This window comes from Anolis sagrei, chromosome 1 (assembly GCF_037176765.1).
Source record: "Anolis sagrei isolate rAnoSag1 chromosome 1, rAnoSag1.mat, whole genome shotgun sequence".
Classification (NCBI taxonomy): Eukaryota; Metazoa; Chordata; class Lepidosauria; order Squamata; family Dactyloidae; genus Anolis; species Anolis sagrei.
In genome coordinates this window covers 182,949,381-183,021,469 of record NC_090021.1, presented here as the reverse complement: position 1 = coordinate 183,021,469, position 72,089 = coordinate 182,949,381, and the positions used below count along the sequence as shown (strand labels likewise).

The window sequence follows — 72,089 nt, the reverse complement described above, 5'->3', positions numbered from 1 at the left end:
TGATAGCTATTCAGACTTCCTGCTCTCAGATTGATCAGAAAAGAGGCTGGCTATGATCCATGGCAGGATTGATTGGCAGGAGAGAAGGGCAACCAGGGATTGGTCAGAATGAAGGACCTGTCAGCTGCAGAGCTGCCCCCCCCCCCCCAAAGGAGGGCACAGTCTGGGAAACACAGAGTAAAGATATGTTGATGGCTTTTGATGAGCTCAAGTGTCCAGTCCCATACCAAACAAAGGTAGGGACTTCAGCCTTTGGGTACTCAAAGGCTTGGTTGTCAACAAAAGAGGTTTACCACATGCAGACAGACAAACAGGTTTGGGTCTGGCAGGAGATCACTCATCTCTGAAACAACAGTTCTGGCTGGTTGCTTTGACTTGGAAAAAGGCCTAGGGGGTTTGCCCACCCTTCCTGTCCAGGAAATCTCTCTACAGGAAGGTGAAGGTCTCTGGATCTTATCTGGATCTATCTAGTTATATTCTGATAAAAAAGTTCTTACATTTAATAATTCTATGAAATAGATATAGGATGTGTTGTTCATTCGTTCAGTCGTTTCCGACTCTTTGTGACCTCATGGACCAGCTCACGCCAGAGCTCCCTGTCAGCCGTCACCACCCCCAGCTCCTTCAAGGTCAATTCAGTCACTTCAAGGATCCCACCCATCTATCTTGCCCTTGGTCGGCCCCTCTTCCTTTTTCCTTCCATTTTCCCCAGCATAATTGTTTTCTCTAAGCTAAGTATACAGATAGATAAAAGTTATATAGAAAATCATGAAGGACAGATACAAATATGATAGCTGTTGCTGGTTTATTCTTGATCTTCTGATGCTTTGATCCTGCACAGGTCTGGAAAGAGTCTTTTTAAAGGGGAAAAGTCGTATTTATTTCTGAACCCTTGATGAACTATAAAGCTCTGGGGTGAGGTGGGGTGGTTGTTTGACTACAATGCTGTTAGGGAAAACTACCCAAAAAAACAGAGCATCCAAAATACAAAACATAATGCTTATAGTTGAGCATTTAGCTCACAGCAAGCAGAGCGTGAAGTGTTGTGGCTGTAAAGAATTACGAGCTTAGGAGGCAAACATGCAGAGTTCAATCTTAAACAGTTACAAAAGGTTTATTTACAAAAATAATAACTACATTTCTTAATAGAAAAGAACTGGATCTAAGCTATTCTCTATCTCTGTCTGTTCTAGGATTCGAAAGAGAGGGGAAAATATCCAAGCACTACATCTCTCCTCCTGACAAACAAGCAGGAAGATCTCAATACACAAACTACATACTAAGATGAACTAACTGTTCCTCATTGGGGACAGCAGGCTTGGGCAGTGTGGGGTTGGATTCCAACAAATGCTATCCACCCTGGGTGAGAATCAGCTGACAGGTGACTGCTTGTGTGCATTGTAAGATGAATGCAGTCTGATACCATTTCAACTGCCATGCGTCACTGCACTGTAAATGTCTTCACTCTGGACTTCCTGACTAGATATTCCTTTAGTTCCTGGACAATGCCTGTTGTGTTTGCATGATGAAAGGGATGGACTATAATGATATTTTATAATTTTAATTATCATTAGTGTTTTACCAGAGGGCACATGGAGAGAAAAAAAGAATGGGAAAAGTTGAAGACATTCTTGTGGTTTCGTAGGGCAGCCTATTACTGCAATTTCTCATGGGAACAAAACACTGCTAATGCAGAACTTTGCATACATCTTTAAGGTTATTTGATGTCCTATAAATAGGAGCACTGATGTTGGTTAGTTGCTCAAGCATTACTTTGGAAAATCTGGGTTCAAATCACAAGCAATCCATGAAACTCACTGGGTGCTAGTCTTTTCCCAGCTACCTCACCAGGCTGTTGAAGGGACAATGTGTGGAGAAGAAAAGACATGATCCTGCCTTAGGTTCCTTGAAGAAAAAATAGGATATAAAGGTGACCAATCAATGAGTACAGTATATGCTTTGTCTCTTATATAGATCTCCAAACAGTAGGGTGGCATGTTTATGGATTACTGCTATGTATAATTAATGTGTGTATACATTATAAGACAGTATGTGTGATTTTGTGCCTTTAAGCCAGTTTATGAGGACCCTATAAATTTCAGAGGATTTTTTTTTTTTGGGCAAGGAATACTCAGAGGTGGTTTTGCCAGTTCCTTCCTCCAAAATATAGCCTAGAATCACCTGTAATTTGTTAGCAGTTTCCCATCCAATTGCAAACCAGAACTGGCCCAGCTGAACTTCTAAGATCAGACAGGATCCGGTGCATTTATTTAGAGTATTTAGGTAGATGCAAAGTAAGTTTATTCTAAAAGCAGGATTGGCTCTGCCCATTCTGACATGTCAAGGTGTTTGACCAGTATAAATAAGGTCCTTTGGACAAGAAAATTTCCCCATATGTACTTTAAACACCAAAATACATACCTTTCTTTTGTACCTTTCTGTTTCCAAAAGCCGAAAATGAAAGGAGAAGCCTTTGCCTTTGTTTTTGTTTATCTCATTGCATTGTAACTGTAATGTTCTTCGGGTGACAGACTCACCAGCCAGCGGAGTTCCCGAGGTAACGATGTTTATTCAACACGAGTAGGGGTAACGACTACATTTACTACAGAGAGAGAGCTTTTATCAAAGCATCCAGTAGTACAATGCATTGCCGGTGTGGCCACCCAAGGCTGTATCTTAAAGGCACACTATACTACATCTCCCTTTCACAACATAATAACTACACATTTTACAAAGAATACATTTTATAAGAGTATTAAAAATACATATCAAGATTACAAGAAATAACTCATTAAAATTTACAAACTTCATTAACATAACTAGACAGATGAGAAAATACACTTGTCTTCTTTGAGGCCAGAGGTCACTAGTACTTAGCCCACCGTTGAAGATGGTCTTTACCACCATCCTTCTACGGAGTGTACCTTACAGGCTCAAACACTGGCCTGCCATATGATGTTACATATGTTGGCTGTCTATCTGTTGTTACGAGTGCATCACTTTTGCTCACAGAAACCCCTTTAAAGCCATTATGTGTTGTGTTTCTTTGAATGATAGATTCAGGTATCTGTTTCCGTAGTTTTAATTGCCGCCTATTACGTCGATATACACGACCTTCCATATTTTTTATTAGATATGACCGAAATTGTTTGCATTTTTCTGTTACCACGGCAGGAAGCCATCTTTCCTTGCGGTCCTTAGATTGCATCCATACCAAATCTCCCTCTTTTAATGGCTGGAGGGGTCTTGCTGTTCGATCATAAAAATGTTTTTGTCTCTCCTGAGCTCTTTGTAGATCTTGGCGCACATTAATAGGAATCCTAGGACATAATAAGTCAGTTGTTATAGGCAGTTTACTTCTCAACATTCTACCCATCAATATTTGCGCAGGGGAGTACGATAATCCTGTCACAGGTGTATTCCGATACTCCAACAATGCTACATACAGATCCCCACCTGCATTTCTTACTTTGTGTATAAGTTGTTTTATGGACTGAATGGCTCTTTCTGCCATTCCATTTGATTGTGGGTATCCTGGACTACTAAAACACTGTTCGAATCCCCATTCTTTAGCAAATACCTTAAATTCTTGACTTGCAAATGGCATATTATCACTCACAACAACTAATGGAGTTCCATGTCGAGCAAACACAGATTTCAGGTTGACAATGACTGTTCTTGCCGTTTTATCAGGTAAACTTATTACTTCTGGATATTTTGAAAAATAGTCAATCACCAACAGAAAAGAATGGTTGTCCTGTTCAAATATATTCACTCCCACCTTCCCCCATGGCACTTCCGGAATCTCATGGGGTTTAAGTGGTTCCTTTTGATTATTTGGGGCGAAACTGGCACATACAGAACAACTTCCAACAGTCAACTCAATATCTTTTGACATGCCAGGCCAGTACATCAACTGTCTTGCTCTTTCTTTAGTTCTCTGAATCCCTTGATGGGACTCATGCAGTTGTGCAAGTACATTTTGTCTTTGATTTGCTGGAATGATTATTCTTTCTCCCATTAACAGAACCCCATCCCTACACCATAACTGATCTTTAACCGGCCAAAAAGGTTTTGCTATTGGAGCTACCTTTCGCATATATTTTGGCCATCCTTGCTTTAGGTATGTTTGAATCATCCTAAGTTGGGGATCACTTTTTGTTGCTTCTTGCACTATACCCTTTTTTTCTGGGTGCATGGCTAAGGTGTTGACTTCATATATAACTTTCTCATCTCCCATCGGGTTTTCCTGACTTCCAGGCAAATCAACAGTGGCCCTTGACAAGGTATCAGCCAGATACATAAATTTACCTGGGGTATATACAATATTAAGCTGATATCTTTGAAGCTGCAACAACATTCTTTGCAGACGAGCCGGGGCGCTGCCTATTGGTTTTTTATGAATTGATTCTAGAGGCTTGTGATCAGTTTGAACTAAAACAATTTTACCAAACACATACTGATGGAACTTTTGTACTGCATATACAACAGCAAGCAATTCTTTCTCTATTTGGGCATAATTTTTCTCTGTTGAACTGAGTGACCTTGAGGCATAGGACACTGGCTTATTGTCCTGCAGCAGACATGCTCCTAAGCCATCTTTTGATGCATCTGCTTGAATAACAACTGGTTTTGTCACATCAAAATATTGCAGTACAGGTGCATTACATAATCTTTGTTTGATAGAATCAAAAGCTTTCTGATGTTCTGGCATCCATTGAAAAATAATATTTTTCTTTAACAAACTTCTCAATGGTGCTGTCAACTCTGCCTCTTTAGGAATGTATTTTGCCAGATACTGTACTGACCCTAAAAACCTAAGCACCCCTTGCCTGTCATTGGGAGCTTTCATTTCTTGAATTGCCTTTACTTTCTCGATGTCTGGCCTGACTCCTTCTGCAGTCACAATGTGGCCCATGTATTTAACGGAATCTACCCTAAACTGGATCTTTTCTTTGTTAAACTTGATATTCTTGGCACGTGCTGTTTCCATTACCTGGAGTAAAATCTCATCATGTTGTTCACTTGTCTCAGCTGCTATAATCATATCATCGGCAATCATATATACACCTTTTATATGCCCAAATGTTTCTTGATTTTTCTGTTGAAAAACTTCACTTGAGGACTTGAGCCCAAATGGTAAACGATTAAAACAATACCTTCCCCAAGGCGTATTAAATGTACATAATCTTGATGATGCTTTATCCAGCTTTACCTGCCAATAGCCATCTTTCTCATCTATTATTGTAAAGACTTTCTTTCCAGCTAGGTGACTTAGAACTTCCTCAACTGTTGGGATGGTATAATGTTGTCTTCGCACTGCCTTATTTAGATCTCGAGGATCAAGACATATACGCAGATTCCCATTCTTTTTTTCAGTAATGACAAGACTGCTCACCCAATCTGTGGGTCCTACAACTTTTGTTATAACTCCTATACTTTCCATCTGATTGAGAGTATCTTTCAACCTGTCATGTATGGCAAAGGGCACTCTCCTACATCCTTGGATAACAGGAACCACTGTTGGATCAATATGTATGTGGTGATGTCCTTGAAACTCACCAAGACCTTGAAATACTTCTGGGTATAAGCTGAGCAATTTTTCTTGTGTTAATAACCCCTCTGTCTGTATCAGATCTACCCTATGAACTAAGCCCAAATTCTCACAAGCTGGTCTACCTAATAATGGGGTTGTTGAGCAATCTGTCACATAGAACAATAAATTATACACTCCCTTTACTGTTGTGCATTCAAACTCAACTGTTCCAATTGGTTGTATTCTTGTTCCACCATACGCTACCAGCACTACATTACTTTTAGACATTTGCTTTGTCCCGGGTATTCTAGAAAATATACTAAATGGTAACACATTTGCTTCAGCTCCAGTATCTAATTTAAAATTAATTATACAATCTCTTATTGCAATATCAGCATACCATCCTGCCTTATTTGCTACACCTGTATCCATCATTTCTTCATCCAGCTTTCCTATCATTAGATTACTTACGTTCAACTCATGAATGTGTTGTCTGGCTTGTGTACTCTCAGGATTGGTGACCCTTGACCTGCATAGTTTGGCATAATGGTTTTTTTTACCACACTTGTTGCACGTCTTTCCAAACGCTGGACACCTACGAAGTTCATGAGCAGTACCACAATAACCACACTTGTTCCGATTTTTCCATTTGTCACTGTGTCTTAACTCTCTGACTTTAAGAGCTTGAGTTGCAATTTCTTGGTTATCTCCCTGGGTCTGTTGTAGTTCACACACTTCTTCTGATGTTATTGCCATAGTTCTCAGCTGAGCTCTAGTTATCTCATCAACACGGCATATCTCCACGGCCTTCTCAAGTGTAAGATCAGCCTCTTTCAACAGCCTTTCTTTCAGTCTTTCTTCCTTGATGCTGAAGACAATTTTATCTCTTATCATGTCATTAATTGCCGTTCCAAATTCACAGCTGACTGCCTTCAGTTTCAGCTCAGCAATAAATTGCTCATTTTTAACCCCAGGACTCTGTATATGGTTCCAGAAACAGAATCTTTCAAAAACAATGTTCTTCCGAGGTAAAAAATAAGTCCTAAACTGTTCCAGAACCTCTGAAATATCTTTTGGGTTCTCCTCGGCAAAAACAAACGTGTTATATAAAGAAACTCCTTCCTCTCCCACACAATGTAGCAGGATAGCTATCTGCCGCTTCTTTGATACACTTTCAAGTCCTGCTGCAGAAAGATATAACTGAAACGCCTGTTCCCACCGTCTCCAGTTCTCAGGCATATTGCCTTGCATAGCAAGAGGAGGAGGAGGACGAAATGACTCCATGTCTTGGTATTCCTTATCTGGGAACTCTAGCTTCAGAGTTGCAGCACAGGAGAGGTTTATATCCCACTTCTGACACCATGTAATGTTCTTCGGGTGACAGACTCACCAGCCAGCGGAGTTCCCGAGGTAACGATGTTTATTCAACACGAGTAGGGGTAACGACTACATTTACTACAGAGAGAGAGCTTTTATCAAAGCATCCAGTAGTACAATGCATTGCCGGTGTGGCCACCCAAGGCTGTATCTTAAAGGCACACTATACTACAGTAACAATGCATTGAATATTTGCCGGTATCTGTGTACACTGTAATCCGCTCTGAGTCCCCTTGGGAAGAAAGACGGAATATTAAAGTGTTGTTGTTGTTGTTACCCTTTATGCTGTAACTGTTTGGATTGGATTGGGGAGGGCATAATAGGGTGACTGACATATATTAGGTAAGTATCTTATAATATCCCGCATAGTTAAAGCAATGGTATTCCCCATAGTCACCTACAGATGTGAAAGCTGGATCATAGGGAAGGCTGAGCGAAGGAAGATAGATGCCTTTGAACTGTGGTGCTGGAGGAAAGTGATGAGAGTGTCTTGGACTGCGAGAAGTCCATACTTCAGGAAATAAAGCCAGGATGCTCACTGGAGGGAAGGATAGTAGAGACAAAGTTGAAGTACTTTGGCCACATCATGAGAAGACAAGAAAGCTTGGAGAAGACAATGATGCTGGGGAAAATGGAAGGAAAAAGGAAGAGGGGCCAACCAAGGGCAAGATGGATGGATGGCATCCTTGAAGTGACTGGCTTTACTCTGAAAGAGCTGGGGGAGGTGACAGCTGACAGGGAGCTCTGGCATGGGCTGGTCCATGAGGTCACAAAGAGTCGGAAACGACTGAACAAATGAACAACAACAACATCTTATAATATCATATGCATTCCACTTCAAAAGGGCTACCAACACTACTGGCTTGGGTCTCAGTGGCTCACTGTCTGGACTAAGACTGCACTAGGGAGGGTAAATCCAGTTTCCGTGTCTTCAAGTGAGGTTGCATCTTCATTTTCCCAAATGTAAACAAATGAGTGCTATTTATTCTTAAAAGGGAAGAGTGGTGAAATTTGCACTTGAGAACATTGTTATAGAGAGTGCAACACTGTCCTAAATGTGAAGAGATCACACTTGATCTTGGGACCCTTCACATTACATAATTATACAAGTTCCATAATATTCACTATGAAAAATCATGTAGCAATTCTAAGCAAGCCCATCAAAGTTGGTTTCTCTCTCTCTCTCATTTTCGGTATTAAAAAACTGGTAAATACACAAGTAAAAAGGAAACAGAAATGTCAACTGATGTTGTGTGCCTTCAAATGATTACTGATTAATACGGGAACCTATCACAGAGTTTTCTAAGCAGAACCTGTTCAGAACTATGAGGCTGAGAGACTGTAACTTGCCCAAGAAAGGCATACCTTGTGTTATGGCATCTGTTATTTCAAATCAAGATAAAGGACATTCTTTCGAGGAGGGGGAAGCATAGTGATTATCACTATCTATTATGTTCTCTTGCTGTTATATAATGCTTAGGCTTAATCATCGTTGCTATATTTTTTATTCTCTAAAACCAAGCCGGGAGGGGTTGGTGAGTACATTACTTTTCCAGCATAGAAAGACCTATTTTTACAGAAGATGAATGACCATCTCTCTATTGTTCCTTCTTCAAACACCCTTTGAAGCGTTTCATTAAAACTCTTGAAAGGATCTCTAGGAAGCTATTATACCTTATAATTTGCTCAAGATTTAATAGTAGAAGACATGAAAATCTTTTGATTTTTCTCACATTTCCAAACTACATGAGAAGCATGCAGTTGGCCACGACTCCAACAATAGTCATGGCATAAATGAAAAGTCGGTTTTCACAGTTTTCAAAGGGAGTTAGGTACCATTTAAATCATTTCAGTGAAATGTTCACTTTTTAAATGTTTCACAATCTGTTCCCCTACATACCTCCCAACACCATTTGCCAAATGTCTAGAAGCATTCTTTCGGGAGAAAAAAAAACCTTCCCTGCTTATTTTGAAAAGCCATTAAATTTGACATTTTAAGGCTATTTTGTTTATATTGGATGGGGAACCTCCTGGGACTCATCTTCTGCAGTACACTTTCAAAATTGTACAATACTTTCTGGACAAAAATATTTGACACGCTCTGACCATAGCTTATGCATTTATATATTTCTATAGTATTTATAGATCTCTATTTATTAATATTAATCAATATTAGGAATGATTCTAGGAAATATGGTTCCCAACCTATTTTTGACCAGGGACTACTCTCCAACATTAGCACTGAAAAGGTTACGAATCAATTTTTGGTCAACTTTAGATTCGGTTTGGTTATTGGAGGTGCTGATTCAGAAAACTGCATTGACCACATCAGATCTAGTTTCTGAAACTGAACCGTATGCCATCTAGTAGTCGGCATCTGCTCAACCAAAGAAAACCATATTTAATAAGCTTTGGCATTATAGGAGGGTTTTGCGAGACCAGTCACTTTTGTTGAAATGATGTAGTAACTGGGAGGCCGTGGACCTTATTTTAATTCTTGCAGACCACTGGTGGTCCATGGACCACAGGTTGGGAACTACTGTTCTAGAACAGCTCATCAGACAATCCGTGCACACTTATAAAAGCCTGCTGTGGTCACTAGAAGTCATCATCGGTTTCTCAAAGAAAAGTCATGGCAGAGGAATTATGAGATAGTTTTTAAAAGATAGTGACAATCTTAGTTGATCAGGGGACTGGAGCGGCTCTAGTATGACATGGAGTTGGACTGGATGGCCTTTGCAGTCTCTTCCAACACTATGATTGTAGTATATCTTGATTTCACTAAGGCTTTTAATAAGGGCCCTACTATTCTGGCAGACAAGAAGGTAAAATGGGAACGTAACAGTGTTATTATTAGGTGGATTTGAAACTGATTGGCAGACTGAACCAAATGAATTTTTGCCAATGTTTCCTCATTTCAGAAAGGGAGCCCCCGGTGGTGCAGTGGGTTAAACCCCTGTGCCAGCAGGACTGAAGACTGACAGGTCGCAGATTCAAATCCAGGGAGAGTGCGGATGAGCTCCCTCTATCAGCTCCAGCTCCTCATGTGGGAGCATGAGAGAAGCCTCCCACAAGGATGGTAAAAACATCAAAACATCCGGGCGTCCCCTGGGCAACGTCCTTGCAGACGGCCAATTCTCTCACACCAGAAGTGACTTGCAGTTTCTCAAGTCGCTCCTGACACAATAAAAAAAATCAGAAAGAAGTGTCTAATGAGGTGACACAATGGTCTGTCCCAGAACTGGTATTATTGAAACTATTTGTATGATGGTTTAGATAGAAGAGGGCATGCTTGCTTACACAATGTGTAGGACACCAAATTGTGGTGGGTTGCTTCCTGTTACTACAGAAGACAGGTTCAGAATCCAAATTGACCTTAACAGATTAGAAAGCTAAAATGAAATCAAGTAAACAAATTCCAATAGCAATAATGCTAAGGCAGAAAAAAGGCACAAATATAAGAGAAATGACCCCTGGCTTGACAACAGTACTGTACATGTGAAAAGGATCTAGAGATCAGTGCCTCATCACATTAAAGCATGGATTTACTGTATATACTCAAGTATAAGCCTAGTTTTTCAGCCCCTTTTTTAGGCTGAAAAAGCTCCCTTCAGCTTATACTGGAGTCAAGGTTATTTATTATTTTTCTCTGTTATTAGCATTATTTTTATTACATTTATTTTACACTTTTTATTATTATTATTATTACATTTACAGTATTTTACCCTATTGTTATTACATTTATTATTTTACTCTATTATTATCTTTCGCTTTATTATTGTTGGAAGGATACGTAAGTATGTTTACATTAAAGGAGGTTTGAATAACGATTTAATCAGAGTTGGGCAGTCTTATCTTAAATTACAGTCTTATGTAAGTATTCAAAAACATTTCACCTCCTGATGCCTCAATTAATGTAATTTTATTGGTTATCTATTTTTATTTTGAAATTTACCCATAGTACCTGCATTTCCCACCCTCGGCTTATACCCAAGTCAATACGTTTTCCCAGTTTTTTTGTGGTAAAATTAGGTGCCTCGGCTTATATTCAGGTCAGCTTATACTCGAGTATATATGGTACTTTAAAACTGGTTTCTGCCTCCTCCAGAATTCTGGGGTTTGTAGTTTAGTGAGGCCCAGGACCTCCTGGCTGAGCAGTTAAAAGACCCCTCGTTAAACTACAAACCCCAAAATTCTGCAGGAGGCAGTAACAGGATTTAAAGTGGATCCATAGTGTGATTGAAGTCTTATGTAAACTCCAAGCTATTTTCACAATGGCCTATGGTTCTATGATGCTGCAGCCAAAAACGCCAATCCAGCACTAGGCTACATCAACAGCATCATTGTGCCCATGTTGAAGAAGTTTGTAGCACTGTTCTTCTTTGGTCAGTTCTCACATGGAATAGTGCCCAGTTATAGGCTCTATGGTTCAAGAAGGACACACTGGAACATGTTCAGAGGGCCAAATGATCAAAGGATTAGACATCAAGCCCTATGCAGAACTTGTTTAGAGAGAACTATATGTTCAGCTTGGTTGAAGATGGAACGAATTCATTTTTTTGTTGCTCCAGGGACATGATTTATAGGTTGAAATTACAAGGAAAGAAATTCTGCTTGACATAGATTGCTTTGAAGCAGGCCCCTAGCCAGGGTTTTGTTTCGGGGGGGGGGGCTGAGTTTGGTTCGGGGGGCGGAATTTGGTTCAGAGGGGCTGAGTCTGAGTGAAAGAGGGTCTACCCTAGCAAACCTTTTGTATCGTTACCCCAATACCCCCATGCATATGGGATATATTGAGCATGGTGATCAGATCATGATATGAATAAACATAACAGTTTAAATAATGTACCAGTAAGGCCTTCTCGCGGACCACCATGAGAATTTCGGGGGGGGGGGGTGAAGCCCCCCAACCACCCCCCCACCCCCCCGCTACATGCCTGCTTTGAAGGATTGTGGAATCCCCTCCTTGAGGGACTTTAACCAAAGTTTCTCAGGAATGCCTTTGTTTCTGTATTCTTGCATGGCAGTGAGTTGGACTAGATGACCCTTGCAGTCCCTTCCAACTCTATGATTCCAATCTTGTTTTTATTTCTTCATTGCCTGGGAAGAAAGATAAGCCAAAGATATTCTAAATAAATCATACTAAATTCTTCTTTTCCCACGATGACATACAACCTAAAATACCTTAATTACTGGGTTGTTCATTGTATTAAAATGATGAATAAGAAGATATTCTTGGACCTAATTTGAATTTCTATTTAGCCCACATGGTGCAAATTACCTGACAGTGTTTCAAACTTAGAGTAGCTCCACTGAAATCAATGGATGACATCAGCAACATTTTGAATGGTTTCTATCTTTTTGGACAGAAACGTTTCTTAAATATCTTGCTGTCCCATATGAGAATCTATACTTGAGATTCTTGTACTTGCTAATATGGTGTTATACGTAGCCCTCTATATCCATAGATTCTGCATCCACAGATTCGGAATTTAACCAGGGCTATTGACATAATCGCTCCCAAACGTCCTCTCCAACCTGTTACAAATCAGGCTCCTGTATACACAGACTCTCAGGGAAATGAAGCAGGAAAGATGAGGACTAGAACACAGATTGTGGAAAACCCAGCTTTTATGTGTCAAGACATGGTATAGAGGGCATCTCTACTCCTATAAGGTGGCAAGATGTGCAGCTAAGAAACCAACTTTTCTGGATCTAACTACTATGGACTTGATTATCTGTGGAATTGATTAATAGGAATCAAATATCTAGGAATCTCTATATCCTCCAGTAGAGATGGACCAAAGAGCTGCACTGCAGGGCAACTTGGATTTAAAATGTTTTAAATTCATGGTTTTTCCACTTTTGTAGAGGTTCTGCACCCTTAAACCCAGCAAATATGTACGGCTGATTGTATAGATTTTCACATGTAACATCTGACATTGCACAGTGCTCAAGCAGTACTACACTATGCTATTTTCAGATGTCTTTATGGGAGCTTTAGCTTTAGCAGTATTAGAAAACTCTAAAATCATAACAGTAAACAAAGACAGGGGAGCTCCAGACAGGGACAGCGAATCATCTCTCAATAAAGGATTCCCCCAGGCAGTAAGAAGCCACACCTTAAAAACTGCTAGGCCATTCAATGCTAATCAAGGTGGCCAATTGAAACATTCACACTTGCCTCAAGCAGACAAGAGTTCTTTCTCCCACCCTGGACATTCCACAGATATATAAACCTCACGTGTCCTAGTTTCCAACAGACATCACAACCTCTGAGGATGCCTGCCATAGATGTGGGTGAAACGTCAGGAGACAATGCTTCTGGAACATGGCCACACAGCCTGAAAAACTTACAGCAACCCAGTGATTCCAGCCATGAAAGCCTTCGACAACACAGCTTTAACTTTCATAGTGAGTCATACTTACTGGTAAATCCAAACCTATTGATATCAATGGCACTCAGGACCCTTCTACACTGCCATATAATCCAGAATATCAAGACAGACAATCCATATTATCTGCTTTGAACTGGATTATCTACATTGCCATACAATCCACTTCGAAGCAGATAATCTGGATTTTATCAGCTGTGTAGAAGGGGCCTCACTCAGGTCCTATGCCTTTCAATGGAGTTAGTTATACTGTATGGCTCACCTTTGATGGAGCCCCTGGTGGTGCAGTGGGTTAAATCCTTGTGCCGGCAGGACTGAAGACCAACAGGTCGGAGGTTTGAATCCGGGGAGAGCATGGATGAGCTCCCTCTGTCAGCTCTAGCTCCACATGTGGGTACATGAGAGAAGCCTTCTACAAGGATGGTAACACATCAAAACACATCTGGGTGTGCCCTGGGTAACATCCTTGCAGACAGCCAATTCTCTCACACCAGAAGCGACTTGCAGTTTCTCAAGTTGGTTCTCACACGAATTAAAAAAAAAAACCTTTGATGGGGATGGAAACTGTGCAACCCTCCAGATGTTGTTGGACTGCAGCTCCCCTCATCCTCGCTGGCATGGACATTGGTAAGCAATGCTGGGAGTTGCAGTTCAATATCATGTAGAAATCCATATAATTGCTTCTTCTATGGTGGATTAAAGCCAGAGGCCAGGATGGTGAATGCACGGGCCTTCAAATGTTACTGATCTGTAACTCTTATTAGTCCTAAACATTAGCTAAATTGGCTGGGACTTCTGGGAACTGAACGGCATCAATTTCTGGAGAGCTGCATCTTTCCCACCAACTTTGGGGAAAAGCCATTGTCCAGTTAGTTAACAGTTGTTCTGGGAAGTATCTTCTATTGGAAAAGTGATTTCGTTGATGCATTGCAACTCTTCTTCCCCAGCCTGAGTTTTAACTGGAGGATGATGAATTTTGGAAGGGAGCCAAAGTAAGAGAGGTTGATGGTGTAAGAAGGAAGATAAGGAAGCAGCGGCAGCAGCAGAGCACTTCAGAAGAGGCATTGAAGCAGGGAAAACAGCGAGTGGAAACCTATGAATCAGCCAGAAAATAAGCACTAGCTCTGGAGCTAAGAAGAAGCAGGGTGAAGGATAGTTCTCTGCTTTTCCCTCCCTGGGTTTGGGGGCAGTAAAGTTACAGTTGCATCCTCACATGCACTTACCTGGAAGTTTCAAACAATGAGGGATGCCTTCATAAAGTAGATTATAGCTGGCAAGGTCGTCCTTCTAGTGGGGAATAAGACATTGAATTGCTTTCCACCATGTGTTAGCAACTTGGAAGTTCTCCTGCACTCATTGCTGAGCCTGGAACCTCAGGTTTCAGTGGTGGCCAGGGGACCATTCGCACAATTAAAACTTGTGTGCCAGCTGCACCCGTACCTTGGGAAGTCAGACTTGGCTACGGTGGTCCACACTCTTGTTACATCTCAAAGAGATTATTATAATGCACTCTACATGGGGTTGCTTCTGAAGACTGCTTGGAAACTTCAAGTAGTCCAACAGGCGGCAGCCAGGTTTCTAACTGGAACAACTCACAGGAAGCATACAACTCCTCTATTGAATCAGCTCCACTGGCTGCCAGTTTTCTACCAAGCACAATTCAAAGGGCTGGATTCAGCCTATAAATCCCAAAACAGTTCTGGTACAGCTTATGTATCCCAATGTATCTCTCTTTAAGAGCCAGTTAGATAATTGAGATTGGCTGAGGAGGTCCTGCTCTCGGTCCCACCACCATCGCAGGTACGACTGGTGGGAATGAGACAGGGCCTTCTCAGTGGTGGCGCCTCAGCTGTAGAACTCCCTCAGCAAGATCAGATTGGCCCCTCCCTCCTGAAGTTCAGGAAATTACTCAAAACATGGCTTTTTAAGCAAGCATTTGGAGAGTGAGATGAAGCACCCAAGATAACTACAGGATGTCCAATGTTTTATGCGATATTGTTTATGGTTGATGTTTTATAGTCCACTGTTTTTAATGTATTATTATATGCTATTTTAGTTACGTGCTGTGTTTTATACTTTGTGAGGCATTGAATTTTGCCATTTACTTTGTTGTGAACTGCTTTGAGTCCCCCTTGGGGTAGAGGAAAGCGGTATATAAATGAAATAAATAAATAAATACAAACATCCCAGAAAGCAAGACTATTTTATTTATTTACAACATTTATATGCCGCCCTTCTCACCCCGAAGGGGACTCAGAGCAGCTTACAAGATATACATACATACATACATACACACACACATATATATATACACACATACACACACACAATATATTATATTATTAGCATAGTACAATATCAGTATTATATATTACTATATTGTACTATACCACTATATTGTAATATTATTAGTAATATTACAAGTAATAGTAAGCAAAACTAATTGAGACCGATGCATTCCATTTTGTAATAGGCACATAAGGGGATTGATCTTGCAGAAAAGGAATTTGGGGGATGGCTGATCTAGTCTTTTGCTGCAAAGAAAGAAAAAGACATATTGGAAGACTAAAGGTGCCTCTACACTGCAGAATGAATGCAGTTTGATACCAATTTAACTCCAGTGACTCAATACTATGGAGTGATCGTTTTGTTGTCGGACACAGCACCGCTCTCCCCAAAATATTTATAGTTTTCAAAGGACATTAAGCCAGAATGAAAGAAAGCAGTGTCCTCCCCTTGTATATGAAGTCTTATGCAATGCTTTTGACAATAAATAAATAAATCTACAATCTGTAATAATAAAAATGATAATAACAATACTTTATTCCTAACCCACCCTATCTCCCCAGGGGGCTAAGGGCAGTTTCCAGAAGAAAAATAGCAAACATTCAATGTCAAAGTGAGCAACAAATCAAATAATATTATTATTTGATGTACCCCACCACCATCTCCCCAAACGGACTCGGGGTGGTTCACTGAAGCACTCCAAGTGCCACATGAAGGCAACAATACATAAGTATAAATAAAATGACATAAGTATAATCGACAACACATACAAATCTCATTACTAAAATTATAAAAACTTGAAAATTACAAAATTCCTAAAACGCAACGGAACCTGCCGGTTGGCTATCTGTCATAACAATCAATCAAAGTGCAGCCCAGTACTATCAATGATTCATCACATTGATCATGGATTACAAAACAGCAAATAAATAGCATCAATATAAACTTAAAAACATACATAACAACCAAAGTATAATTAAAAACACCAAAACCTCATTGTGCACTTTTACATCAAAAAGATCTAAATAATTATTTATTTATTTTATTTATTTGCTATACTTGTATACCGCCGTTTCTCAGCCTAGCCGGCGACTCAACGCGGTTTACAACAACTTATAACAAACAACAGTATACAGTTTAAAAGCATAAAAACAAGATCCACAATACATATATCAATAAACAATCCAATTCATCTCTTGACTAAAATCGCGATCCAGTTTCGTCATCCAAATTGCCAGTCCTTCAATCATTACACTTATTGCACTGAGTTAACCGAACGCCTGCTCGAACATCCAGGTTTTTAGTCTTTTCCAGAAAACCATCAATGAGGGGGCTGATCTTACCTCCATGGGGAGGGCGTTCCATAGCCACGGGGCCACCACAGAAAAGGCCGTCTCTCGTCCCCGCCAGCCGCACCTGTGAAGCAGGCGGGATAGAGAGCAGGGCCCCCCCAGAAGATCTTAGGGTCCTGGTGGGCTGATAGGCCGAGATACGTTCGGATAGGTAAGTTGTAATTAAAGTTGTAATTTTAATTACACTTTTAATTAAAGTGTAATTAAAAGTATAAAATAGTAGAATAGTTGGTGATAGTATGATAGTTGGTACTGGGGCCTCATGGCGCTACGCTGTTTCTGGAGCAGTGCTTCGGAAATGCTGTTAGCAGAATGGAGGGGCGGAATAGCAGTGAAGTAATATAGCGGACGCAGGAGACAGAATCCATCACATAATCCGCGGAAGTATACCAGTGAACACACAGATAACAATGAATGGATTATAGTTCTTTATTGAGAAGTGATAAACAAGGATTTGGGTAATACATAAGACTGAAGGGAGGATATGGTAACCCACATCCAGGCTCCCCACAAACTTACAACACTTCTTGTATTCCGCCCCGCCTTCCTTTCTATCCTTCCTTCTAAGCCAACAACGCACTACCTTCTAAGCCAAAGTGTGTCTCACTCTGCCCCCTGTGTGACCATGTGGTAGGACATGTGTCCCTTATTCAAAACCGCCATTGGGGAAACAGTGTAGCACCATGAGGCCTTAGTACCAGCTACTATACTATCACCGAATAGTTTGATGCCACTTTAATTGCTATGGAGTCGTGAGTACTAGTTTTACAAGGTCTTTTGCCTTCTCACCGAAATACAAAACCCCAGGATCCCATAGCATTGAGCCATGGCAGTTTTCTACAATGTAGATGTGTCCTCAAAGAAATAACCTACATTTCCTCAAAGAAATAACCCTCACTTTTATATAAAAATACAATGTAGATGTTTCCTCAAAGAAATAACCTAAATTTCTTCAAAGAAATAACCCCCACTTTTATATAAAAGTACAATGTAGATGTTTCCTCAAAGAAATAACCCTCACTTTTATATAAAAATACAATGTAGATGTTTCCTCAAAGAAATAACCTAAGCTTCCTCAAAGAAACAACCCTCACTTTTATATAAACAAATACAATGAAGATGTTTCTTCAAAGAAATAACCTAAGCTTCCTCAAAGAAACAACCCCCACTTTTATATAAAAGTACAATGTAGATATTTCCTCAAAGAAATAACCCCCACTTTTATATAAAAATACAATGTAGATGTTTCCTCAAAGAAATAACCCCCACTTTTATATAAACAAAGACAATGTAGATGTTTCCTCAAAGAAATAACCTACATTTCCTCAAAGAAATAACCCCCACTTTTATATAAAAAGAGACAATGTAGATGTTTCCTCAAAGAAATAACCGGTTTCCTCAAAGAAATAACCAATTTTATATAAAAAATACAATGTAGATATTTCCTCAAAGAAATAACCCCCACTTTTATATTAAATATGCAATGTAGATGCTTATTTATTTATTTAGGGTTTTTATATCCTGTCCTCTCTCAACCTCCGAAGAGGGACTCAGGACGGCTAACAAATCGGCACCCCATTATGCCCATACCAGAACATAATTTTATTTATTATTTATTAACTTTATTTGTACCCCGCTAGCATCTCCCGTAGGACTCGATGCGGCTCACACAGGCCGAAGCCCCAAAACACAGTACAACAGAACATAATACAACAGCAATACCAGAAGCAAATCAAAACAGTTAAGCAAAATAAACAATAACAGTAACAATACATCAGGACACTTTAAAACTGGGCCGGCCAGAGCAGTGGGTACAGGAATTAAAAGTGCTGAAGTGGCAGGAGGAATGTAGGATTATAAAATAAGTGCGGTGTGCAGCGATCTTAATTCTACTAAAGTGCTTCTAGGACTTGGTGATGGGGATTCCTAATCTGGAAAGGCACATCGGAACAGCCAAGTTTTTTAATTCTTTCTGAAAACTGCCAAGGTAGGGGCCTGTCTGAGATCTTTTGGGAGGGCGTTCCAAAGTCGGGGGGCCGCCACAGAAAAGGCCCTGTCTCGCGTCCCCACCAAACGCGGAGTGAGCGTGTGGGTTCGTAGACGGAGATGCGGTCACATAAATATACAATTTAACAGCAGTATAGCAATAAAACAGTATAAAACAATATAAAAACAATCAAGCAGTCAGCAGTCACTGGTTTGACTCATCATCCAAGTGACAGTCAGTCAGTTCTATACAGGTTGTCATGTCAGCAAGTCAACCTAATCTACAAAGGCCTGATCCCATAGCCACGATTTCACTTGATTCCGGAAGGTCAAGAGGGATGCAGCAGATCTAATTTCACTTGGGAGGGAGTTCCATAGCCAAGGGGCCACCACAGAAAAGGCCATGTCCCTTGTCTCCATCAGGTGCAATTGCGACAGTGGGGGAACAACGAGAAGGGTCTCCCCAGATGATCTTAGGGCCCTAGGTGGATCATAGAAATATTCCTCAAAGAAATAACCCCCACTTTGATATAAAAATACAAATGCAATGTAGATGTTTCCTCAAAGAAATAACCCCCACTTTTATATAAAAATACAATGTAGATGTTTCCTCAGAGAAATTGTTCCTCACGCGGAACAATGGCTTCAAACTACAAGAGAGGAGATTCCATCTGAACATGAGGAAGAACTTCCTGACTGTGAGAGCCGTTCAGCAGTGGAACTCTCTGCCCCGGAGTGTGGTGGAGGCTCCTTCTTTGGAAGCTTTTAAACAGGGGCTGGATGGCCATCTGTCAGGGGTGTTTGAATGCAATATTCCTGCTTCTTGGCAGGGAGTTGGACTGGATGGCCCATGAGGTCTCTTCCAACTCTTTGATTCTATGAAATAACCCCCACTTTTATCTTTAAGAAAAACTTTTTCTCAATCCAGTAATTGGCCTGCCTTTCCCTTTTTCTCCCTATCAACTGCCCCCTTCTTTGGTTTGCCTGTTTGTCTGTTTCTAGTCGCCCTCCCTTTTTCTTCCAGGCTATGGAAGCACCCCCTGCTTCGGCCCCGCCCTTCTCGCTTGCGCGCGCTCATGCTCGCGCGCTCTCGCTCTCTCTCTCTCAGGCGCCGAAGCAGTCCTCGCGGAGCCGAACCCAACCGCCGCCCTCAAGGCTGCCTACGCAAAGGCATTGCGTCACGCGGCTGCGAGGGAGGGAGGGAGGCAGGGAGGGAGGGGGCGCGGGCTTGAGGGAGCTCGGGCGCGAGAGCGGCGTCATGTGACTGTGCACAGGAGGGGAGGGGGGAGAGAGGGAGAGAGAAGGAGGCGTGGATGTGCGGGCTGAGGGGAAGGCAAAGAGGCGGTGGCGGTGGCGGAGGAGGAGGAGGAGGAGGCGGTGGCTGTTACCGCCGCCACCGCCGTCATTCTCTTCCTGCAACCCTGCAGCAGAGCCCGCCAGTCCGAGCTCTGGGGGCGAGTGGGAGCCGGGAAGGGAGAAGAAAGCTGCCGGCCCCGACGGCCAGGGGAAAGCCACCAGCCCTAACCCTGCAAGTAAGTGTCGGGACCTCGCGCACGCGCACCCACTTTCTCGCCTGAGTCGCTGGGGGTAAAAAGGGGGCGCGTGCGGTGGCGTTTGAAGAGGAGGGAGGGGGCGGGGTCAGCGCGAGGGCCCCTCGGAGTTGGTGGCTCTGATTGGCCCTCCTTACTTGCTTTCTGCCTCTGCTCTTCCAAAAAGTGGACGTTGAACAGTAGTGTCACAGGGAAAGTCTCCTTGACAGGGGTTTTGAATGGAGGTGTGCATCATTCTCAGTGCAGTGAAGCAGAAGCGCAGTTTGACACCACTTTCAAAGTGCCCTCCCTCAACGCATCCTTGGAGTTGCAGTTTTATAATGCGTGCCTTACTTATTATATAGTTTTATATTGATTAGTGATGTCTTCATGTATTGTGATCTGCCTTTTTGATTGGCTGTTTTGATCTATTTTTTTCTGTGTCAGGAGCAACTTGAGAAACTGCAAGTTGCTTCTTATGTGAGAGAATTGGCTGTCTGCAAGGACATTGCCCAGGGGACGGCCGGATGTTTGACCGTCCTGTGGGAGGCTTCTCTCATATCCCCACATGGGAAGCTGACACACAGGAGCTCACCCCGCTCCCCATATTCACATCACCGACCTTTCAGTCGGCAGTCGTGCTGGCACAAGGGTTTAACCCATTGCGCCACCGATTCTGTTTTTATTTTTTTACTATATCTGTATACTGTCCTTCTCAGCCCGCAGGCAACTCTGGATGGTTTACAGAGGCAGCAATTCAATGTCAACAACACCATAAAACACTTAAAAACATTAACATATAACATTGACATATAATACAAAATCATTTAAAACATTAAAACATCATTTAAAACATAAACACATTTAAAAACATTAACATATAATATAAAATCATAAAATTAATAAAACCTAGATCATTTACATCTCCTAGTTTAAAAAACTGTATTGATTATTATTTATATTGTATCTTCTTTGTTGTAAGCCCCCCCCCCCCCCGGAGTCCCATTGGGGAGCGGGGGCGGGATATAAATAAAGCTTTGTTGTTGTTGTTGTTGTTATTATAAGACTTTTTAGCTTTCTCTCTGCCAAAAAGCGTAGGCATCAACTTCCGTAATTCCCTGGCATTAAGCCATGGTAGTTCAAGTGGTATCAAACTGCATTCATTCTACAGTGTAGATCAAGCATGAGCAAACTTTGGTCCCCCAGGTGTTTTGGACTTCAACGCCCACAATTCCTAACAGCTGGTGGGAGTTGAAGTCCAAAACACCTGGAGGGCCAAAGTTTGCCCATACCTGGTATAGATACACCCTCAATTTCCTTCAAGAAAGAAGCCCCCTTTTTTATTATCTCCCATAAACTAATCAAAAGAGGTCATGCTCCATTGAATTCAGCCCTAAATTAAAAATTGTGTGGAATGAATAAATTTGGGTTTGAAGTGGAAGATGAAGTGCACGTGCACTGCTCCATTATGTATGTTTACAATATATTTACAGCCACAGTGCAGACCTATGTATTCATGTATGTGTCTGTATATTATATATTAACAGAATAAGCTTTCATTTTGTGTTTGGGTACAGGCACACCTACATAAATATATGTGTGCATGCTTATAATGTATTGTATATCTTTACAGCAACGGATATTGTTGAACTGACTAAACCACCTTTTTCTTTCTCTTTCTGTACATATCCACCTCTACAAATGTATATGTGCATACTTGTAGTGTATATTCCATATTTTCAGCCATAGATATTTCACATAGAATATATATATATTTATTTGATGTATTTGAGCCGATTTTTACCCCACACCAAGACGAGACTCAAAATGGCTAACAATACAATAAGAACATACAAAGTAAATAAACACATTAAAATCCAATAAATTCCTTATAGCAACCTGATTATTTAAAACTGTCAGCAATAAAACCCTATTTACAAATATAACATACATATTTAAAACCATTAATTAATTAATCAATTTTTTCTTGTCTTTCTGTGGATATGCACTCACATATGTGCATATGTAGTTACATATGTATATATTACATATTCATGGCCACAGATATTTTAAATAGAACAAGCCATCTCATTCATTCTTCGTATAGACACAGGCACCTGTGCATCTAAATATGTGTGCTTATACTCTTTATTATATATTTACAATCACAGATGTTTTAAATGGAATAAGTTTTCTGGGTATTCACACCTGCATATATATATGCAGGGGTGCTTATATATTATTTACTTATAGCTACAGATACACTCCCACAGTGTCATCTCCTTTAACTTATACATTACTTCTTTGAACAGATCATTCTAAGCCGATGAGGAGTCACTTTGTGTTTTAAAAATGTATGCGTGAACAGGTATAGTGTGTTACTTTAGCTGTGGAGAAAGAGTATTCTTCAGCAGGCAACAAACGTGCGTTCAAGTTCAGATGTACACTCTGTTGGAAGTTTCCTCTCAGCCACCTTAGTAGCATTCAGTCATTGTGAAACTGATGATTTGGGAGACTTTAAAGAAGCAGAGCTGCCTGAGGCTGCAGTGCATGTTTCTCTACAAATCCATGAAACCTTTTTTTACATGTCCAAGGTTTGGGAGGGAGGAAGTAGTGCCCCTTCCTTGCCCCCATAGGGTGTTTTCAGAGCTGCTGCTGCTGCTGCTGCTGTGCAATTCGTTCCTGCCTCTGCAGATTGCCGGAAGGCGAGGGCGGATTCATGTGCGTGGGTGGATTGTGTGGGGATGATTCCCAGAGAAATGCAATGCAAAAAAAAAAAGAAAAGAAAAGAAAAGAAAAGAAAAGGGAGGAGGAGGCGAGGCCGTAGGAGAAAAGTATTGAAACATCTTTGTATTTTCTTCACTAAAAAGTTTTTTTTTCTTTTGGAGGGCAATGGAACACCATCCAAATGTTACACACTGGATATTTTCTTTTAATTGTGTCTTGTGTATTAAGATTTTGAAGCTTTTAACTGTTATGGAGCTTATTTTGGCTTTGCATTGAACTTTGGCTTTGTGCTGCTCTCAAATGGCCACCTTTGTATCCCTTTACCCTTTTGGAAAGCAAGTTTTTAGGGTTTTTTTTTTTTCTGTGAAAGAGCTTGTGTTCAGTTGGGTCACTAGCTTAGACCTGTGAGCATGTGTTCTCATCTATGTGGCAACGCACCATGTGTCCTTGCACAGACACACCCTGAAGTTGAAAACCAAATCCAACTTCATATTTTTGAATGAAAGCTTTATTTCTGATCCCCTCCCCGTAAGATGAACTCACTAGTCATATAAAGTAGATGCACACATTCTCTCCAGAGAACAAAGTGGGATGCAGAAAGTGTAGGCAGTCTGATTTTTTTCCCGTTACCCTTAAAAGCAAAAACGATAAAAATACCATGTTAATTTAGGGATTCCATTTTTTTTCATAACTTAAAGTTGCACATCTCATGCTTGCAGACATCATTGAAAGGCTAATTTTTTTGCAAGTTCATTCATCATTTAATGGCCCTCAAAGAATATTGAGAAATGTTAGGAGGACACATATTCTGCAATGGAAATGGAATACTATATATAAAAGTTGGTAGGTCGTAATAATAGAGTATGATAAATGAAATATGGAATGTCTTTTGTAAACCATCAGTATATTTTAAAATTTCGTTTCCATCCCTTCCTATTAAATGGCATTTCTGTCTCCTGTACTTTGATAATACCTTATATCCTTTTGCTGTATTGCTTGCTCAGTTTAGAAAAAAAAATAGTACCTGCCTGAATAGATGGCTATTTGGAGAGCAAATTGACTGATGATTTTTTAAATAGAGGATGAGATAAATGTTTAGTATCATGCCCCTACATCTTCATATGTCCCCTTGATGTTAATGTTCATAGAGAAAAACAAACCTGCTATTTATCTAGGTTTGATTTCTATTGAAGTAGTTTAGGAGTGGTCGTTCAGCAAATAATCACCATGATGTTGTCAGTCTCATTTCTTTAAGCTGAGATGAAATATAGCATTTTGAAGGATGTGAACTAAACAAATAGCCATCTAATTATAATTTTCTGTATTGTGATGCTAGGTTGCAGGAGGATGCAAAGCTTTTCAAAAGATGCAGTTAAGTGTTGAGGAAAAATAAAACACACATATTAGCTTCCTGAATATATGGCAATGCTAAAATATTTCAGTGATGGTTTTGGCAGAGTAATTAAAAGGTTTGTTTTTTAGTACAACTCCTCCAAACCCCTTCCCCCCCCCTGCCATCATGACCACTGATCATGCTTGGATGCAGGATTCTAGAAGCTGTTGTCCAGAAAGTAACTTTTCTAAGCACTATTTGGGGATTTTTTTTATTTTCTACAACTACTTTTTTAAAAACTGAAGTAAGTTTAAACTTGTGCCCAGTTCAGACCAAATAGCAGTGGAGATAATATTTGATGTTATTCGTTTTATAGACTCATGTATCATGCTTTTTATAGACCCTTATCTGTATGTATAAAATCTCACAGATATTGGATTGTGAGGGTTTCCATTGCATCTTTCAAGATTTAAACTTTAGATTTGTTATTTTATCTTTTGTAGTGGGTTGGGAAACAATTACTGAGACTTGAAATCTAAAGATGCTTCTGATACCTTCTCTTATGGACTCTAAATGAACCTTCTGTTACAGACATCCTCTTAAATTATTTGTGGATTTCTACTAAATTGAACTCCTGCTACTAGATGGTTTGCTTTCATTCCACAAGTAGCACAACTTTCCCCTAGTTTGTGTGCTGAGTGCTTAGCTGCATGGAAAAGGGAAAAATGCAAAGCTCATCGAATGCAACTGGAGAAATAGTCAGTGACCCTCTGTCAAACTTGAGAGGGGAAGCTATATAATGGTTCTTATGTCTGTTTCCTTTCTGCTCTCCCCTTTTCTTGATATTCATTTTGAAGTATCCTGTGAGCAAACCTTCCAAAGATACAAAGGTTCTTCATTTTACCTAAGGATGGGGGATTGGGGCACAATGAGCATACCTTTAAAAGTAACCCCTTTGGTTTTTGGAGATTTTCTTTCTCCCAGCATGCCTATAGCTCTTACATTGATTGCAAAATCTTGATTGCTCAGAATTTATACAGCACCCCTTTAGGCAAACAGATTTGATCATAGTTGCGTTTGCCACCATGACAGCCTTGGGAATAACTGATTAATGCGTATTCATCCACCATTGCAGCCCACGCCAAGAGTTCTCCTTCTCTATGCTATTTCGCCCACACGAAAAAAAATCAGAACAGAAACACCTCCACCCTGTAACCTTCACACAAAACCCACAGAAGCCTTCGATTCCTTACAACAGGACAGAAATAGATGCCTTTAGAATTATTCATTTTAAATGGTTGATTTGAAGAAGGAGGTTTGGAACATGTGTGACATTCCTTTCACTTGATTATCCACATCATATGTTCGACTCCCTTGGACTGCATTTCTGTGTCCATTTACCTGGGAGGAATCCAGTAGGTACTTGAGTAGCTCCTTGTAAGGTTGCATTTATTATTAAGAGTATTACTGAAGCTTGTCATGTGTAGGATTTTGTTGTAGCCATTGCAAGAACCTGGAAAGGTAGGTAAGAACAGGCTGCTTTATTAATATCTGACTAATTCTGTGCAATTTCTGTTATGCATAAAAGCTCTGCTGGTACTGTGGATTTTGTTTTAGCATGCTCTCTGCATTTCTTTTAGAAAAATAATTTTTATCCATGAGCCTCATTTGTCATTTATTTGGGAGATTTGTCCCTTCTCAGATTAATTGTTTTTTATTTAAGAAATTCATACCCCATTCTCACACTTTAGGAGAACAAGTAAGGTCTAGTGGTTTCAGTGTTCGACTAGGAGACCAGATTTTAATCTCTGCTCAGTCGTGGAAACCTACTAGGTGACCTTGGGCAAGTCACACTCTCAGTCTTAGAGGAAGGCTGAATAAATATTGCCAAGAAACTGTGAAATAGGATAACCAAAAGTCAGGGATGACATGATGATACATGCCAACAAGCAACAAGCAACATACCTCACTCAGCCTTCTGCTTCCCAGAGCAGTTGATATAAAACTCAGAAAAAACACAATAAATATAGTCATCTGACATAAAACAATAGCATAAAACAGAAGCTGTGAAAGGAAAACATACAGCCAGGAAAGGGAATGAAAAACCCCTAGAATTAAAAAAAAGATGTATGGCATGATCAAAGAAGGGTATGTGGTTTGATTTTGCTGTGAGCACTTCTAAAGATTTTTTTAAATAACTTGTTTTGGAGTTATAAGACCATGTATATGTGTATAGCAGTTGAAATGGGGTCCCTTTTATGTTTTACTTGAATAAAGGGGCAAAGTGTGAATGGGAGAGCACTATGAGTGATAGCACAGATCTAATGCTGTATTGCGTAGTTCTCTTGGCCCTCTATCTTTCATCTCCATGATCCCAGCCATGTGTCGAGTGGGGAAGCTTTCACCTATAGACCTCTGTACATGAAGACCTTCTCAGATTCTGGAAATATATGCAAATGTATCTCAGAATCCAGGAAAGATTGTTGATCTTAAACCTGTGTATTTCCCACCTGAGAGGAGACTGGAAACATTTTTTGGTGTCAGCGGGGTATGTCTGAAAGTACAGTCTTGATACTCTTTCTAACATTCTTTGTCCCTCCATGCAAACCAAGCCTGAAGAGGAGCTCTTTCGCATATGCATGTTTGCAACTTTGTTTATTCAGTACTGGATAACTGTCAGTGAAATAGGCTAATAGTTCCAGTTGACAGTCATTGCATTTTGTTGGTGGTGTGTCTCTTCAAGACATTGCTGACTTATGGTAACACCAATGTGAACCTGTCACATGGTATTTTTGGCAAGATTTGTTCAGAAGGGGATTTTGCTACTGGATTTGTATCTTGACCGCCCCTTAGGACAAGCTTGATTCACGCAGCCTTGTTGTGCCAGGTATACAGGAAGGTGTTTGTTTGTATTCTCACACAAGGCATTCATTTCCATTCCTTCAAGTATTTGGTGGCATATTTAAATCCTGATGTTTCATCTAGTGAGTTGCTGAACACAAGTGGCAATTGTGGGATTTAGAGCAATGAATATAGTACATCGTCATGTAAATCCGGCCTATTCCGCCAATGTAGGTGATGCATAGAATAAGGCAGGGCAAAATAAAAGAGTATTAAGATCCTTGCTAGAGCAGAGCAAAGGCATATCTAGTTCATTATTCTGTTCTCGCAGTGCTCACCTATTATTTTGAAAGTCATTGGTAGATGCATTTAATCCATCATAACTGGAATATAGTATATACTAGGCATCGGCAAACTTTTTCACCTTGGAGGGGCATTGTGGGCCCGGCCAGGAGAGGTGAGCTAGTAGGGAGGGGGTCATTTACATGCTTGGTGGGGTGGGCCCATGAGGGGTAGGGCCCAGAAGAGAGTGGGGCCAGGAGGGAACAGGGCAGTGCCTGGGTCATCCTCAGGTTGTCCTCCTATCATAAGGACGGAGCTGCTTGCCTTATGCTGGTAGGAAGGCGGACACATGGTGACTCCCCCATCTCTTTGGAATTAGGACGTGGTGGGCCGCTGTGTCCTTATGCCTGGAGGACAGGGAAAAAAGGGAGGACCTGAGGTAAGTGCCCGGGGGAGGGGTGCATCCGGCCCCCGGGTCTTAGTTTGTCCATGCCTGGTATATACAGATTTCTTGATTAAAATGGGGAGAACGAAGCCATTGAACGATACTGCTTCAGTTGGATAGAATTACTGTCATTTGGGCTATTCTTGGACTTTCTATGCTGTGGTTCCCTCCCTATCCATCTTTTGGAGGCAGCCTTGTTATGTGTCTGTGATGTTCCACAGCATGACCTGACTGCAAGACACTTTTTTTCTTGTCCTTTCTTTGCACTGTCATTTGCTGCATCTCCATCTTTAACTCTGACCTTTCTCTTCCTATCTTTCATGAATGAAAGACCAGTGAGACAGTGGTAATTGTGGTATGAAATAAAAATCTGGACTTGTTATAGTTAACCCATAGTCACTTTGATTTAGCTCATGCCAGTGTTTTAATATCATGCAGAGATAACTCTTCTTTATTGTAGTCGGACAGGCTTCTAAATAAGTAAATCAAAAATCCAGATTTACAGTGCAGCTGAATGTGTACTTACTCATAAGTATTATTTATTTATTTATTTATTTATTTATTTCGAGGTTTTATATACCGACCCTCTCACCTTCAAAGAGGTTCACAAACTGAGTTCATTGAGACTCCAAAGTCATTGTTCATAGAATTGCAATTTTAAGATGAAAATGGGGGTAGGAAGGGAAGTATGATTTGCTTGCGGTATTCAGTACTAAATCCACAGCCATATGTAGTACTGTACATTGAGTGGAGAGAGAACGCCTCATTTTTTGTAGTTAAGTGCAACTCCATCTTGCTGTTAGTATGGTGAAGGAAGCTGTTGTATGTCTTCAACACATTTCTGATTTGTGGTGACCATATGGTATCCCTATAATGGGATTTCCTGGGAATGAGAGTAATTGATTCACTTAAGGTCACCGGTGGCACAGTGGGTTAAAGCCCTGTGCCGGCAGGACTGAAGACCGACAGGTCGCAGGTTCGAATCTGGGGAGAGGCGGATGAGCTCCCTCTATCAGCTCCAGCTCCTCATGCGGGGACATGAGAGAAGCCTCCCACAAGGATGATAAAAACATCAAAATCATCCAGGCATCCCCTGGGCAACGTCCTTGCAGACGGCCAATTGTCTCACACCAGGAGTCACTCTTGACACGACAAAAAAAAAAAAAACCAAAAAAAAAAAAAACCAGTGGGTTTTCATGACTGAGGGGGAAAGGCTCAAACTCCATGGTAGATTACTTTCTTTTAAGTACGAAAAAGATGAGCTGTATTCAGGGAAGGAAATGAGGACCTTCACTTCCCTTTAGTTTGACTGTTTTTATGACAAATGAGAAAGCTGACAGTTATCAGTACAGATCTATACAGTATAGATATCACTAGTGGTGAAAGGACTATTGATTAGAAGTGGAAGTGGAAATATTGAAGGAAAAAATCCCATATTTTTTTTCCAGAAGAAGAATCTCAAACTTTTGGAAAAATTTAAGTTATCTAATAATCTGTCCAAGAATCCTTTATCCGACTTGTCGTCAGTCCACTCCTTTGGGCTTCACGCAAATCTACAATTTGTTAAAAGATATGATCCTGTGTTATTCTTTTCCATTTTTGGCCAAATAGCTTAAATTCAGATAATATTTTGAATTCTTTCTAAGAATAGTATGTTCTTAGTTTAAACTTGTTGTATTGCCCCAACAATATAAAATGCATCATTTGTATTATAACTTAGTGCATAAAATGGTACTATTTTAGCATAGTTCAGAAATTTCCAGGGAAGCATTATTTTGGTCAAGTATATTTAGTAGGCCTGGGTAACAACGGAAAAATTTGTTTCTAAAATCGATTTGTATTTGGGGTTTTTTTTTGTTTCGATATTTAAAATAATTACAAAATTTTCCTTTTAAAAAGTTCGATATTTACGAAATTTCGTAAATGGTAAAAAAATAACGAATCGATTTCCGAAACAATAACGAATCGATTCATTAATGGCGGACGTGACCGCGAAATACGCTAAAAAACCTCCAAAACCTTCTGAAGCTTCCCTCTCCCTCTGTTGTTGACTGTTGGTGTGATATTATAATTTTTTTTCACTAATTAAACCATAAAACTGGCCCAGACATGCGGAAATAATAACGAAACGACCTCAAAACAATAACGAAACGAATACAATATCGAAATACGAAGCATTTACAAAACGTTTTTGAAAATTCGTTTTTTTAAATAATTGCTCCAGAATGGTTCGTTATCGTTTTGTAATTGAAAAAATTAACGAATTATTAACGAATTACGAATTAACAAAACGAAACCGCCCAGCCCTAATATTTAGGCTACGTTTAAGAGGGACACGTCTTTCCCCAGAACGTCTATAGAAATTGTACTTATTTATTCAGAAGAAAGAACCATTCTATTTAGGCCACTCATGGGATAAATACGTGGATTGCAATTTGTGCGATAAACTGTGTGTGATCAAAAATCTTAGGTTTGAACAAACAGCATTGTGAATGTATTGTAAATACTAGAGAGAGTTCCAGTCAGTGGTTGCACTTTAAGCTTCCTGGACACACACACACACACACACATATATTACTGAATGCCCTCTGAGAGGTAGGAGAAAAATAGAAGCTTGTAAACAACCAAAAATACTGTAACTTTGTAGAGTTTAAACATATTGTAATATTTAGGACTATCGGGATTTTTGGAAATCAAGTAAAGCAAAGCAAGATAGCAACACTGAAAATGTTGAATTCTGCAGTATGCACAAAAATTGCCATTCTCTAATGCTAAAGATTGTTTTGTTTTAATATACCTATAATGAGTAAAACCATTTCTTACCATGCTATTACTCTGCCCCCCAAACAATTGTTTCATGTATTCATCTTTTCCTTATTGATGTGTTCAAATTTCCAGTGTTTTAATGTATTGTTGAAGGCTTTCATGGGTTGTTGTCGGTTTTTTCGGGCTGTATGGCCATGGTCGAGGGGCATTCCAGTGTTTTCTTCAGTCCTCATTTAGAAATGGAATCAAAACATCTTTCACGCTGTTTTTTCATCCCCTTTCATCCCACTTTTCTTTCACATTTCTTGCTTTGGCATTTCTGAGAGAGACCCTGACAAGAATTGGTTCCTCCAATGACTTCAGCCCTTGTATGGTACTACCTGTTGTCCCTAGAGTTTCTACTCATAATCTGTAATAATATAGCTTGCTGCTGGGTTTAGAGTCTTTAAAAATAAATAAATAGAGTGGAGCTTCTGAATCACAGAAACAGGCTAACAGCATCAGAAAATGGAAGTAAGTGATGCTTTTAAGCTTGTATTGAAGAAGAGGCAGGGGCTACTAGAAATTTTCAGATACAAGGCATTTCTGATTCAAGCTTTTTTAAAGCATGGAAGTGGACCCACTAATGTGTTGCAGAAGGTTTGAATTTGTAAAGAAAAAAGTTTGTGAGGTTCTTTTTACCATCAGGGTTAAAAGATGCTTTTTAAATTTACAGCTCTTGAAACCCCATACAAGGGCAGTGAATTGTAGTTCTAAAAGTAACTTCATATGGGAGAGACGTAATTTCCCTGAGCTAAACAGGATATAAAGGCCCTTCAGTTTTGCTGGATTGTGTCCTGCCTTGATTCTTATTTAAGAATCAAGGAATTGTAATTTTACAGTCCAGTGTTATTCTCTCAGGAAGGGTTCCCATGAAACAAGCAAATATGATAGTTCTTTTGACTTGTTTAAATGACTTTCTCTGCATTGGAACACTTGCACTTACTATAGAGTGCTCCATGGTGTCACTTAATGCAATCCAATATTGTTTGTTGGCGCCTTTCCTACTATGCAAGCAAGCAGTAATGGGATTGCACAAGCCATGTAATCTTTTTTGCTGGGTGTAATTCTTTATAAAAATTGTTGTACACCTTAAGTCACTGCATGTGGGATACCTCGGTAAGAGATCATAATGAATTTTATGAAATGCACACCCAGATAAGTGTAGGTCAGATTGCAACCTTGTTCAAATTCTTTTATATATATATATATTTAATTGGCGAGTTTTTTAAATTTTATTTTTCTTGCATAAGAGAAAGGGAATACTCTCTCTATACAAATATATGCACAAAGCTTACTTGAATCAGACGAAAAGCGAGGAAATTTGTAGGAATCTTATTTTACTAAACAGAAAGCAATGCACCCACCACAACTGAAAAATTGAAAAATTCTTGGACAGCTGAATACTTAGTTTCAACATTCTGCAAAATTGGGTCTAAGGAGTTCAGAATTTCTTGTAAGAGATTCTGTCTTTATTAATAATGAATTTTATTGACTTTTAAAATTGGAAATAATAAAAGACTGGTTCCATAGCATTTATGCTTTAAACTAACTAGCTACAGCACTGTAACATTTTTCATCTGTGCAGTGAATGCATCAACCATGAGCTGAAAATAAACTTAATTCAACTTATTCTTTTTAATTTAAGTTATTCATTTTATTTAATAAATGTGTGGGTTTTGAAGCTTTTATTAAAGTTTCAGTCTTTTCCCCTCACTCCTCCGTATATATTTAGTTAAAACAAATTTAAGTGGCTTACCAGTACATCCTTGATTTTTTAAGAATTGTATAACAATATAATTTCTATAGTATGCTGTGGAATATGTACCTTGGGGATGTCATGCTTTGTCCCTCTTGTATTTCTGTAGAATCCTAGAATCCTTTTCCTGGAAGGGACTGTAAAGGCCAGATAATTCAAATCCCAGCCATGCATAAATACAAAACTGACGTATCCCTGAAAGATGGCCCTTCTAATTTCTGTTTTAAAATTTCCAGATACTTGGAGGAAATAAATTGTTCTTCCTTGTGTTTAGGTGGAATCTCTTCTCATATAATTTGAATTCATTGGTTCATATTGGTTATTTTGGGCAGTAAAGATGGTGCTGTTTCATGTGGCCTGTGGTCTTATAAAAATTAGGCTTTTCCGACTGCTTTGATCAGATATGTATGTTTGTATGTTTTCAGTGTCATATTGATTTGCTTACAAAGGTTGTTTTTATTTATATTTTTTTCATATTGTACAGCTCCTCAGGGCCTCTTGTGGACTGAAAGGTGGGAAGTTAATAACCTAAGCACCATATTTCACTGCATCATAGTCACACCTTTTCCCCTTCAAAAAAAAGGGGAGTCTAACTATTACGTGGTGAAAAATTGGAGGCTTCCCTCCCCTTTCTGGAGAGAGCTGGGAGGCTTCTCAACTTCCCTCATTGTTGCCGAGAGCTGGGAGGCTTTCCTCACTGTTGCCAGCTAATCCAAGGCTGATCAGCTGGCAACAGTGAGGAAAGCCTCCCAGCTCTTGCACCTTCACCCCCCCCCATGTGCCTGCCTCTCTGAGCTACAGGGGCTGCTCCAAGGGGCAGGAATGCAGGCAGGGATGTGATTGTTACGTGGGAAATATAAAAATCCCCAAACTGGGACCGCAAAAGGGAGGGCACAACTATTACACAATGAAATATGGTAGTTTAAAAGCAGAAATGTATGAGGAGCAATCTCTGTCTTGTGAATGTATGAGAATTGGACACTACAGTTCTTCATTCTTACTAAGTTTAAACTTTGTAAGAATGAGTAATCTTCAGTATTTAATATTCAAATGAAGTGATTTAGGGATTCAGTGAAAGTTGCAGAGTTATGGGGTCTGAGATTGTAATTCATAGGACACCAGGGGCAATAATAGCGTCCTCTAAATTACATCTATAAGGAGTCAAAAAGTCTAGTCTTTTAGATCAATAAGTTTTCTTTTTTTCTTAAGTATGGTTGGATCATAGGAGTTCTTTGTTGGAAATGTAGACATTTTGGAAAGGCTGCACCTGTCAGAAATACAATGTTCAATTGTAGAATGTTTTAAATTTTTGGTAATGGTTGAAGGAAAGAAAAAACCCAATGAGTATGCAATAATGCTCTGTAAAAACTGCAAGTGAAAGGACCTCCTTTAATCAACTATAGAAGTATTTGAAATATTGTAGATTTAGGAGAAGCTGACTCCAAAAATTTTGCATTTTCCTTAGACCGTTTTCTTCTGGTTTTGTTGGGCTTTTAATGAATCCTGAGATTTATTAAAATATACACCACCCACCCACCCATCCATGAGATCGCGACCTGCAATATCCAGTGAATGGATCATTATTTTCCATATTAGTAAATGGCAGAGATGTGAATTCAGACGTGCTGATGCGTGTATATCCACATCACTAGAATTTAATAATATGGGGTGTGGTTTTCCCTATCTGTGGCCAGTCTTGAAATGAGGCATATAAATAAGTGACACATATGCACCTACTTTTCTATGACACCTCAGAGCAAGTGTCTTCCACTTTATGTCCTCCAGATGTGTTATATCACCATAACTGACTGGGAGGAATTCTAGTTTAGTTCTATACATATAGCGAATATTAGATTGGAAAAGGTTGCATAATATGAGGGTTGGCATTCTGTGGTCCTCCAAATGTTTTTGGAGCGCTTCTTTTGCAATCTCATTGGCCATATTGATGTTGGAAGGCCAAAGACCTCTGGAGGGCCACAATTGCCCAACTTTCTTTTTATGGTTATTTATCTACTTGGTGCTGAATCAGGCTAGATGATTTCACAAATGCACAGGTTCAAGTCATTCTGTCTGCTTCCAAAAAGTGATTATCTGTAGACAGCTTTTATTTTCCTTATTGATGTGGAAATTGGGTGTTGACAAGTTGTTCACATCAGGAAAACTTTCTTATGAGTAGTCGATGGCTGTTGAAAGTAGGAGAACCCTTTGGATCTCAGCCCAAGTCAGATCCATTTTCCTAGTGACACCTTTTTTCTTGGAAAAATACTGGGGTACAATAACATTGAGTTCAGCCCTTCTCCAGCATTTATCATTTTTAAAATCATCTCATCCAACTTTATTAATATATTTTATTCATGTATTGGCTCTATGACATAAGGTTATTATATATTCTGTTTCAGAGATGGGAAATTGTGATAGTGACTTTGGTTGATGCCAGCAAGTAAGTTGATAGTTCAGTAGGGTTCCAGCCAGTTTCTAGCCCAAGACTCTATTTATACCAATGACATCAAAACTAGAAATTGTTCATAAAGATCAGTGTGTATTAGAAAACATATTATTTCATTGCTCATATGCTTTATTTTTGCAGGCTTCTCCATCCACAATGGCAGCAGCACTACCCAGAACCCTTGGAGAGTTGCAGCTTTATCGAATACTACAGAAAGCCAATCTCTTATTTTATTTTGATGCCTTCATTCAGCAGGGAGGCGATGATGTCCAGCAATTATGTGAGGCAGGTGAAGAGGAGTTTCTTGAAATCATGGCCCTTGTTGGCATGGCCAGCAAACCACTTCATGTCCGAAGACTGCAGAAGGCTTTGAGAGACTGGGTCACGAATCCCAGCCTTTTTAACCAGCCCCTGACATCCTTACCGGTCAGTAGCATTCCAATATACAAGTTACCAGAAGGATCTCCAACTTGGCTGGGAATATCATGCAATAGTTATGACAGGAACAGTAGCACACGTGAGCCTCATTTGAAGATTCCAAAATGTGCTGCCACGACATGTGTCCAGAGTGTGGGGGCAGGCAAGTCTGATGGGATAGGACACTTGCCCCTGCAGAGCAGCAGTGATCAGAGACTATGGCAAGGACACCACACTACAGAGAGTGAGCACAGTCTTTCTCCAGCAGATGTTGGTTCTCCTGCCTCCCCAAAGGAGAACTCGGAAACGTTGGATGCCGCAGCCGCTTTGTCAGTGACCGAGTGTGTTGAGCGTATGGTTCCCACCCTCCCCAAAAGTGACTTGAATGAAGTGAAAGAACTATTGAAAATCAATAAAAAACTGGCCAAGATGGTTGGTCACATCTTTGAGATGAGTGACGAGGACCCTCACAAAGAGGAGGAAATTAGGAAGTACAGTGCAATATATGGCAGATTTGACTCCAAAAGAAAGGATGGTAAACATCTCACCCTCCACGAGGTAAAATGATATGAGCACCAATCACTTTTCTCTGTTCATTTTCTAATCTCGTACTCCGCACTTTCCCCTCAGAGATCACACATATTAAGGGGAAGATTGGTACTTTCATTGCAATACCAGGGCAGTATGAAGTCTTGAATCAGGTAGGGCTTTTAACATATTTATTTTGATATATCACATCATCTAGCATGCCAGTCAGATGTCTTTTGGGGAACATCTTCTCCCTACATGGCTATGTTCTATGGTGTCCACAATTGGGATGCAACTAAATTCTTCTATAGACAACTTATTTTGCACTCTGCCATTCCATGCCTTTTATGATACTCAAATATCTTATTTATGCCACTGCTACTGAACTTTGCTTTTTCTTAGCAAAGCATTAGTAATTTGTTGAAGACAGACTGTTTCGCATTTATTCATCAAGTGACATGTTCTGTTTATTTAGATCAGCCTTTTCAAAACTGATTATTGGGCATCTTATTGGTGTTGCTGTGTGCCTTTAAATCCATTCTAGCATATGACAACCCTAGGTTGAACCTATTCACAGGATTTTCAGGGGTTGAAAGTGTGTAGCTTATCCAAGGTCATCCATAGCTGAGTGGGAAATCAAATCCTGGCCTCCAGAGACATAATTCAGCACTCAACTACACTGGCTCTTACCATTGGGCATGCTGCTTGGGAATTATGAGAGTTGTAGTCCAGCATGCCCGAAGGGCACCAATTTGGGGTACATTGGGTTACACATATGAATAAAGACCTAAAAGTGTCTTAAAATTATTCTTGATCTTCTTTCTTCCTTCCTGGGTATTATTGCATTTCCTGAGTAAAAATCAACTGTTCAGGGATTCTGGGTTGAACATTCAGTCTGTCAATTCAATCAATTATACATAATATTCCTTATTTTTTTTAAGCAACTGTTCATTTTTGCATTATCTTTTTCTGTTTTGCATGGCAGATGCTGTCTGTTAGATTGCTATTTTGATGTCCTTTCACAGCATGATGCTTCAGCTGAACGTGTAAAAGGTGTACAAGCAAATTTTGCACCAGTGTTATCTTATTTCAGTTGTTGGATTTTTTTTTAATTTTCCTTTACAAGTTTTGTAATACCATCTGGAAAATGCAGCAAAGAAAGAAAGAGGGCACATTTTAAAAGTGATTGCATCCAGTAGAGTAAAGCATGCTTAACCTTGTTGACAACCAATGGACCTGAGTGTGTTTAGGTCTGTCGTGGGTTGTGGTCTAGACTAACAGTTCTCGTGGAATTTAAATGCTGCAAACCCTGGATGATACTCTTCCTGAGGAACATCTTTTCAGACTGTTTGAAAACTTTGCCTGAAAAATACATTTTTAGAGAATTCTGTAACACATAAATGTTTTGTATTATTTATTTTCTAAGTCATTAAATGATACGGTTCTTGGATATCTAGTTGTCTACTATTTTATTTACCTTAAAATTTATCCCTGTATGTCTGACTTACAACATTTGGGTTCAGAATAATGTTTCCTTGTGAATGTTTGATCAAGAAAAGTCTTGTTTTTGCAGCATCTTTTAAGATTTACCTTGTTTAAGAAAATGAGTTTTCACATTTAATTTTACGTTGTTGAAATTGAAAAAAACAGTTACATTACTTGTCTTGGAAAATTGTCATTTGATGATGCATCTTTATGTAAAGAGAGTAGAGTCTACTGGATCTGTTGCAATCTTAGTTCACAGTGTTAGATTTTTACATTCCGTTCTTCCACCTACATACATCAACACACTTTGATTTTGAGGAAGGTTACAGTATTATGAGTTGGTTGGAATTCCAGGTCTCTTTATTATCCTCTTTGAAGCAGTGGCAAGTGAAGGAATCTTTATAGAACTGAATAGGAACAATTTTCCTCAGTTTTCAACAAAGGACATAAAAATAATCTTTTTGTTTGTCGTAAGGTCTTTGTGCCTCTAGATGTCCCTCCGTGATTTGATTACTAGTGAGCAGTTCTTTCAAGGTAGTTGGCTGTCTAAAGGCCATAGCGGTTTTCCACCCACACTTTCTTTCAGGAGAACATCATCATTTAATGATGGGTTATAGGCCAATTATGGCTTGCTGCAGTAGAAGGACAGTTTAGTATCAACAACTTATTCCTGTATTCTGTACTATTTTAGGAGACTGTAAGAGTTGATTTAGTCTCACTTGCTAAATGCATTGGGTTTTCTCCATCCAAATCTAGCTTCTCTTCCCAATTTTTGTCCTATTTATGTAAAATGGCTTATAGTTGACCATTCACACCTAAGTACTTATCAGTTCCCTTAATTACTTTACAATTCCTTAACCTCTTAGATTCTGGATCTGGTTTTGATAGATAAAATGCATAGAATTCCCTCTCCCCAACTATTTAAAAACCTGTTCAGAGTGACTAATAACGTCTCTTTTTGTGGGTGTGGCAGTAATGTGAATCTTAACCAGGAGCACCTAAAGGTGCAATGCTGAGCAAGATTTCCTGAAAAAGAAATACTGCCTAACTTCAGAGCACCACCGGTAGCGATAGACCAAAACCTTGTGAATCAATTGTGAATGTTTTAAAATTGAAAAGGGCAAGGACTCCCCCCCCCCCCCCCCCAAGTAATCAATAAAGATACCAGAATGAATGTAGATTTTCCCCTGTTGTCTTTAGACAGTTGAAGAAAACGTAGAGGAGTACTTTGTTTTTATTTTTATAGGTGAAACTTACATAATTTTGTAGTGGATTCCGTCAGTATGGTGGACATAGCTCCAAAAGGCTTCCTGTTTTGACAGTCCCCAAGTTACAAACAAGATATATTCTGCCAGTTTGTTCTTAATGTGAATTTTTAAGTAAGCTGGAACAGGTACATTTTTAAAGTATAACTCCAGCCATATATATAAGTGTGTGTGTGTATATATATATATACACAGAGAGAGAGAGAGAGAGCTTTGGCTTAGCTGTCTGTGCCCCTGTCCAGAAGATTTCACCTGTCTTTCTGTCCCTGTGATCATTGGATTTTGTAAAGCTTGGCTGTTGTGGAAACAAGGATTAGTGGTCAAGCTTCAGTGGAGACACCTTTTCCCCATGATAACTCTTTCAGGATAAAATCTCCCTTCCTAGTGGTTAATTTATCTCAGTGTCCTTCCAGAAAGGCCCTATATTCTAGGATCTGACCTCAGGTTTTTTGCTTTAAATCAGATTATATGAGTCCGCACTGCCAGATAATCTGAGATAAACAGAAAACCTGGGATCAGATGCTGGGATAAAGGGCCCATCTGGAAGGGCCCTCACTGTTGTCTTACCCCTGTTCTTAACTATTAATTATTTGTAAATGAGATGCCTGTAACTCAGGGACTGCCTGTATATGCTAGAAATAGCACTCTTGAATCTAGTAATGTGTTGCTCTTTGTGGATTGGCTCAGTTCATTTTTTCCATAACAATTCCTCATACATCTATGGAATCAATGCAAAACAGATGAAGTATCTTCATTAGAGCAGTGGTTCTCTACTTGTGGGTCCCCAGATGTTTTGACCTTCAACTCCCATAAATTCTAACAGCTAGTAAACTGGCTAGGATATCTGGGAGTTGTAGACCAAAACACCTGGGGACCCACAGGTTGAGAACCACTGATCTAGACATTCCTGCTACTGTTCCACATACAATTTCACTTCTGTCAAAAAAGGTATACATTACATTACCCCCCCACCTCTACCTCTTGCGATTTAGTAGAATTGTAACATATAAGGGTAAGGTGTGGCTTGTAATTTTCTAGTCCTAAGCTTGTTCGTAAACCAGTTTGCAGAACATGCCTACATGATCACAAGGCATGAAAACAGCTTCCAGTCTTATTTCTCCAACCCTAACATCTTGCTTGTATACACATATTGTTATCTTACATTGTGGTTAAATACCAAATGTTCAAAACCGTAAATGTGGCTTATTTGATAGCATTTGGTAAACATCTATTCTTGGGTTGGTAGCCTAAATGTTTGCCCATTTTACTGCTTAGGAAAATCTGTCTCGTTCTAAAAGTAGTTATGTGGGGGAAAATATGGAGTGGTTTTGAAAGAGTTGGCTGCCATGGGTCCTGTCAATTATTATCAAAATATATTCAGAGAAGGATGTGACACATACATATACACAAAACTTTCTATATTTTAAATCAGGGGTCCTCAATTTTTTTAAACAGAGGGCCAGGTCACAGTCCCTCAAACTATGTTTCCACTGGATGTCATTCGTTCAGTAGGATACACTATTATCCACATATTTGGGAGTTGTACTGTATACAGTGATTTCTTCGGGTTGGATATGTTTTGTCATCTCAAAGGTGATTTTCTACTTCTCTTTTCCAAGAATTAAGATAGAGAGTTGAAACTGGTACTGAAAATGTATTCCCTCTTCAGCGAGTATCTTAATTATTTTATTTATTTGTTTATGTATTTACAGTATTTATATTCCGCCCTTCTCACCTTGAAGGAGACTCAGGGTGGATATACACTGACAGGACGGCCAACAGCACAGATAGAGGTGTATAGGCATTTCCCATATTCGGCATCTTGGAGGTTGTGCTCGATTCCAGCCACAGGGTGAGGGGTGGGGTTCTGTTGCTGTATCCTTCATGCCAAAGAGCCCTGTTCACAGACCTCCTTTTGATTGAATCACCGGCATTTTCTGGTATTTCCTTATGGTGCCATTAAAATACCTCCTGCCTAAGAGGTACCTATTTATCTATCCACTGCTGTTTTTGATTTTTTAGGTGGGCAGTGAAGTTGGGCTGAAGATTGGGCACTCACCCCCAACCTGGGCTTCGAACTGCCAACCCTTTGATTGGCAGGATTTATTGCAGCTAGTGGTTAGCCTGCTGTGGTAAAGCCCAACCCTTATTATGGTACCCGTTTGTGAAATGCAATGTGTTTGCAGTGATCATCCTGTGAGAAAGTCCTAAATCCAACATTTACAACATCCAACATCCTCTCATTCTGCATAAATTTTCCAACATTTTCAAAGCCCCCTTTAGAATAACTGATTATATTATTTGAGCATTCCTGTAGCTACTTAAGTGCATGAAAAATCAAGGAGGAGTTAGCATCTTTTCTTCTTGTATGTGGGTATGTATAGAATCAATCAGACTATCAGTAACTCACAAATGTATTCCTTATCCCTGCTTATCTGAAAATCCTTGTAGATGCAAGGGGCCAGATTCCATGTTTCATAGAGGCTTATGTGGAATTGAGCTGCAGATACCAACTCCTTATTGCTTGATAACAAGGGATTTTCTCTTTTCCTAAAGAAGAAATAATTTCCCCTCTGAACCACATTTTTGTAAATGTGAAATAAGACAAATCTATTTAGCTAGTTAAGGTTTTATTGATAGAACCCCCCTCTCCCCACCCCATGGTTTATGGTGTCTTTCTGTGCCAGATAATTTCATTTGTTTATTACATGATTAAATTATTCATGTTGTTGTGCCGTTGTATGTCTGTATGCTGGGAGCCGTCTGATTTCCTAGTTTAGAGGGTCAGGCTAACCAATAGGAGTTGTACATTTAAAAGAAAAATCAGACAATGGCTCTATTTCGAATGAATAGGATAGTTAGCAACATTTATTTATCTGGTCTTAAAGTATAAGGTAAATTAGGGTTGCCATATTTTGAATAAAATATATGGTCTAAATGAATTTTATTTTTTATAGTACTGATTTTGTTCATATTCCATCTGTAAAATATGTGTAGACCTCTAAGATAAAAAAACTCAACAAATGGAATGATCAAGATCTACCTGATCTATTGTTGTTGTTGGCTTTTTTGTATAGTTTGGTATTCTGTTTAAAGAAGGTATCTGAAAATGAAATGGATACCTGAGTATGCCAATTAAAATAGTTTAAAACCAACTGTAGGTATGTTTGAATTTGTACAGACATTGTGTAGATTTTATTAATGCTTAAGATTATGAGTATCCAGGTGGAAAGGAGATATGTGATTGTCTCAAGCAAGGACTAAAATAGACAATAAAAGCATTTAGAGTCCATTCCACTTATTTTATTACAAGCTAACTTTGACAGCTCATTGTGGTAAGGGCAATGTATTCTTTGTGCTTAAAAACAAATTAACCTTGCACCAAGTACACCTGAATTCTATGAGGTGCATAAATTATACATCTTAAAAAGATAGATGCATTGTTTGTATAATCCTATACTGCTAACTATGGAGGAGCAGCAGGAAACTGGATTGCAGAAGGCTTCTCACTTAATTTAGTTTTCTATCTCATCTCTAAGAATTTCTCAGGTACTATTTAGATTGCTGTCAAACTTGACTTTAGCATAAGAACTTGAAATTTGGTTTATTTTAATGAAGGTGGTGGTTGTCAGGGTGCTTCTAATGTGGAAGCCAACATGATTCAGTGGGTAAAGTGTGATACGGCCAAGGAGCATAAGAAGTGATTTTGAGGAAGTACCATATGCACTTATATATGTTTGCCTTGTGCGTTATTAATCGAGGACAGGTTTGGGGGCCCAAATTAGGGATTTTGATGTGATCTATGCATATGTTGAGGGCCATTATGTGGGAAGGAGAAAGGGCCAGTTTTGCCTCTGGCCACTGATGCATTCAAAAAGGCCAGAAGCAGCATTGTGGTAGGGAAAGTAGAGGGTACCAGTGCTTTTTGGTGAAAGGGAAGGTTCTCCCAGGAATGTTTAGGAGCTTGGCTTTTACCGCTCTAAGAGATGGGGATGGTTCCTTTGTTGATAAAGTACTTTATTGATATGTCGACCTGTGTTTTTGGGTCAGTAGTTTGATTAACACTTCTAGACTTATACGTGAGTATATACAGTAACCCTCAAACTGAATTTCACAGTATACTTGCAAGCATAAAATAGGATGGCTTATTTATGCTCTCTTGAGCTCCTTAGAGGGAGAGCAAATATGACAGCACTCTTCTGTACTTGTGCAATGCTGCCATGAAACATTTCAGTCCTTAGATATAAAAATCTGCTGACCATTTGATATAACTTGAAAATTGCTGACCATTTGATATACTATCCTTTGGAAGTAAAGCCTATTCATCAAAATATCAAGTAACTTTGCTTAGGATTACAAACAATGATATATTTGCTAAAATATGATCAAGTTTGACGGACATATTTCACTGTCTTATTTTTACATGGAATCTATTCATTTTTGAAGATCTTGGACTTTCATTAATTTAAAGAGGTATTTGAGCTTCCCAGCTCTTTTAATACTTACTCAATTCCCCCAGATCCATCTGTCCCATTGTATAATGGCTAACTGCTATAAAGTGAATGTGAACAAATTCCAGCATAAGCCAATACAACTCCCTTCATTAGCTTTCATTTTGTGATATGAAGATTCATTCTGATTAGGGCTCATTAGCTGAGATCTTTGTAGTTATTGAGATCAGTTCAAAGCTATTAGTCCCAAATTCCCTGGTGCAGCTTGTGGGAACTTGAAAGTAAGGAAAACAATATTGAGTTCAGCGTTACACAGTGTAATTTTATTCCCTTCTTTGTTTTAAGTTGTGCAGAGATGAGGTCTGTGGTGCTGCTGGGCTCATGAGGTGAAGGACCCTCAGGCTCCATAATACTAAAGGCCACAAAATGTGAAGTGGAGTGAATGTGTGTGTTGCTCTGCACACAAGTAAATACAGACTAGGGTAATAAACCCTATATAATATAACCCTTTCACGTTAGCCAGTATGTCAGTACTGCAATCCAAAAGTGTAAAGTGGAAGTTGGTTTAACAGTTTGGCAGCTGTTTGTAGTCCCCCCCCCCCCCCCCCGTCATTTTAGGTTATTTAAAGGTGTGGCAGCTTGTGCTCTTTCATGTCACTGGAGCAATGGATCACAGAAGTCTTGGTTTATGTCACTGTAGACCAATGGTTCTCAACCTGTGGGTCCCTAGATGTTTTGGCCTTAAACTCTCAGAAAACCAAACAGCTGGTAAACTGGCTGGGGTTTCTGGGAGTTGTAGGCCAAAACACCTGAGGACCTACAGGTTGAGAACTACTGCTGTAGACAGATGGGAGACTCAGGCTCTGAGACTATGGTAGGTCTCAGTGGATGATGTATTTCCTTCATGTCTGGTCGTGTGGGCTTATCCAGATATTTCAGTGAATCCCACCTCTTCTGGGCACTAGTTTCCATGGGGAGGGGCTTCAGTGGCATTATGGTAGGCCCAGGGAATGGTGAATAATTCAGTATATTGTTGTTCGGTTTGCAGAATTGTTGTGCTTTCCTGAGTCGTGCAGGGTTGTGGACATTGCATTTCCAAAATGACCATAAAAGTGTTACAGTGCAGAAGATGCAGTACAGAACTGGGTATTATTTATTGATAGTTCTAATGTGCAATTGCAGCCCCAGATTCACAGGCATTCTCCCATCATTGAGAAGGTTTATTATAGAGAGTATTGTATGTCATATAAATTGTATAGTCGTCTTCCTGCATCTCTTCATTCATCTAACTACTATAAACAGGTAGCTGAAAGAGCCGTAATGTAAGTGTTTGGGTCATTGTTGATTCTCATCTGATCTTAGTTTCTGGAGCATTGTCTTTAATATCTCCTTTTACTCTCTGCAGATGTTTTTCGACTGTAACTCTCAACGTTTCTCACCATTAGTTACTGTGGTGGGAGTTGTAGTCCAAGAACTTCAGGAGGGCTACAGATTGCCCCTGTCTATTAGAGGAATAATTTAATGACAATCTAATGAAACTTCCCCAAAATCGTATGCTGGAGATGGGGAAATATGGGACACTCCAGATGTTGGGTTGCAACTCTTCTCAGCTATTACTGTTGACCACACTGACTGTGGCTGGTGGGAGCTGTCATTCAACTTTCAGAGGGCTGTATGTTCCCCGCTCTTGCAGTATGCATTTCTTGATGTTATATTCTTACTGCTGATGTACTCTCCCTCCACACTGGGATTGACATGGCCAAGGCACTGAACTTTCCTTGTGTTCTGTTCTCTAGCTCACAGTTAATGAAGCAGCTGCTCAGCTGTGTGTAAAGGATAATGCGTTGTTGACCCGGAGGGATGAGCTCTTTGCACTGGCACGGCAAATCTCTCGAGAAGTTACGTACAAGTATACTTACCGGACTACCAAGTAAGCGTATACTTACTTATTTTTTAAGTGACCAGTGTGTTTTAATTGGGGTTATTGTTAATTGTTCAAAGTCTGTTCTTTGCAATGGAGACCTGATTCATACACATGACTAAATGTTAATGTGGTGGAGAAACGTGAAAGTTCACTCTTTTCCCATGGCACCTTTGATGTTACATCTGTGACACAGTTATGCGTAGGCATGTGCCACACTACCCTTTGTGAAGGGAAAAGGCTATGTGATTTATCTGCACATATGTTTTTACATGATATGCTATGTGAAAATGTTGTAGAAAAATATACTTTTCATATATTTAACTTCACTCCAAAGATAAGTTCAAAGAGAAATTTAAAATCTCTTCCCTATCTATTATGCTCTCTGGTGGAAGAACCAAACGTGCAAAGTCCTTTCAAGCAACCCCAGTCTTAAGATGATGAGATTGAATGCCTTGCGTCTACTGATCATGTAATTCAAGTTGAAGACAATTCTTTGGGAAATTATCCTAAAATATATTTTTAGGATTCTATGTTATTCACAAGAAATGCATTTTTTTGAAGGTAGTGTATACTATCTAGTGTAAAAATGTGTTTTCATTTCTTAGGTCGAAATGTGGAGAAAGAGATGAGCTGTCACCAAAGAGAATTAAGATAGAGGTACTGTACATTAACTTGCTCTGTGTGGTTATCATTGCTAACATTGACTTGCATCCATTAATCCATTAAAATGGCATGTATTTTGAATTAAAGTAGATAAAGCTTAACTAAGGCTCTACAGAACCAGCTAGATATAAATATTGAAATAAGAAAAATAAGTGAGCAATGCTGGATATTAGAGGAAACCCGGTCCTATAAACTGGATAAAATCCATATGTTTACAGAATCTGCATGCACACATGTGCACACAAACACATACACACATATTGCAGAGGATACAGCAATTCCTAATTTGTTTTATAAATTACTGGGGTTTTTTTTTTTGTAGTGTTCATATTCTGGAATGCAGCCATGGGCCTTCTGTTTTCATTTAGCAACAATAATAGTTCCATTTACACAGCCACATCTTTAAAGAAAGAAAAAGAGGAGATTGTGGGATTCCTTCTGCCCAAAAGGGTTGCTAGACTGCAGTTACCATCAACAAAAAGGAAGGATTTCCTAGCTGTGTTTGACTGCAAATAATAAATAAAAAAAATCAGTATGAGGCTTAGAAACAAAATATGCATTTCAATACAAATATTTCAAAGGTTGTATTCATTATGTTGGACACTGTTTGGGCTATACTGGGAGAAAGTTCGGATATAAACTAAATAAATGAAAGAATTTTGTTTGGAATGGTATTGACTTACTAGGCTCTACATCTGATATTCTATGCAGTTTCTGTTTTGATATTGGAAATTAGTGTCTTGTGGCATAAGTCCGATTCAAACATAGTTTACTGAGGTTTAATTCAGCTGTTGTGTGTTATTGTCTTGGTAGGTTTATTGGCGGGGTTGTACTCAGCAATGCTGTTGTACATGTCATCATTGGCTGTATTTACACTAACTCAATTTATGGATAAAAACTGAACCCATTTCTCATACATTACTCATTCCTTTATTCCAGCAGAGACTCTAATAAGAAAGCAACAATAATCCATAGCTTTCTGTTATATGCATATTGGGAATTATGCTATTTTTTTCACATCAAGCCCAGAACTCTAAGCCAATTTAAATGCATAGTTCTTTAAGCCAGAAATTTTTGGCTTAGTATTATTCATAAGCACAACAATTAAACTAAATAAAATTAATTAAACAGTGGTTTGATCATGTGACCTAAACATATGTGATTTGGTTTTGTTTATGTAAATGAAACAGCTTTGTTTTGTTTTGTTTTGTTTCCCAAATCACTCGGTGAATTCTATTTTGTTTTCCAGATTTTTCTAATTGTGACAAACAACTCACAAAAATCTGTTATCTGTTTTGGGGTGGGAAATACATACCTGTGGACTTGGTTGCCAGTAATTTCCTGATTCTAAGAACAAGTTCCTCACTGACTTTAGAAATTAGAAACTCATGGAGATCTCAATATTTTTTCCCATTGAAGATTTGTTCAAGTGGAAGTTTTTCATTAAGAATCTTCATGAAGAATGGCACTTATTTTAGTAGGACTACAGTAAAAGACTTCACAAAATGTGGCAGAGATTTTTTTCTCATTTCAAAATGCCACAGTGGTAGACTTATAAGTGACACCTGCCTTGTCTAGCCTATGAAAAAGCAGATGTCATATTTATTGAATCTGATTTGTTTTTTCCTAGAAGGTTGAGCTCTGCCAACCAGAGTCTGGTACAAAATCGTGGTGGTAGCCAGGCGTCTGTTGTTTACTTCAAACTGTGAGCCATACACTGAGAGAGAATTTTGCATATTAATTTCCATAGACTTCCCATTCTAACACATCACTCTGAAAATAACCAGGCCATTTGAACAAGGAACTCTCCAAATCCAACCAATTTTCCTGATATTCCAATTTTACAGATTAGTCTGAGGCATAAACAATATGAATAAGCTCAGCTATATCGCAGTTGTGGTTTTTTTTTTTAAAGATCCCTATGTTTTTGTCAAAGTAAGAAACCAATGGAGAGCTATTCTAAAACACAGAGAACTCTACCAGAATCTGGATCTACATTCTGCCAAACCCTAAATTAGATGAAAGATTAATTTTGCATGAAGATTTAAAGTATCTCTGGCAGATGTATTAAATTTACATTGCTTGCGTCATATTTGCAGGGGTTCAGTTCAGAAACCCTACATGAAAACAAAAACAAAGAACCCTGATGGTCACACTCCATGTTATTAAATGGCAATGACTGAAAGTGCACTCTTCAGTATGTCCACGTTTACTTTGCAACCATTTCATAATATGGGATGTGATGATTCATAGAAATTACAAATCTAGAGAGTTCACTTGATTTTTTTGAAGGAAAGACCACAGCTTTTCAGAACAATTAATTATGTTACTGAGATGCACAGCCATTCTTTCATCCAGATGAAATGAGATTTCTCAGCTCTCCCAGTTGTTTGAATACCAGTCCTCATACAGTATCATACACTGCCTTCAAAATCTCTCAGAAAGTGTTCATCACATGGTTGAAATAGCTCTTCTCCGAAACTGCACATCAAAGGTTCTCCTTGGGCTTATAGAATGCATTGCAAATTGGTTTGCATGCTGTCTGTAATTAGGAAGGGCTTCCTAATATTTAACCCACATCTGTATCCCTCGAGTTTTCAAATCCTTCCCTTTTGATCCTTTCCTCGGCATACAGGGAAAAAAATGACTCATGAGCCTAAAGGGAAAATTTCACCAGTCCATTGTAGGCATCGAGCAATAATCCTCAAGTCAGTGTGTAGTTGAGAGGCTTCAGTGTATATTGGCTTAGCTAGAGAGGCGATTTTATTTCATCGTCTTTCCCAAGTGTCACAGAGAGAAACTAATTGTATTGTACACCAGTTGCCCTTGTGGGGTGGGAGCAAGGGAAGGATGGAGTCAGTGACATGTAATAAACTCAGAATGAAACCAGATTCTTTTTGTAATGGGACTTTCAGAAATTTCAAATATAGTTGTGTAGAATGGCTTTCTAGTAAAATAGTATACAGTGGTACCTCAGTTAGAAAAGCCTCTGACAGTGAAGCTTCTTTTTTACTCTGTCTTTTAAGCTTCCACTAGCCTCTGTTTTTCCAGTTTTTTTTTTAAGCATCATTGGCATTGGGAGAATGGCAAAGAAGGGCTGAATAAACATATAGTCTTGATGTCAGATTGCAGCAGCATGCCTGCAGGAAATGCCTTAAAAGGAGGGAAAAACTGGAGAGGGGGTAGAAAAAGAAATGTGGTAGCACTTAAAAAAAAACTAACTGGTTATTTTCGCGTGAGCTTTTGTTGATATTAAACCACTTCCTCAAGTGCAGTATTAAGTGGTATTAAGGCCTTAGGCATAAAGCAGCTGTAGAGGTGGAGTAGAATGTATATGTTGAATATCACTTATCCAAAATACTTGCGACCAGAAGTGTTTTGGATTTTGTGGGGGAAAGGATTTTGAAATACCCGTATTTGCATACCAGTATACCAGTACATACTTCAAGAGATAGCTTGGAGATGGGATTCAAGTCTAAACATAAAATTAATTTGTGTTTCATGTACACTTTATATCATTTTGTGCATGTAAAACATTTTGTGTACATTGAACCATCAGAAAGCAATGGTTACATTATCTCAGCTACTCAGTGTGGATAATCTTTGGCTGTTTTAGCATCATTATCATTACTGACTCCAGATTTATTTGCTACTGATAAGCAATACTTTTCTTACACGTATTCACACATAAATATTTAGCAGTAAAAATGTCATTAATACAGTGAAAAAAATAATGTGTTCAGGATAAGTAAGCAGCCTAGTAGCATGACCAGAATACCTGCATTACCTGTTTAGCAACAGCAACAGCAAATAATTACAGGTTTTTTGTCTCAATCTACAACCCTGTGTTTTGATTGAAAGTTTACTGTTTTCTGTATGTTATTGCTTAGGAGAAAAGAAATATCAGAAGTGGTCTTTGAGGGATAAGGAGACATTCTGCTGGATGGATATTAAAATGTTTCGTCCAGAGTCATCTAACTCATTACCAATGGGTTTTGTCTTAGAAGTCTCTCTTTGATTTTATAACATAATTTCTTGTTCTGATATGGACGCTTGCTGTTCAAATCTCTCAATACATCCATCACACTTTTTCACCATGTCGTGTATAAGCACCTTTTATTCTGTGTCAGCAATGTCATCTTCACCGTCAGTATCATGGTCACTTTGAGAACCATTTTGGCTATTTCACCATTGGTCAATGAGTGACCAACTGGAGCCTCATTGATGTTAAAAACTTCCTAGATATAGTTCTTTCAGTTTAGTGGTAAACTCCGAAGATATATTTTTTTTGCATGTGCAAGGAGGTCAATTTTTTTTTCTCACTTGACACTTCAAAATAACCACCTTCTTCATCTTCATCACTGAACATAATTGCAGGCAGAGGCTGTGCCAGTCGTGCAAAATTGTGTCTTTCGTCACTGTGTTCCCTGAGTTGGCAACAGCATGTACAGCATCCTTCATGCTAAACTGCTATTGAAAACCTTGCACACCCACGCTTCTGTTTTCTGCTGCTAGCATGCTGCTTAAGAAAGTGTTTTTATATTTACTCTTCATTGATCTAAGGATACCCTGGTCACATGGATGAATTAATGAAGTTACATTTGGAGGAAAGCGCATGGCATAAACATTTTTATGAGAATTTCAGTGGAGGATGAATAGAACAGTTGTCAAGTAATAACAAAATCTTGCAGTCATTATCCAGTCCAGCTTCCCTGCAGTGAGCATGAGCTACTGGTACAAAACGTTTGTTTGTTTGTTTAATCCTTATTGTTATTTCATCTTACATAATTAAAAAATTCAGTAGGAGGGAGTAAAGATAAAAAACAAAAAAGAAGATTAATGAAAAATGAAAAAGCAAAAAAAGAGAAAGAAAAAAAAGATACAAAAAACCTCGGGGGGGGGGGGTAGAAGGCGAGATAAAGAGTGAACATAAAAGAAAAAAGAGGTGGAAAAAAAGGAAAGGAAAAAAGGAAAGAAAAAGAGGGGTTTGCACATAAAAAATAAAAAATTGCAACTTCTGGTCATCCTCTATACCAGGGGTCCTCAAACTAAGGCCCGGGGGCCAGATACAGCCCTCCAAGGTCATTTAGGGTCAAGCTAAGTGAAATGACTTGAATGCACACAACAACAACAACAATCCTATCTCATCAGCCAAAAGCAGGCCCACACTTCCCATTGAAATACTAAGTTTATATTTGTTAAAATTGTTCTTCGTTTTAATTATTGTATTGTTTTAAGTGTTTTTGCAGTACAAATAAGATGTGCAGTGTGCATAGGAATTCATTCATGTTTTTTTCAAATTATAATCCGGCCCTCCAACAGTTTGAGGGACTGTGACCTGGTCCTCTGTTCAAAAAGTTTGAGGACCCCTGCTCTATACAGCTTTTTCTTTCTATTCTTCTTTCTTTTCTCCTCTCTGGTACAAAACACTTGTGGAACCAATCAGAAAAAAAATATCCTTAGTGATCTATACGTTTTTGTTAGCATAATAACTGATTGGTATGAAATTGATTACTTTAAAACAAAGAGGACACAATCTTTTCCCTATCGCAACAACTTTATACTAATATATACCTGCTGCATTCTTACATCCTAGCACAATTTTTCTGTCCTTGGCATTCTTAATTCCTGCAGGAGCTCTCATCAGCTATAGTTAGTGTCTTTTTGGAACAATACCAAAACAGTATTTTTTCATTAGCATTAATTCTGCTCTGACGTCAGATTTTCATCAGTGATGACCTTAACAAACTCATCAGTTTTTCCACTGCTTCATGATCAGCAGATGCTTTATCACCAGAAATCTTTAAAAATGCATGTAACCAGCCATTTGAATACTCACAGTTCCCTTCGGAATTGTGCAGACCTTTACCTGTTTCATGATCAGCATATCAGTACGTGGCATATATCCACGTTGATGAATCCATTCTTTTGATACACTGAGATCTTCATTTTTAGCTTTATATGGTAAATCTCTGTCTAGTGTCCTGCCTACAACAGGCAAGTAAACAGCTGCTGCCTCTACAATATCTTATAAAATAGAGAGAGAGAGCATGTGCATATCAGCCTGCTGCACCTTCCTAGTTAACACGTAAAACTTATGGATTCTTGGAAGATTTGGAGTTATCAATTGGGAACAAACTATAAAAGGATATTTATTCCATAGTTCTGTTTTTTACCTTGCACAGTATCTTTGTGTAGCTCATGAGAAAGAGGGAGATAATATGAATGAGTTCATGAATTCATGAATGAATGATTATGCTGGGTTGTTTTATATGAAGGAAAGGGTTTGGAAGAAAAAGTCAGTTGTTTTTTTTAAAGATGAATGACTTTTATAATTAACCTATATAACATTTGAATATTTCAAGGTAGATGTATAATTTCAATCTAAATTTGCTTGATATTTAGAAATCTCACTTCTGCCTTGGAAAAATAGGGAGAGAGAAAGGGTAGTAGGATATTTACGGAACTCTGCCACCAATACTGCCATAGCTGCTTTCCCCATTCCACCATGTTAGTGGGTGTAAAAAACTACTGTTGTGCTCTTTTGAGACTTTAAATGCCATATCTTCCACAAATTGAATAATCTTCGGTATACTAGGTGTACTGTCTCCCCTGCCCTCTCGCTTCTATTCTCTTCTCTCTCTTTCTCTCTCTCATCAAGACTGAGGTGCCTCTGCAAAAACTGTGTGGGCAAACCTACAAGACTGCCTTTTCCCAGCTAGCCAGAATTGTAAATCTTGAATCTGCAGGAGCCATGGGTCCTACATAAGGAATACAAAGAGAGGGGTGGAAGAATCACAAATTACATCCAATTACCTATGAAAGTATTTTGTTTCCCTTACACAGCCTCCTTTTTTGTTGATGGAGTGGGTGGGCAAACCGTGGGAGGATTTTGTAGAGGGATGCGGAAATCCAGTAAAATGACAAGCTTTAGGAGTAGAGTGAGTGGGAGAAGGAATGCAGTGAACTCTCGTTAGACTTGGATTTGGGTGTAATTATTAATGAGCTAAACTGCAAGGACCTGAAATGCATTCTAATGTGTTTTATAAAAAGAGCAATATTAAAGACAAGAGTTATCACTATTCTACACTTCTGCCTTGTTAGTGGGAGGAGATTAACGATGGACTCTATATGGGGTTGTATCTCTTTTTGTCACCTCTGAGTCAGTAGCACCAAGACCACCTGAAACTATGAGCCAAGCAAGGCACTGGCAGTTTCACTGGGCAGTCTACTAATCTCAGAAGTATCGTATTGCAGATCAGTAATATATTAAAAGGTTTCTTTTTCAAATGTAATGCTGACAGCCAAGAGGAGCAATAAAAGTGTGTGTGTGTGTGTTTGTGTGTTTGTGTTGAGGGTGGAGAATTTTGCAGCCTTGCCCTCCTATGGACTAGCAGCACAAAAGTATCTTAAAAATTGCAGAGAGGGAAGGAAAACTGATGCACAGTTCCAGGCTTAAAAGGCTCAGTGGGTGTATTGAGACCTACAGGGAAATTGAAGGGGTGGTTGCAGAGAAAGAAGCTTAGAGTTAATGTCAGGACTGGGTAGGGTGGGAGAAATGGAAAGCGAGGGCGTATGCCGCCCACGCTGCTTCCAACCAAGCAAGGTTGAGAAGAAAGAGTATGGGATTTCTTTCTCTCCCTGAAGATCAAAAGAACAGAAGCATTGCAATCTGGCGTTCGCGTAGGAGCAGTGTTGGTGGAGGGGAAGAAAGTGCCTGTGGGACTGGGAACATCTGCTCTGAGAAATTGCTTTAAGACTGGCCAAGTTGCAAGGAAGCTGTGTGAGTGCTTGTTTTCATAGAGCAGACCACAACCAGCAATGGGGCGGAAGGAATGTTTGGCTGGAGGAAGCTCTGTATCCCCTGCTTACCCTTCTCTGAAGTCTTTCATGTATTTTATACTGCTTACCATTACAGGAGGGGTTTTTTTTTTACTCCCCCTTTTGGATAAGGTTATTATTGTTATCATTTATTTATGTGGCATCATCAATGTGCATGGTACTTTACAGTAAAACAACCAAAATCAATGGGTCTTGCCAAAGGCCTAAAATCTAATATGTATGTATATTTTAGGTGGAACCCTGTTCATTGTTACTCATAGTTAGAGCTTGCCATATATATAAGGGGGGGGGGGGGAACTAGGACATTCTTGTGGGATCCCTTGTGGCCCTGGCCACTGACTCTCCCAATTTTATTGAACACTACTAGACTTGTGCAATTTGGCTGGAGGGTGATCCATTTTTGGTATACAAATTTTGTTGGGTGCCTTCCAAAAAGTAGGCTAATGGAAAAATCTGTTTTGGACTAGGCAGCCAAAAGATCCGGGAAGATCTAGCCAATTGGCGGCAGTGGGGAATTTACAAGGCTCCCCTTTCCGTTCCTAGGATACTTTCCTTTCTTCCTCTCAAGGGAGCTTGCAGTGGGGTTAAGGAAGCACCCTTCCTGGGACCCTTTCCTTTCTTCCCTTCAAGGAAGCCTGGGTTTCAGCAACGGCATTAAGGAAGAAAACACAGCTTGCGCAAGACATGTCACGATGTTCTTCTATTGCCATTGGCCCAACTGGTAGAGCTCACAGGGAAACCTCATGCGAGGAGCACGCAGCAGCCTCTTTGCGTGCCCCGTGATGTTGAATAGGGAAGGAGGAGCTGTGATCGTCTGCCACTTAGTTTCATAACGGATGAAAAAAATGTGATGGCTGGGTGTTTGTCATTATGGCCATCCGCCCAAGCCAGATTGGCCTAAGGGAAACAACCACTCTGAATCCGTGCACAAGCCTATTGGACACCCACCATATTACAAATGTTCAGTGGAATATGTATGTTTTCTTTAAAGGATCAGATAATAACTCCACAAAACGGCTCAGGATCTCAAAAAATCTCTTTCAGGTCAATAAACATTTTGACAGTAAGGACCCAAAATTGAACATCTAATGCATCTTTGAGGAGATAGAGATATGTAGACAGGTTTAAGGCTCTGGAGAATCTCACTTTACATTTTCTTTCTAAAGCATCATCCTACATTTTGACTTTTTTGTGTTGGAAAGACTTGATAAAAAAGCCAAAATAATTTAATAACAGCAGCTAGAGAATTAACTCATTTTTCTTATCAGTTTGTGAAATGTATCTAGCCAGTTTCCTGGCCCTTGCTCCCTTGGGTTTCTAGGAAACACCCGCAAGACTTTCCCTTTCTGCTCCTTCACTTATGTTCCCCTCAGGTTCTGGTTTCTCCCCAGCATTACTTTGTCTGTTCTCCTTTTAATGATGCTACATTTATCTCTTGTGATCTATTCTCAAACTTTCGTCGGCTGCTGTTTTCCCAAGCGGTTTTAATCCCATCTAAATGGACTTCTTTCCCTTCTCTTCCAAAAGATAGGACTGCATACAGCCTGATAGCTTTGTTCTCATTTGAGAACATTTTGTACCTTAATACCAGCTGATGTCAGAGGCTTTCTGTAGACTCAGTACTGAATAAATAGCCTGGTTAATGCAGTTGGTGTAGATGCACTTGAGACATAAGATTTTAATTAGAAGAGAATGATAGGGCTCAGACATACCAGTGGGCACGCAGTGAATGTTTTCAGTTCTTGGAGTTTGATAATACCAGTATTTTATTTTATTCTTTCATAGCCTCTCTTGTGTTTTCAGAAGTGGTTTATTTAGCCCATCTTTCTCACATTCATAATCTCTGATAATGCATTTGCATTGCCTTTGTTATCCCTTCCTATCTTTCTGGGAATTTAGGGAGACATACATAGCAGGTCTCCTATTTCAGTCTTGTAACAGTGAGGTATAAAGGTGGGATAATCCAGTCATCTTCACAGTTGAGCATCATTTGCACTATTACTATGTCATATTGGTTCTCCTCAGTTACCAGTAGTTCATATTTTGTGAAACTATTGTTTATAGCCTCATTGGCATTTGACTGTTTAAATCTAGTCTTCCTAAATTTGAAATTATTGAGATTTTTCCTTGAAGCTTCTTGCCAAATGTGGACACTGTAAAGAGGGAGAGAGCTAGAGCAATTAACAATGATTTCTGGTCAGATTTATTTTTGTGACAATTTTAAACCATTCTCAAAACCTGACTTTTGGTGTCAGTTTGTCATTTAAAGAACAGTATAGTGCTCTGTGTGCTTCATAGTGTTATGCATTTTGTTCTACATTTTGGTACTTCCAAAACACAATAGCTGCTTGAGGAAAATGATTTGTTGATGTGGAAACATTGTTTTCATCTTATCTTCAGTCCTCCTCATGTATTAGTTTGTTGAAAACAACCTTTAGGAATATGCAAATTTGAAATTACTTTTCTTTTTAAATGATTTCTCTAGAATAGCTTGTATTTCCAAATGTTTGGGTCTTTATTAATCCTTCCTTTATTCTAAAGCTGCTGAATTTTAGGTCCCCTCTATTGAAAAAGTATTTTTCTAGCTATGGTTCCCTGAGGACTGTTTTTGTGACACCCAGAGCCTTGGAGGTCAAAAAATGAGATAGAAATTAGCTCCATATGCCATCAAGGGCTTATGGGGGGAGTATTTTCTCCCACCTTGATTACATTGCATTCAAGATCACTTCCTGTTGTTGAAAATGCCCTGTCTTGGCACAGGAAGATCTAAAAACATGGCGGGAAATGCCCTACACATCCTCTGAAGAAGTTTAATGACCAGTTTATTTTTTAGTAGGGCATGACAGAAGTGCAGCCTTCCAAGTACTCCAGAGGAAAGGGATTTTGCTTCCCTATTCTGCCCACCCTTGCTCTACCACCATTAGTTATGACAGTGATGATTTAAGATTTTTTAAAATTATTCCTGAATAGTAATAGTCCATTTTCTCCCCCTTGGATTTTCTTTCACAGGATGGCTTTCCTGATTTTCAGGATGCGGTCCAGAGTTTCTATCACCAGGATTCAGTCAAACTTCAGCAAGCATTGTCCAAAGGGAAGTGTGAAGACCTGACTGCACTTGCTTCACAGGTAAATGAACTTCATATCACAATACAAGACTTCTTTTTCCCTTTTGTGTTAGTTCCAAGACCACTAAATCTCTCTCTCCTTATGGTATATTCTGTCTTGATCCTGTAATCTGGCTGTGATAGTATTACTTTAAAGACAACTGACTTATGGCCTGGTTATTGTTATTTTAAAAATACAGCTTTCCTTTCATTCAGGGTAGGCAAAAGGGGGTTTTAACTATGGGAAATAGTGTCCAATATGACGCAAGGAAAATGTGTCAGTGCCAAGTGCCTCTTGTTGCACTACATTTGGTAGCGGTAAAAAAGGAAATAAAAATGTCTTTGGGGATGCACATTTTAATTTTTTTTTAAACCCAAATCAATGTGTCCTTTGAAAAACTGGTATTCCAATACAAACACCTTCTTGATATTGAGTAAATGATGCTAAAGTTTGAATATCATTTTCATTAAAATTAAAATAGAAGATAAATGATGTTGAAGTTTGAATATCATCTTCATTAAAATGGAAAGTGAAAAAACATTTGAAATGTGGGCTGATAGATTTCTTCTAAATGCACTACAGACAAGCCTTCAAGACCCACCAGACTGACCTCTTGCTCCACACTTATTCTGTCTTTTTTGGATATCACCAAATGAACAGCAGTTCAGAAATCCACTCACCATACTTACAATCAGCAAATATTCTGTTAATAAAAATGGCAAGATGAGCCAAATGATAGCAAACACCTATTCTGAGGCTGGGGTTGACTTTAGGTAAATCAGCAAATATCCTTTTACAGCTGGCTTTTTGTTGCTTATTCGTTCAGTCACTTCCGACTCTTCGTGACTTCATGGACCAACCCACACCAGAGCTCCCTGCAGGCCGTCACCACCCCCAGCTCCTTCAGAGTCAAGCCAGTCACTTCAAGGATACCATCCATCTATCTTGCCCTTGGTCGGCCCCTCTTCCTTTTTCCTTCCATTTTCCCCAGCATCATTGTCTTCTTTAAGCTTTCTTGTCTTCTCATGATGTGGCCAAAGTACTTTATCTTTACCTCTAATATCCTTCCATCCAATGAGCATTCGGGCTTTATTTCCTGAAGTATGGACTGGTTGGATCTTCTCACAGTCTACGGCATTCTCAGAATTTTCCTGGCAGTTATATGAAGATTTAGGATTTCTCAATATGTGCTGTATTGAGCAGCAGTTCACGTAGTTCAATATTGTCTGTTTGGACTGGCCACACATATTCTTAGTCTCAGGTAGAGATCTTGCTTAGACTTTCTGCGTCTGATTCTTTTTCAACCCAAAGGTGAGAAAAGTATGGCTTGTGTGTCACATAAATCCCCCAGTCAACTTTTGTGAACCCCCGGAAACTTCAGGTGTTGAAATTTCATGTCAAATCGCCATTTCAGATTTCAGCAATTACTAGAGGAAAATCCATTTAAAACGAATGCTTTATATCAGGAGTTCTCAATTTTATTCAGACATAGAGCCCTTTTTGAAGCAAAAGTTTTTGTGAAACCCCAATAAATATTTTTATTATATTATATTATATCATATTATATTGAATTCATAGAGAGACAGACAGGCAGATCAGGCATGGACAAACCTTTTGACACATTGTGTTTTTGATGCCAGTGGCAGATGGATTAAGAGTCTTGAAAAAACTTGAACAAATTCATATGCATAATGCACATATCTCATTTGTAGTGCAAAAAAAGTGGGGGGGGGGGGGGAGAAGGAGGGAAGGAGAGGGAAAGACACAATATTTAACATGAAGAACATTTTTAACCAAAATAAACTTCACAGTATTTCAATGGAAGACCTCAGGGGCCATCCAGTGCCATCCCTTCCACCATGCAGGAAAAGCACAATCAAAGCACTCCCAACAGATGGCCACCCTTGTCTTTGTAACAACAACAACAATAGCAGAAACCCCAGGGGCCATCCTGTTCAACTCCCCTCTACCATGCAGGAAAGGCACAACCAAGGCACCCCCTAAGCGGTGGGAGGGAAATAGGATTTTGAAAGCAAGAAAAGTGAGAGGAAAAGGATCTGGGCAGCAAGGAAGGTGAGGAAAAAAGGTTTTTGGGGTTGAGGGGGGAAGGGGGAGGAGCAGGAAAGAGGAAGAAAAGCTTGGAGGAGAAGGGGGGAGGAACTGTATTAAGGGGTCACGGCATTAGGAAGGTTGAGAACCTCTGGTGTATAGTTCCAAAGCTATCTGATCATTAGTACATTCAATAGCCAGTCAAGGAAAGGAACACACCATTCCCTAAATACCCTAGATCTCCTTCTCTGTTAACAAAAAGATGCACCTTGAGTCCTGGCTGGTCTGATCATCTTAGGATAAATCAGGGAAAGGGATTAGCGTCTCAGGAACTAGTGAGCTTCATCATCCTCAAAATACAAAACCAGCTCCCTCTGCCAGCTTGTATGTATATGCACTCATAGAGGGCTGTTTAAAAAAACATTTGAAAGGTTTGAGACTGAGCAGACTGCCCCTCACGACTTATGCATCCAAACCCCTCTGGTGACCCAGTACAATACTGCCCTCAAACTCTTTGCATTAACTTGCCACTCAGCCATTTCTCTTTTCTCAGAATTGCTGCACATCTTAGACAACAGCCTAAGGTTAAGGACAAAGGCAAGGGTGCCATTATCACAGAGTTGTACTTTGGATCTTGGTACATATGCCTAATTTTTGGGCTCACCCCAGGGTGTATGTGTGTGCCATTTATTGCAGTTCACAGCTAAATACATTTAGTTTCTTTGCTGCTCTGGGAGCCTTTTTAGTGTTAGCATGGAAGGAAAACACGAAATGAATAAAACTAAACTGCCTTCCCTAAAGTTGCAGTTGAAAGACATATTTTGCACATGCACAGCAATTCCCATGACAAGTGTTTCTTACTCCCTTCAGTAGGAGAGGTCGTGTTGACCTAATGTGGGTGTTCTCTCTCAGTCAATGTTGTTGCAGCTTTACCTTCATCTGCGTAGGCGAGTGAGGATTTTCATTTTGTGAGGAAGGGGGTGGGGTGGATATTCATCCAGTAGAACAAATAAGGTCTGTGGACGTTTTTCTTTCCAGCCTATGGGTACAGCTCCTCAGCTGGTGCCCTTTATTTGCCTCGTTTTCTACCCTTTGTCTCAATACTGTGTTAAGTAGAGACAAAATCTTAGAGGCATGAAAATGAATGCACAAGCTGGCATAGTAAGAGTTCTGTAATGTATTTGAGATGCTCAAACACTTCAGGCAACTAATGTTTGTCATAGATGTAATAATAGGTTCATTTTGCATAAGACAAAGATAAGTAGATCCATTGATTCTGGCTCCCTGCTAAGTATGTCTCAGTGATGTACAAATTTCCAAGAATGCCATTATCACATTCATGCTAAAAATGCCTTGGTACAGGTGCCATTTGAAGAAGTCCACATTCATTTTTGTACACAGGGTTGTGCAGCAAAAACAAACAATACACAAAACGGTGCTTGTTCACAGATATTGAAAATGAGATGTGTCCTTTTACTCCCCAGCAATATACAGCCAATCCTCAAGTTATGAACAAGATAAGTTGTGTAGGTTTGTCCTTAAATAGAATTTATTTGTAAGTCGGAACAGGTACATTTTAAAGTATAACTCCTGTAAAAATATATAAACATTAGCTTTGGATAGCACAGGGAAGGGTTATTGCCCCTGTGGTGCTTATTTTGCTATCTGTGCTCCTGTTCAAAAGATTGCACCTTACTTTCTGTCCCGGTGATAATTGGGTTTTGAAAAAAAAATGGCTTGTTGTGGAAACAAGGATTGGTGATAAAGCTTCAATTCGCTTCACTTCACTTTATTTCTTAATTAGTTGCTCTCCACCAAGGTGCTCCGAGCGACGATAATTGAGATAACTTTCCCCCATGATAACTCTTCCAAGAGGGAATTTTCCTCTTGAGGGATAGATTTCTCTCATTTCCTGTTGTCTCACCCCTGTTCTTAACTAAGTCAGATGTTTGTAACCCAGAGACTGCCTGTATTTGCTTTTTACGATATGCCTCATTTAAGGAAACAGAAAATGTGTCATTTTCACCCTTTTGCAAATGCTGATGTATTACAGGCACAAAAAATACCATATTTGGATTCTTTTGTTGATAATTTATTATGTCCTCTAGCAAGTTGCCATGCCTTTCTAATTATCTTTCTTTTGTAGTGTAGAAGCGTGGCTCTTTTTCTATACAAAATCTGTACACTGTTATTTTCTCCATGTATACTGTCATCCTACACGTTTTAGAATGGCAGATTGTTATGATTTTTTTAAAATGATGGATAGTACTTTTCCAAAAATAAAACTTGAGTGAAACCTTGTCATAATGTTTCTGTTGTTTCAAGGGAAAAGCAGATGTTCTTGTTGCTCTTGAAATATTTGTGTTGTATATACAAATATTTCAACAGGACCAAAAGAGTTTAGGGATTTAGAGGAGGAGGGTTTTTATGTGTGGCCTTGGAGTTTCAATTCCAATTAAGGAATGATTCCAGGTAGTGGCCAAAACCAAACAGGAAGCATTAATTACTCCTATGAGGACATTTTGTATGCTAATAGGCATGTAAAGCATGAACTACTTAGGACTAGGACTGCAAAGTGCATTTCCATTCAGGCATTTCCCTAATTATATAGGTGATAACTTTCCTTTTTGTTTAAGATAATTTCATACTCTGTGACCACTAGAAATAACTCATCGCTTGTGGGTTAATCTGGCCTGTGACCAGATTTCTCCGTCTGGTTACTTTAGGAAGGTCATTGATTGCAATGTGTCATAAACACTCTCTCCTTCTTTTGAAAAATACTTACTGTACTGCACGAAGATATGGTTTGCATTTTTTTAAATAACCTGTTTAGGATGATCTTCTTTAATTGGGTCGAGAATGTTTCATGTCACTTTAAGTAATATTTGATGATTGGTAAACTTGCACTGAAAATATCGTTTTGTAAGCCAGTGAAGTTTAACTCCCAGACTTTGAAAAGGTTGCTCTGTTTCTTCTCTCCCATTTTTGTGTGTGCTTTCCCCAACAACCATATGAGCTATCTGTGATTTCTCTTTGCAGCCTGATCTACTTGCTTCTCCATATTTCCTGTCCAGGCCCCTTTTTACCATGTAGAGTCTAATGCACCATACACACGTAGCTTGTTACCTTTCTAACAAATGGATGTTTGGGACAGGTGGTAGAAGCCAAATTGGCAATATCTTCCAAGTGACAACAGTCCTCTCTTTTGCCTTGGCAGCTCTCACACTGATGAAGGGCCCTGGCCTCCCCCTTGAGGACTGATAATTCAAAGTGGTCTTGCCCTGTTCGCTAAAAAAACTATCTCCATTTATGTTAATGCCAAACTAAGAGCCAAGAAGAAATATATGTTTTTAACTACAGACTCAATATAGTACATTATTGTGTTTTGGAAAACAATTCCTGTGTCACAGTTGCTAATCCTTGATAGGTGCATACAGAGGTGAAATGGAGCAGGTGTGTCATTTTTTGGTTAAAGAGTGAGTGTTGCCCCCCACCATTATCTTCACTTCTACAGTGATATATGTAGCATATATTGTGAATTAAAATCTGACCTCTTCCTGTTTGCTGCTCCCACCCATCTGTTTGATGAAAGCTGTCCAGATTGCTGTTGTTTTCTTTAGATCCCTAGCATGTTAATCTCTTGGTTTAGGTTAGATGTATCATTTGTTTGTTTATTTTCTGATAATCCATGAATTGAGATAGAGAGAGAGAGAGAGAGATAAATATATATTAATGCTTATTGACTGTAGCAAGTAAAAAAAATCTTCAACTGTGATAAGTATATATCTCATTGCCTTACATCAATCCTTTCCCCCATCTCAATCTAGATAGATTCAATATTCCCTCTCTAGACATTTCAGTACTAAACAGAATTTGCTCCCATTCTTCCTCTGTTTCAAATAACAAGAACATAAGAACTGTTTCAATGTGGAAGGAGTGATCACTTTGTAAGTGACACAAAGGCTGACCAGTCAGTGCTGTAAATATATGTGCTCTTTAAAAAGTAGAAAGGTAGTCTCATAACTGACAGAAAAATCACTGGCTAACATTGTGAGGTTGTCATTCCTGCCCAAACCCAATTATTTCTTTCTGAACCTAGTTTGAACAAAGCAACAATACAGTACAACCCCATAACTACATGAGATACATTCCAGAACTTCATGTGCATGCATAGAACCACTGATAAAAGCCTGTTCTATTGAACTAAAGACTTCTGGTAGAAATATATCAAAGAGCTGCAATAGAGGACCTAGAAAGTGCATTGAGAGGACACCTGTGTAAGCATTGCTACATCCTCCAGCATCATGGTGTCAACTTCCAGCAGAAGCGTGCCATACTATCACATGGATGGCCTAGAAAGTGCCCAGAGAGGACATATTTTGTCATTCGTTGATAAATAATATCTAGAGTACAGGGGATATTACTAAACCTGTTCTTAGAGGGTCTCAGCCAAAGTTGTGCATGTCTATATATAACCTTTGTTCATCTGGTCTGAGACAAAATAGTACAAGATGGCAGTGTTTCAGCTTCGTATTTAGAATTATAATCCCAGCTTTTTGTCTCCTGTATTATTTTTTGAGAGGAAGTGACCACACCTGCATATTGTGTTCACATAGTGGTGTTTACCAAATTCTCATGCAGATGTGTATTACACATATTTGTTAAGAGAAACAGAGGTTGTCCATACTAGATTATTCTGATTCTGATTCCTCCCTGCTTTTGGAGAATCCCAGTATAGTTGTGAGTCTTCCCCTTCAGTGAGTTGTCCCAGGTTGCAATGTGACTGGCAGGGGAACCGACTTTTCTGTGGTCTTAGTATTTAGAGCAGGCATGGGCAAACTTTGGTCCTGCAGGTGTTTTGGACTTCAACTCCTACAATTCCTAACAGTCTGTCAGCTGTTAGGAATTGTAGGAGTTGAAGTCCAAAACACCTGCAGGACCAAAGTTTGCCCATGCCTGATTTAGAGCCTCTGGTTGAGGCAGAATAGCTGCACTTAGCAGTAATTATAACTGTGTCACATTCTTAATTTCAGCCTGAGAAGATGATGGCCAAACAGATGGAGTTCCTTTGTACCCAAGCTGGCTTGGAGAGGCGGCTTTCCACAGGTCTTTACAGGCAAAACTCAGAGGAACACAGTCCCAATGGCTTGGCTTTGGATCACGCGGACGGGCAAGGTGCAGTAGTTCCCATTTATGATGCTGATCCAGTAGTGCTGCTTGCTAAATCATAACAAAGCCTGAAATTTGCTGTGGGAAAATGAGAGTCTCATTGGGGAGAAATAAGAGATGGCTGGCCGGTGTTCAAACCATGTAGTTTTTCTGTGATAAGGAACGGGTTCACTAAAACCTGTGCTGTGATCTGCTTTGAAATATAACTTAGTGCTGTGGTAAATTTTATCATCTGTCATTTTTGCCACTTTGAAGGGGAGTGTGTGCATGCTCCCACATTCCCATGTGATTTTCGTATTTTACTAGTATTTTACCAGGCATTTGGGTCCAGTGGCCTGGGATTAATGATGCCATGTTAGTGGGATACCTCATGCATCTCAGGAATGTGAGAGCATAGAAAGAGGAGAGGTGGCTCAAGTACCTTTTAAGATGTTGTTTGAACTGGAGAGCATATTGTTGTGTGTGTGTGAGAGAGGGGGGGATAAATAATATTGTGTTTTCATATGACCGCAGGTGGTAGTGCTGAATTAATAGAATATCTGTGCTAATTTCTTTTAGGTGAAAGGCCTTTGAATCTCCGTATGTCAGGTCTACCAAATAGACATCTGCCACACATTTCATTAGATGGAGAGCCTCACGTAGTGAAGCCTCTTTGCAGTGAGTTGAGTCGACTGTATGCCAGTGGTGAGGCAAAGTCGCAATCATCGGGTAAGGATTTCTTTCTTTCTTCATATACTGTGTTTCAGTTCTAAGGTGCACTTTATTTTCATATAAACATCTTTAAAAATGGGATGCATCTTTTTTCTGTTGGTGGTAATGAAATGAGTGTGTGTCTTGCAATTGATGGCATCTTAGAATAGATGAAATACGGTAGTAAACATGAACTGGCTCAAGGAACTGGGAGAAACCTCTAAGTGGAGACCTTGTGCTAGTTAGTGTCAAAGAGGATGGAAAAGGAAATCTCTTCTTACCATCATGTGTGGTGTTTCTGCACTTAATGAAATTTCAGACTTGCTTCATATATTAATTAGAAGTTTAATTTGTACACACTGAAATCACTTCAGCATGATCAGATCCCATGTCACAACAGAAATATATGCAGGCACCAATCAGATAAGGCAACTGGATGGTGAGACTGGTCCTACATTGGTATCAGTGGCCTGAATCCTAGTCTCTAGTCAAAGGGGGAGGCAATATATATAGATAAATCCATTTGACTCAGTGGGTCTCCTGTGACACTTTGCAGGGAGACTGCAGGTTAAATCTGACAAGATTTATCTCTCATGGTTTTCCAACCAGAATGCTTGTTGGGATTGAACACCACTGATAGTTCTAGTATAACCAATAAGGATGCATCCCCTCATCCATTTCCTTTTCCTATCATCATCTACTAAGGTGACCCAAACTGTCTCTATTATAACTTTCCCAAGCTTTGAGAAGTATCCATATCCTTTAGTCTGTTAAAGTGTGACTCTGATTACAGAGAAACATTTCCGTTTCTTTTGTCTAAGTGCGTGATCAAGTCAAGGCATATATTTTATTGGTATTTAGTCAAACATGTGTCTTGAGTGCCTGAAAAGTTGCTCAAAACCCCATATCTTATTAAGTGGTTTTTTTTTTCAGTCGCTCAATACAGGCAGTCCCTAAATTATGAACAAGATAGGTTCTGTAGGTGTGTTCTTAAGTTGATTCTTTATGTAAGTCGGAACAGGTACAATTTTGAAATATACCTCTACCAAAAAAAGCTTTGGATAGCACAGGGAAGGGTTAACACCCCTGTTGTGTTAGTTTTGCTGTCTGTCTGTTTTGCCTCACTTTCTGTCCCAGTGATAATTGGATTTGAAAATTTGGTTTGTTGTGGACACAAGGATTGGTGCTCAAGCTTCAGTTGAGACACCTTTTCCCCATGAAAACTCTTTCAGGAGCGAATTTCTCTGCCTAGAGAAATAACTTCCTGTTGTTTCACTCCCATTCTAACTAGCAGTTGTATGTAAATCAGGTGCTTGTAACTTGGGGACTGCCTATATGTGTTTTTTAATGTATGCATGCATATGCAGGTGGATTCTTATACGTGCCCAGAACTATTATTATTTAAAATCAAGCCTACATCCACTGAACATAAGGGTAGGCAACAGCATGGGGGCCAATGGCCAATTCCACCCCAGCCCAGACCTTACTGTAGACTGCATACACACGAACATACAACATACCTCACTTTTCTTTACAGAGCTTCTCAAAATAGCAACAGCAAATGAAGGTGTGTCTCTGCTACCATTTTTAGAGGGACTGCAGAGAAAAAATGAGCTATTTCCTCTGAAACTCATCACGAAAAAAACTGCAGAAAGTACATGTGCCTGATGCCATTTAAAAGTGACTGTAGAAAAAATTGATGTATTTGGGGGCTGTCCGGGGGTTGTGGAGTAGGGTGGGGGTACTTTGCACTTTTTCATGCATTGGGGTGATTTTTGGACACTAAATGTCCCAAACTCATTCTAGTTTTTTTAAGGGAACCAAAAATGGATTGGGGAATGAAACTATTAAGATTAGTTTCAATTTGGTTCAGTACATTTATTAAAAAAATAATTCTTGTTTTTGCTGTTGTTGCAGAAGGCCTGGGTATCATGAAAGATTTTCCACATTCAGCTTTCAGCAACCTCGAAAGAAAGGTCATAAAGACAGAGCCAGAAGATCCAAGATAGCCATGTGTTTTTTTAAAAAATTATTTCAGCTACAAACAAGAAACAAAACTAGCCTTAATAACCGGTGTTGCCTCATAAGTGATTTCATAGCCAAAGCCTAAGAACTGGGACAGTCATATTGAGGAACTGACATAAAAAAAGAAAACCCAACCTCTTGGACATTGAAACTGTGGTGCAAAGTGGGTACAAACTCTATGAAGAAAGTGGCTTCATAATATGAGAAAGGTTCACAAACTAATATTGTGAGCCCTTGTTATTTAAGAATGTATTGTGTATTTGTATAACTTAAAAGTAAAAAACCTAGGTGTTAGAATGTGTAATAAGTCCAGTAGATGTGGCTGCCATTATTTTTACTTGAAATTTTAATGTCTACTTTAAATGTAGATACGGTAGATATGTGTGTGGGTTTGGGTTTTTTAAACCCTTTGTGTGGGGCAGGGGGGTGGGCAGAATGTGGGAATGGGAGGAAGAAGCCTGGTATAACATTACTTTAACAACGGTTTTGCAATGTTTCTTTTTATAAAAAGCAGAAAATAAGCAATTCCATAAATGTTATAGTGATATAGCATTTAAAAGAGCTGACTGTATTATAACAGGCATTTTAGTGCTTCTTGATGTTGAGTCAGTCTCAGAGACTTCATGAACATTCATTTGCAATGTATTTATTTACACTGTATTTTTGTCCACTGTTTAAAGACTTGAGGGGGGAAGAAAAAGAAACACATGATTGGTTCATACTCTGTGCTCTGCTCCCATCGTAAAGGATTTCTGATTGATGTTTCCAGAGAAACTGCCAAAATGTTGGCAAAGTTTTTGGAAAGTTGCTTAATTTTTTTTTGTTCAGTTGGAAGGCTTCAGATAACAGAAGAGGTGGAAAAGCAATGCAAGAAACGTAGACACTCTGAAATAACCAGCGAATTCATATTTAAAAAAGGAATGGGGGATGAATATTCTACTGGTACATGAGTAGGTAAACAGCTGCTTTAGCAGCCTGCTGGACTATTTGTAAACCATACGCTGCCTATACTGTGGACTGATAACGTTTCCTTTGATCCAGTGTACCCACGTCTTATTCTGTGGAGGATATCTTTTGTGTGGGTGGTTTGTTTCTCAAAAGTGCCACACTTTGCCTATAATGTAATGCTTGACTTATAAGAGTCATCTTGGTTATTCACCTCTGGGGTATTTTGGTGTTGTGTCCGTTGTGCATAATACCATTGTGATATGTCACCTTAAGTAGCAGCTCTTTCTCCTCAGCATTACTTAAGATTGTGTGGCAGTTAATCAGGGTTTCAGCACCTTAGTCCAATCTCCAGATGTGTTGAGCTACAATTGCCATTATTTCAACTTGGGGGGTGATAGGAGCTTCAATGCAATTCAGTGGGGGGTGCCAAACTGTGGAGAGTTGTTGAGTTTATAAAAATGCCGAATTTATTCAGGAGCAGTGTTTTTTTAAGCTACTCAATGAGGTGGAACATCAATTTTTCCCCAATGTGCAACTGACCAGTACAATTTTGTGGCATGTTTTTTTATTGTATTCATGTAGTTTCCTGGAACCATAGTCAGTGGTTCATTGGCTGCCACTGGTCTACAGATGGCTACTTTAAGCCTTAGAGTCCTTCCAGAGAGGAGCAAATGGGTAATGAAACGGCTACCAAATCTTACTGGCCTCCTGCTATGTCAGACATGGGCCAACTTGGGCCCTCCAGGTATTTTGGACTTTAACTCCCAAAATTCCTAACAGGAATTGTGGGAGTTGAAGTCCAAAATATCTGGAGGGCCCAAGTTTGTCCATGCCTGTGCTATTTGGTCCTGCTCTTCACATCTGTAGATGTGAGCTGTGTGTGAATCATTTTGCACCCCTGAAACTGTCCAGGTAATGTGTGATGCCATGTAGATACATGAGTCGTGGTTCACTATAATATGTATTACTGTATTACTTGATTTATGGAGTCGGACTGACTACTAGAATCACCAGTGCACACATTTTTAAAATCATGAAAGGAAAAACATTTTCTGTGTTAAAGAAAGTTTAACTGAGTTGCGGTCAAATGTGTTCAAATGATTTCTGCAACTCAGTGGATCGGAAGAAGAAGAAAAAACATTCAATTTAAAGTGGCTCATTTTACTGTTTTGTGACCTTGCAGCCCAAGTGTGTGTGTCCTTGTTCCCAAAGGTTACAAGTAGTACTGCCTCAAATCTGAGGAGTTTCACATGACAAGACAGCCATTACAGGCAAAGAAAGCACACGTTGTTATCCGTAATACAGAACATCTTGGTCTAATAAAGTCCACTGTAACGTAGTGTACATTTAAATCAGTAGTACAGATTTATTTTTAATATTTTCACTTCTATATGACCTGACTCAGCTGTGTTGTAAGTAGGTTTTCAAAGTGTTGTTTATTTGTTTTAACAGTCCAGCAGACCATTTCAGGGCCAATAAATAGGCTTTTTGTTTTATTCTTAATTTTTTAAAAACATTTGCAGGATGTCTTACATGATTTTTTAATTTTTATCAAAGTAAGCTGAAGTAGCTAAAAATACTCTAAGTCTTTTCTAATAAACTTTCCTTTGGTCCCTTCTGTATTGTCCTTATATCCCAGGATTTGATCCCAAATTATCTGGCAGTGGGGACTTATATAATCCAGTTCAAAGCAGATAACCTGAGATCAGATCCTGAGATACAAGATGAGTGTAGAAGGGGACTTTACAAGATGTACCTTATTGTTGACAGAACAGCTAGCACAAACATGCAAACGGCTGTTAAAGAAGTGTCCTTCGCCCAAGTAGGTCACTTCAGAAAACACAGTGAAAACACATTTGAAATTCCTCTTCCTTCAGTTTTCCTCAGGAACAGGTTACTTCCAGTCTTGTAACGTAGACTTATCTCCGGTTTATTTATCTTCACCAATACAGGGAGAGTTTGATGTGGAGTTATCTATGTAACCCTCACTGCCCTTCTGCGGAGAGCAGTTGTGTTGTGTTGAGTGACATCACACAGTTGAATAGACTCCAAAAGCCATGGCTTTTCAAATCCACAAATCCTGCTTACCTTTCAGTCTTAAAAGATAGGCTTCTTTTTAATGCTAATCATTGAAATGTTATATTACAGCACTGTGCTGAAAATTCATTCCATGTTTTTTACCATTGTTTTTGATGGGGAGAATTTTCTTCGGGGGGGGGGGGAGTGCAGAAGAAAGGGAAAAGAAATCTCATTTGGAGAAATTCTCATGGGTAGCCTTCAGGATATCACACCTGGGAAGGAGGGGCAAGAACGTTTGTGAATGTCCTATTTTTTATTGTACTGTCATCTCTCTGGCAGCATCCCACAGTTCAGGCCCAGGGGAAGATCTCATCCTTCAGAAAGTCCCGTGGGCAGCCAGGGAAACGGCCGAGTGCTAAAGAAACATGCCAGAGAAAGAAAAGCACACAGGGCACCACCATTAACCACACCATAGAAATAGACAAGCACTGTACAGGATTCTTGCTGCCATATATATAGGGCAGAGATGGACAACTGTGCAGAGGCCATGGACGATGGTTTTCTCCCCAGAACCATCCCTGCAGGCCACAACCCCCATGCCAAAGGGCTTCAGTTTATTTTCTTGATACTTCCTGTCACTGTTTTGGAAAAGACTACAATAAAATCAGATATTTGGATGGGGTCCTTTTAAGCATTTGTGGATGTTTACAGCTCTGTAGTGCGGGCTTGAGGTGAAAATTGCACTTAAAAAATCAGAGTAGAGGGGGTTGTGGAGATTGGTTGATGTCTTCAGGAACGACATGTGGCTTGCAGGCAGAACTTTGGCCATACCTGATTGAAGGACTCTCATCTCCATCATCCCCATGAATCTCTAGAGCAATACTATGTGTGGGGCAGTATGAAGGGTACAAAGTAGTAGCAGCACCCTGGGAAAACGCTTTGCAAAAAAGAAAAGGGAGACTGCTATAGCTGCTGCTAATAGTGAATGTCACCTATGAGGCCTTGTTGGAGAATTTCTATTCTTTCACCCGTCTGCTCCACAGAAATTAGTGAAACAATCTTCGCCCCTTCAACCCAATTATCTTCCCACAAAGAGAGTGATTGTTTATGCACAGCTGTGTTGTCAATAAAACAAAATGTCTGGTCAATGGCCTTTTCTTTTCTGGAGGAGGTGGTAATCATCAGGCTAAATGTTAGCTGCAACAGGGTTATTTTGACCAAAGTGTGAGCCTCGTCTGTCTCTGTCCGTATTTGTATTCTTGTCCGTCTGCATTTGTGTGCCTTGATGTTACAAAATAAAAGTCATCTTTGGCAAAGATTTTTCCCCACCATGCTTTCTTTTAAAGTAAATAAAAAAACAAGAGAAGCCCATCTCGTCATAGAAACAGCCAGATTTGTTTAATCTAATACCATTTTGGGGGAGACTGCTCAATTCTGTGACTTTTAAGATTGCTAAGAATGACACATTTGGCAGTCATGGGTTCACATGTCAGCTTTGGCATGTCTCTCAGTATTACCTGCTGTTTTAGACACACTGAACTACTACCACAAAGGCAGGAACATATCCTTTTTACTTAGTCTCTGCATTGAGTCTGAAGATTGTAAAAGTAAAGTCTTCTATAATTTTTGTTTGAATGTGTGTCCATCAGGAATTTGAGCATCCTTTATCCAGAATTCCAAAATATTCCAAAACCCAAGATTGTCCACATGGCTGTCTGAGAGAGTTGCTACTATGAGACTACTGTCCACTAATCTTTTGCGGGCAGATTTTTAATTTATGAATATACCAATTTGAGGAATAATAGGGTGTAGTATTTGTAACCTACGGATGTGAGAGCTGGACCTTAGGGAAGGCTGAGCGAAGGAAGATATATGCTTTTGAACTGTGGTGTTGGAGGAAAGTTTTGAGAGTGCCTTGGACTGCAAGAAGATCCAACCAGTCCATCCTCCAGGAAATAAAGCCCGACTGCTCATTGGAGGAAGGATACTAGAGACAAAGTTGAAGTACTTTGGCCACATCATGAGACAGCAAAGCCTAGAGAAGACAATTATGCTGGGGAAAGTGGAAGGCAAAAGGAAGAAGGGCCGACCAAGGGCAAGATGGATGGATGGCATCCTTGAAGTGACTGGACTGACCTTGAAGGAGCTGGGGGTGGTGACGGCCGACAGGGAGCTCTGGCATGGGCTGGTCCATGAGGTCACGAAGAGTCGGAGACGACTGAACGAATCAACAACAACAAGGGTGTAGTATGTGACTGCCTTCACTCTGAAGGAGCTGGGGGTGGTGATGGTTGACGAGCTCTGGCAAGGGCTGGTCCATGAGGTCACAAAGAGTCGGAAGCAACTGAACAAATAAACAACAACATTGTGTTTGTGATGGGAGCCTCTTTCCCAAATAGTATTCTGCATAATC

The 72,089-nt window shown here is 39.4% G+C and overlaps 1 protein-coding gene and 1 long non-coding RNA gene across 3 annotated transcripts; one reads left to right on the top strand and one right to left on the bottom strand.

Annotated features, from left to right (window-relative positions):
- Positions 1-2,549: 2,549 nt before the first annotated feature.
- LOC137097523 (uncharacterized) lies at positions 2,550-6,724 on the bottom strand. Its single transcript, XR_010910249.1, has 2 exons — positions 6,008-6,724; positions 2,550-3,320 (listed from the first exon to the last, which is right to left on the bottom strand). It is a non-coding gene; the product is annotated as an uncharacterized lncRNA (long non-coding RNA).
- Positions 6,725-20,238: 13,514 nt separating this feature from the next.
- On the top strand, positions 20,239-70,994 carry NAB1 (NGFI-A binding protein 1). Of its 2 annotated transcripts, none has more exons than XM_060780598.2 (8): positions 20,239-20,461; positions 35,238-36,071; positions 45,039-45,172; positions 45,772-45,823; positions 56,681-56,797; positions 63,859-64,000; positions 64,553-64,702; positions 66,605-70,994. In XM_060780598.2, the coding sequence occupies exons 1-8, from the start codon at positions 20,243-20,245 to the stop codon at positions 66,691-66,693; spliced, it is 1,737 nt and encodes a 578-aa protein (XP_060636581.2). In that variant the 5' UTR covers positions 20,239-20,242; the 3' UTR covers positions 66,694-70,994. The 2 variants fall into 2 exon arrangements, with proteins under 2 accessions (XP_060636581.2, XP_060636573.2); XM_060780590.2 differs by having other exon boundaries at positions 20,240-20,461; positions 66,602-70,994.
- The last annotated feature ends 1,095 nt before the right edge of the window (positions 70,995-72,089 follow it).

What these genes read in the sequence shown, in the direction of transcription:
- NAB1 (XM_060780590.2), top strand. Translation starts at nt 20,243, where the DNA reads ATGTGCGGGCTGAGGGGAAGGCAAAGAGGCGGTGGCGGTGGCGGAGGA. An exon ending in AACATCTCACCCTCCACGAG is followed by an intron (nt 36,072 to 45,038) that starts GTAAAATGATAT and finishes TCTGTTCTCTAG; the next exon opens with CTCACAGTTAATGAAGCAGC. An exon ending in TATACTTACCGGACTACCAA is followed by an intron (nt 45,173 to 45,771) that starts GTAAGCGTATAC and finishes TTCATTTCTTAG; the next exon opens with GTCGAAATGTGGAGAAAGAG.